The sequence below is a fragment of the Schistocerca serialis genome, chromosome 3, assembly GCF_023864345.2.
Source record: "Schistocerca serialis cubense isolate TAMUIC-IGC-003099 chromosome 3, iqSchSeri2.2, whole genome shotgun sequence".
Lineage (NCBI taxonomy): Eukaryota > Metazoa > Arthropoda > Insecta > Orthoptera > Acrididae > Schistocerca > Schistocerca serialis.
In genome coordinates, this window is record NC_064640.1 from 341,068,484 (window position 1) to 341,140,572 (window position 72,089).

Consider the following 72,089-nt stretch of genomic DNA (forward strand, 5'->3'; position numbering starts at 1 on the left):
TATGAATATCAACAAAATCTAAAAAAAATTAAATGGAAGACAATCGAATTAAAGCAGGGAATTCTGAGGGATTGAGTAGATTGGTAGGTAAGACACTAAAAGTAGTAGACAGTTATGGTATCTAGGGAGTGTATTAACTCATGATTGCTGAAGTAGGGAGGATATAAAATGTCGGCTGTCAGTGCAAGAAGTTTTCGAGGAACAGAAATTTGTTATCATCGAATATAAATTTAAGTTTTAGAATGTATTTTCATGAGACATTTGTCTGGAGTGTAGCCCTGTACGCAAATAAAACGTGGTTAATTAACAGATTAGACAAGCTTTTGAATTGTGGTGCTACAGTATAATGCTGAAGATTAGAGGGGTATATCGTGTAAGTAATGAGGAAGTAACAAATAGAATTACAGAGAAAAAAATGTGTGGCATAATTTCACTAAACGAAGGGATCGATTGATAAGAATTAATCTGAGACACCAAAGAATCATCAGTTTAATTTTGGAGGAAGTGTTGGGACTAAAAACTAAAGATGGAGATCAATAGACGAATGAAATATGCAGGTTCAACTGGATGTAGGTTGCAGTGGTTATTCGGAAATGAAGAGTTTGTACAGGATAGAGTAGCGTGGAGAGCTGCATCAAAACTGTCTTCATACAGAACTCAGCTACAACAACATACACTCCTGGAAATGGAAAAAAGAACACATTGACACCGGTGTGTCAGACCCACCATACTTGCTCCGGACACTGCGAGAGGGCTGTACAAGCAATGATCACACGCACGGCACAGCGGAAACACCAGGAACCGCGGTGTTGGCCGTCGAATGGCGCTAGCTGCGCAGCATTTGTGCACCGCCGCCGTCAGTGTCAGCCAGTTTGCCGTGGCATACGGAGCTCCATCGCAGTCTTTAACACTGGTAGCATGCCGCGACAGCGTGGACGTGAACCGTATGTGTAGTTGACGGACTTTGAGCGAGTGCGTATAGTGGGCATGCGGGAGGCCGGGTGGACGTACCGCCGAATTGCTCAACACGTGGGGCGTGAGGTCTCCACAGTACATCGATGTTGTCGCCAGTGGTCGGCGGAAGGTGCACGTGCCCGTCGACCTGGGACCGGACCGCAGCGACGCACGGATGCACGCCAAGACCGTAGGATCCTACGCAGTGCCGTAGGGGACCGCACCGCCACTTCCCAGCAAATTAGGGACACTGTTGCTCCTGGGGTATCAGCGAGGACCATTCGCAACCGTCTCCATGAAGCTGGGCTACGGTCCCGCACACCGTTAGGCCGTCTTCCGCTTACGCCCCAACATCGTGCAGCCCGCCTCCAGTGGTGTAGCGACAGGCGTGAATGGAGGGACGAATGGAGACGTGTCGTCTTCAGCGATGAGAGTCGCTTCTGCCTTGGTGCCAATGATGGTCGTATGCGTGTTTGGCGCCGTGCAGGTGAGCGCCACAATCAGGACTGCATACGACCGAGGCACACAGGGCCAACACCCGGCATCATGGTGTGGGGAGCGATCTCCTACACTGGCCGTACACCACTGGTGATCGTCGAGGGGACACTGAATAGTGCACGGTACATCCAAACCGTCATCGAACCCATCGTTCTACCATTCCTAGACCGGCAAGGGAACGTGCTGTTCCAACAGGACAATGCAAGTCCACATGTATCCCGTGCCACCCAACGTGCTCTAGAAGGTGTAAGTCAACTACCCTGGCCAGCAAGATCTCCGGATCCGTCCCCCATTGAGCATGTTTGGGACTGCATGAAGCGTCGTCTCACGCGGTCTGCACGTCCAGCACGAACGCTGGTCCAACTGAGGCGCCAGGTGGAAATGGCATGGCAAGCCGTTCCACAGGACTACATCCAGCATCTCTATGATCGTCTCCATGGGAGAATAGCAGCCTGCATTGCTGCGAAAGGTGGATATACACTGTACTAGTGCCGACATTGTGCATGCTCTGTTGCCTGTGTCTATGTGCCTGTGGTTCTGTCAGTGTGATCATGTGATGTATCTGACCCCAGGAATGTGTCAATAAAGTTTCCCCTTCCTGGGACAATGAATTCACGGTGTTCTTATTTCAATTTCCAGTAGTGTATTATTCCTGTCCAGTGGCACAAAACAGAGCGAACAAATGTTTTCCTGGAAATTGCAGATGAAAGGAGACGGAATAATTAAAAAAGGATGCTTTACACAGGAAGTTATCTCGTTTCCTGTAGAATGAAGTTCATCACAAATACACTTTCACATCGTTCACTGGTGTATTTTTTGCCATGACCGGTGATCACAACACCCGTTCGACATGGGAACCAACCCCGTCAAGGCAGAGAATGAGAGTGACGCCAACACCAAAGTTAGCTCCGTCACTTCTCAGTAGTGGGCCATACTACATCAGCTCCCAGAAAAAAATTGTAGTGTAAATATGTAGTTATATCCAGGGACCACATTGAATAATTACAGAAGAAATGAAGAAATTCGATTGGTGTTCAGTTACATTGTGCAGTCTGGTGTCTAGTTATCTCTTAAACAATTGATAGCGCACGGAACGCATAACGTAACTGTTATCTATCCTGGGATCAGCCAAGCACATAACAGTGTAATTGGAGCGCAATGTATGGCGTTGCGAAAGTAATTGTTGCCTAATGGATGCCGAGCATGGGGCACATAAAAACAGAAGGACTACATTACAAAAATGAAAATAGTGTAATTTATTTTCAGCTGCTCGTTTTAATTTCATATTAATTTTTAACATCTCCAACACACACTTGCGAATGAGAATATACTTGTCGCTGTGTTTGCTAAGTTAGAAACAACACTGATAATTGGACGTTCATAACCATTTAATAACCACACATTTCATCTCAGTACAAATTGTAGTGTTGGCAGAAGAGCCAACACTGTGTTGCTAGAGGAGGCCGAAATGCACGCGTTTAATTACACGCTGACTGGCGTGAGGTCTGGGACAGTTAAGGGAATTAATAGTAGCAAATAAAGTACGTAGTTGATATAATACTTAACTTTAATCCACAATTGTAGAACATCTCTCGTTACGGCACATGCTTCACAATATTAATTATCAAATGCTATGGCGCCTTGCTAGGTCGTAGCAAATGACGTAGCTGAAGGCTATGCTAACTATCGTCTCGGCAAATGAGAGCGTAGTTGTCAGTGATCCATCTCTGGCTAAGTCGGCTGTACAACTGGGGCGAGTGCTAGTAAGACTCTCTAGACCTGCCGTGTGGTGGCGCTCGGTCTGCAATCCTGACAGTGGCGACACGCGGGTCCGACGTATACTAACGGACCGCGGCCGATTTAAAGGCTACCACCTAGCAAGTGTGGCGTCTGGCGGTGACACCACACAAATCAAACCGACTGTGGAAAACTCCTTTCAACTTACATAGTTCAAACATTTCAAATATGTGAAATAGACATTTTATTCAGGGAAAAATCAAGCAATAAGTCATTTTTGTTATGAGACAATTACTAGTTCTGAGGACTAATGAATATAATGTCTTTCTTTCTTCATATGGCATTAAAAAGGGCAACAGCCTCAAAGGGTGCGGGGCAAAGTCAGGACATGCGGGGCCAAGCAGCGATCGGTATTGTAATTGTAAACTGTCGAAGCTGCGTTGTTAAAGTACCGGAACTTCAAGTGCTGATAGAAAGCATCGAAGCTGAAATCGTTATAGGTACGGGAAACCGACTGAAGCCAGAGATAGATTCTGCCGAAATTTTTATAAAGGCACAGACCGTGTTTAGAAAGGATAGACTGCATACAACTGGTGGTGACATGTTTGTCGCTGTTAGTAGTAGTTTATCCTGTAGTGAAATAGAAGTGTATACTTCCTGCGAATTATTATGGGTGGAGGCTATACTCAACAACCGAGCTAGGTTAATAATTGTCTCCTTTTACCGACCTCCCGACTCAGCAGCATTAGTGGAAGAACAACTGAGAGAAAATCTGGAATACATTTCACGTAAATTTCCTCAGAATGTTATAGTCTTAGGTGGAGATTACAATTTACCAGATATAGACTGGGACACTCAGATTTTTAGGACGGGTGGTAGGGACAGAGCTTCGACTGACGTACTGAGTGCACATCCGAAAATTACCTCGAGCAATTAAACAGAGAACCGATTTGTGGAGATAACATCTTGGACCTACTGGTAACAAACAGACCCGAACTTTTCGGCTCTGTAAGCGCAGAACAGGGAATCAGTGATCATAAGGCCGTGCAGCATCCCTGAATATGGAAGTAAATAGGAATATAAAAAAAGGGAGGAAGGTTTATCTGTTTAGCAAGAGTAATAGGAGGCAGATTTCAGACTACCTAACAGAGCAAAACGAAAATTTATGTTCCGACACTGGCAATGTTGAGTTTTTATGGAGAAAGTTCAAGTCAATCGTAAAATGCGTTTTAGACAGGTACGTGCCGACTAAAACTGCCAGGGACGGGAAAAAGCCACCGTGTTTCAACAACAAAGTTAGGAAAGTACTGCGAAAGCAAAGAGAGCTTCACTGCAGATTTAAACGCAGCCAAAACCTGTCAGACAAACAGAAGATAAACGATGTCTAAGTTAGGGCTATGCGTGAAGCGTTCAGTGAATTCGAAAGTATAATTCTATGTGCCGACTTGACAGAAATTCCTAGGAAGTTCTGGTCTTACGTTAAATCAGTAAGTGGATCGAAACAGCATTTCCAGACACTCTGGGATGATAATGGCATTGAAACAGAGGATGACACGAGTAAAGCTGAAATACTAAACAACTTTTTCCAAAGCTGTTTCACAGAGGAAGACCGCACTGCAGTTCCTTCTCTAAATCCTCGCACGAACGAAAAAAAGGCTGACATCGAAATAAGTGTTCAAGGAATAGAAAAGCAACTGATATCAGTCAACAGAGGAAAGTCCACTGGACTTGACGGGGTACCAATTCGATTCTACACCGAGTACGCGAAAGAACTTGCCTCCCTTCTAACAGACGTGTACCGCAAGTCTCTAGAGGAACGGAATGATTCCAAATGATTGGAAAAGAGCACAAGTAGTTCCAGTTTTCAAGAAGGGTCGTCGATCAAATGCGCAAAACTATAGGCCTATATCTCTGACATCAATCTGTTGTAGAATTTGGAACATGTTTTCTGCTCGCGTATCATGTCATTTCTGGAAACCCAGAATCTACTCTGTAGGAATCAACATGGATTCCAGAAACAGCGATCGTGTGAGACTCAACTCGCTTTATCTGTTCATGAGACCCAGAAAATATTAGATACAGGCTGCCAGGTAGATACCATTTTCCTTGACTTCCGGAAGGCGTTCGATACAGTTCCGCACTATCGCCTGATAAACAAAGTAAGAGCCTACGGAATATCAGACCAGCTGTGTGTCTGGATTGAAGAGCTTTCAGCAAACAGAACACAGCATGTTGTTCTCAATGGAGATATGTCTACAGACGTTGAAGTAACCTCTGGTGTGCCACAGGGGAGTGTTATGGGACCATTACTTTTCACAATATATATAAATGACCTAGTAGATAGTGTCGGAAATTCCATGCGGATTTTCGCGGATGATTCTGTAGTATACAGAGAAATTGCAGCACTAGAAAATTGCAGCGAAATGTAGGAAGATCTGCAGCGGATAGGCACTTGGTGCAGGGAGTGGCAACTGACCCTTAACATAGACAGATGTAATATATAGCGAATACATAGAAAGAAAGATTCTTTATTGTATGATTAAATGATAGCGTAACAAACACTGGTAGCAGTTACTTCTGTAAAATATCTGGGAGTATGCGTACGGAACGATTTGAAGTTGAATGATCATATAATATTAATTGTTGGTAAGGCGGGTGCCAGGTTGAGATTCATTGGGAGATTCCTTAGAAAATGTAGTCCATCAACAAAGGAGGTGGCTTACAAAACACTCGTTCGACCTATACTTGAGTATTGCTCATCAGTGTGGGATCCGTACCAGGTCGGGTTGACAGAGGAGATAGAGAAGATCCAAAGAAGAGCGGCGCGTTTCGTCACAGGGTTATTTGGTAAGGGTGATAGTGTTACGGAGATGTTTAGCAAACTCAAGTGGTAGACTCTGCAAGAGAGGCGCTCTGCATCGCGGTGTAGCTTGCTGTCCAGGTTTCGAGAGGCTGTGTTTCTGGATGAGGTATCGAATATATTGCTTCCCCCTACTTATACTTCTCGAGGAGATCACGAATGTAAAATTAGAGAGATTCGAGCGCACGGAGGCTTTCAGGCAATCGTTCTTCCCGCGACTCATACGCGACTGGAACAGGAAAGGGAGGTAATGACTTAGTGCCCTCCGCCACACACCGTTGGGTGGCTTGCGGAGTATAAATGCAGATGCAGATGTAAAAGCTTAAAACAATTTATGACATATTACAAAAATGAGTCTACATCTAATAGGTCTCTTACCATGTGCGTAATTCAATATTGATGACTCATTTTTGATGAAAGCCTGTGGATGAAACGACTGTTATGCTAAATTGTTTGCACGTTACTTCCTATAAATCATATGAAAAGGAAATTTTTGGAAAAATAGATCCTTACAGTTAATTACTGTTTTGCTATATCCAACAAAAGACATTCAGAATATAGATTGCGAAAAGTAGATATAAAGTGCGGGTCACTTAACTAAGCAACAAGTGTCTTTCGACTTACTAAAACTCGCACTTGGAAATACTTTGCGCTTTGGGTATAGATGTTTCTTGTAATTAAAACGGTTGAGAATAAGTAATAAGACGTTCCATCACTATGTGTCATACACAAAGGGCGTCACTGGAACGTGATTGTACACTATATTGAATCGTTTACTATGTTGCGTAGTCTCCGGTGTTTTAAAACTTCCTGACAAAGAAAAACTGTGTGTCGGAGAGGTACTCGATCTCGGACCCCTGACTGAAGTATCCAGGCACTGCTCACAAGCCTCCCCACTATTGAATTACACCAATACCCTTCTCTTACTGTCCAGATTTCATACAAGTCCGGTCACCGAGCTTAATTCTATCTAGAAGTTTCGAAATAGCGCGTACACTGCTGTAGACTGCAGTATACAGGGTAATTAGGGATGATGTTACAAACTTTCAGGGATGACGAAGAAGGGTAAATCTATCAATTTGAGGCAAGGGGCCTTCATCCGGAAACGACCGAATCGAATGTTATAAACGGAAATCGTTCTCATACCTTTGACACTGGGTCTCTTCTACGACAAGCTCCTTGCTTTCATATTTTGGGAGGAGTAGTATGCTGCTAATGTGGAATACATCTCTTCTACCGTCTTTCCCAGGAACAATGTCTTTCTACAACAGCTCTAAATGCTGGTCTGTCATGTGGTAGCTCTTGACCAAAACTGGTTGCATACCTGTAACTGAGTAGTCAGAATATATGGGTGCCATATGGAGACCACAGGTTCGAATAACAGTACTGCCTGGGAATTGTCCTTAGTGAGAGGACTGCAACATAGTGCATTTAGTTTTGTGATGCCCGTTGAAGAACAACTTGAAAGAGAAACAGCAGCACCAAGTCTTCTAATTCGAAAACGGCTGGGAGGGTGATGTGCTGTCACCACGCCTCGCTATACCGTACTCACAAAGCTCCATTGGCAGATGGAGGACATGGTGGTCGGTCGGGCCCGGCTGACACGTCCTTGTGGCCTAACGGAGAAAACTTATCAGTTTTATGTATTTAATTGCAGCACCCACACTCAAATGTGTGTACAATGGTTTCCAATGGTTAGTCTATATACACTGACGGTAGAAAATCGCAACACCAAAAAATGATTGATGTGGGGTAATGAAATTTTGGGAATACATTTGTCTAGGTAATGTATTTAACGGATTAACATTGCTTGGTTACAGGTTAATTTAAGCGCGAGATAAGCTGCTGCAGATACGAAATGCTGATATTTTAATAGCCTGTGTAGCCGCCAGAATGTTGAATGCAAGCGTGTCAGCGTACATGCTTTGAGTTGAACAGGAGTCGGTTGTCGGTTTGTGGGATGGACTTCTCTGCCAGTTGCAATTGGTCGATCGATACAGGGACAGTCATGGACTGTGCGGCTGGTCCCGGCGGATGTTCGAGTTCTCCCTCAGGCATGGGTGTGTGTGTTTGTCCGTAGGATAATTTACGTTAAATAGTGTGTAAGCTTAGGGACTGATGACCTTGGAAGTTAAGTCCCATAAGATTTCACACACATCTGAATTCGATATAGGGACGGTTAATACTGATGACGCGGAGGTTGTCATCCGATTGTGTCCCATAGGTGCCCGATTGGAGACAGGCCTGGCGATCGAGCAGGTCAAGGGACATTACGACACTCTGTAGAGCATGTTCGGTTACGGCATGTGAGCGAGTGGCAAACCCTTTGGAAAATGCCCTCTGGAAAGCTGTTCATGAATGGCAACACAACAGGCCGAATCACCTGATTGGCCTAGAAATTTGCAGTCAGGGTGTGTGGGATAACCACGACAGTGCTCCTGCTGTTATACGAAATCGCACCTCAGAACATAACTCCAGGTTTAGGTCCAGAGTGTCTAGTAACCAGACAGGCTGGTTGCATACACTCACCTGGCTTCCTCCTAACCAACACACGGCCATCACTGGCACCGAGGCAGAATTGGAGTTCATCAGAAAATAAAACACCTTCACTCCGCCATCCCATGACACCGCTGAAGTCGCAAACACCTGTTGTTTTGGAGTTAGTGGAGTGCACGTTACAGGCCGTCTGTCTCGGAGATGTCGTTGAAGTAACCAGTTTCAAACAGCTCGTTGTGTCATTGTGGTGCGAACTCTGCGCAAACTGCTGCTGCAGATGCCGCACACGATGCGCCACATCCATAGGCTGAACACGATAGTTTTCCCTCTCCGTAGTGCCACGTCACCGCCCGGAGCCCGGCCTTTTTGCGACCGTACTACGCTGCCAGCAATCGTTTATTGTGGCTACATTCCTACCAAATCTTTCTGCAGTACGCTGAAGGAACATCGAGTTTCTCGTAGCCCTATTGCAAGAGCTCTTTCTAACTCAGTGAGGTGTTGATAATGGCATCTTTGTCGCTTTAAAGGCATTGTTGACTGACATCAACTCCAATGCCAAGGGTAACTATCGCTCGCGACAGTTACAGCGAGGATTTAAAGCAAACCTGATTTACATATCATAGTGGCGCTACTAGGGCCAATCTTATGCGACTGTCGCGAAATCTAAATAGATATTATCATTATATATAGAAACACGCCTACCAAATTTCATTTACGTCACACTACTCATTCCTGGTGTTGTGGTTTTTTTCCGTCAGTGAAAATGGAACCTCACAATGTTTTACTGGTTACACAAGTATGTACTATAAATTGTTGTCTCGATATAACTGTACTAACGGTCTGTTGACTCTGAAAAGATTTCAGGCTGGTGTAATCAGTCTCTCTAAAATAGCAAAACACTAAAATACTTCCATTAAGGAGTATTTGCTAAGACCTAAAACATTTACCATTTGAATAGAAAGACTTCAGACGCATGAACGCATACATACTCAAGAATCTACCGGAATAGCTATATTTAGATGTATACGCAGGAAACTACTTTACATTGTGCAATACAGGGATTTTATGGTACAACACGTATCTTCTGTTTAGACTGGTAGATACTGAATCTCACGACTTCCTGTTGCTAATTTCCTGCTTCACTGCGGGATGTCTTCACAGAGACTTGTGTTATTAATATTCCAGTTTACAACATAAACAGTATTAGCTCCGGAATACTTCAATCTCTAATGAAACCGAATGATTTCATTGTGTTGCACCTAAATTACATGTAGATGCTAGTGTTCTTTTCATACCCCGGAGCCCTTTCTCTCCACTGGATACAAGTTATATAGTCCATATTATGTAAAGTAATAACGTAACATACGTTTTTATTTATTTACTTACACGTCAAGTTCCGTAGGACCAAATTGAGGAGCCAATCTCAAGGTCATGGAACGTGTCAGTACTTGAATTTACAACATAACAGTAATAACAGATAAAATGAAATGTTTATGAAACCGAAAAAAGTCAGTCCATATGTTTAAGTAAACGCAGTCAACAATACAACAAGAATCAGCTTAATTTTTCAAGGAACTTCTCGACAGGATAGAAGGAGTGCCCCATGAGGAAACTCTTCAGTTTCGATTTGAAAACGCGTGGATTACTGCTAAGATTTTATAATTCTAGTGGTAGCTCATTGAAAATGGACACAGCAGTATAATGCACACCTTTCTGCACAAGAGTTAAGGAAGACCGATCCAAATGCAGGTTTGATTTCTGCCGAGTATTAACTGAATGAAAGCTGCTTTTTCTTGGTAATAATATTGTTAACAAGAAATGACAGTAAGGAATATATATATTGAGAGGCCAACTTCAAAATACCCAGACACGTGAACAGGGATCGACAAGATGTTCGTGAACTTACAAAACTTCTTGCCCAAACCGCCCGTTTCTGAGCCAAAAATATCCTTTTAGAATGGGAATAGGTACCCCAAAACATAATACCATATGGCATAAGCGACCGAAAATAAGCAAATTAGACTAATTTTAATGTCGATCACTCACTTCAGGTACCATTCGAACAGTAAAAATGCCAGCATTAAGTCTTTGAACAAGACTATCTAACTGAACACCTAGAAATATTAACTCTTCAGTTTCAATGATCATGTGCCCATTCTTCGAAATTAAACACAATTGTTGAATTGTGTGTTAGAAACTGTAAAAGCTGAGTTTACTGCGAATTAGTTTATTCTCTTCATGCCACGAACTTATGTCATGTACTGCACTATTTGAAACCGAGTCAATGTTTCACGCAACGTGCTTTACCACCGAGCTGGTGTCATCAGCAAACAGAAAGATTTTAGAGTTACCTGTAATGCTTGATGGCTTATAATTTATATAAACAAGGAACAGGAGTGGCCCCAGCACTGATCCCTGAGGCACCCCCCCCCCCCCCCCACTTGACTGTACCCCACTCAGACTCCACATCACAGCCATTCTCAACATTTTGAATAATGACCTTTTTCTGTCTGTTGCTAAAGTAAGAGGTGAACCAGTTGTGAGCTACTCCCCGTATTCCATAATGGTCCAACTTCTGGAGCAACATTTTTTGATCAACACAATCAAATGCTATAGTTAAATCAAAAAATATGCCTAGCGTGCGAGACCTTTTGTTTAACCCATCCAGTACCTCACAGAGAAAAGAGAATATAGCATTTTCAGTTATTAAACCACTTCTAAAGCTGAGCTGTACATTTGATAGCAAAGTATGTGATATAATATTATAAATTATGATTACATACACAGTCTTTTCAATAACTTTAGCAAACACTGATATCATAGAAATATATCTAAAATTGTCTACATTATCCCTTTCACCCTTTCTATAAAGCGGCATCACTACTGAGTACTTCAATCGTTCAGAAAACTGACCATTCTTAAAGGAAAAATTTCAAATATGACTAAATAAATGGATAACATGTGCATAACAGTACTTTAATATTCTGCTAGGTACTCCCTGATATCCACGAGAGTCCTTAGTCTTCAGTATTTTAGTTAATAACCTAATCTTTCTCTTGTCAGTATCAGAGAGGAGTATTTCAGACATCAGTCTCGGAAAGGCATTTTCCAAAAGAGTTATATGATTCTCTGTACAAACTAAGATTTTTTTAAATTCACCAGCAGTGCTCGGGAAAAGATTGTTAAATACTGTCCGTATATCTGACTTCCCAGTAACAGAAATATTTTTACTATGAACTGACTTTATATCGTCAAAATTGAGCTGCTGACCAGACACTTCCTTCACAACTGACCGTGTAGTTTTAAATTTATTCTGTGAATTAGATATTCTATTTGCGTACCACATACTCCTTGCCTTCCTCATAACATTTTTAAGCGCCTTATAATACTGTTTGTAATGGGCTGCTGCAGCTTGATTGTGACTACTTCTGACATTTTTAATGTAACTCCAACTTTGTTCTACATGATATCCTTATCCCACTAGTCAGCCACCCGAGCTGCCTTTTAATGCTAGCACCCCGTTCTAATGAAAAGCAACTCTCAAAGATCGTGAGGAATGTGTTAAGGAAATCGTCATATTTGTCATCTATGCTATCGGCACTATAAACATCCTGCCACTCTCTGTTGCTGTTGGATTAACTTTCCTACATATTTTGTAATTATATGTAACATTTGTTTGAGTACAAAAGCCTTTTAGTGTTAAAATATGTGCATTTTGGTCAGAAAGATCATTCACCGTTTTGCTAACAGTATGCCCATCTAGTAATGAAGAATGAATAAATATATTGTCTATGGCTATGCTACAGTTCCCCTGCACCCTAGTTGGAAAAAACACTGTCTTCATCAGATCAAATGAGTTCACGGTATCTACCAACATCCTTTTTCTTGCACAGTCATATAGAAAATTAATACTGTAGTCACCACATATAACTAATTTCTGGTACTTCTATAAAGTGAACCAAGAAACCTCTCTAGCTTGAGCATAAAAGATCTGAAGTAAGAGTTAGGGGACCTATGAACAACAACAATTAGATGTTTAGTTGCAGTAAATTCAACTGCCCCTGCATAACGTTCAGATATCTGTTCAGTGCAGTGCCGTGATACGTCTATGGACTCAAACGGAATACTGTTTCTTACGTATATGGCCACTCCCCCACAGCGCAAGGTACTCCTTGAAAAAACAGCCAGCTAAACTGTATCCTGGTAAACGCAGCCTCTGAATTGTCAAATAATTTAAGTCGTGCTCCGATATACCACTAATTTCAGAGTCAACAGCTATAAGCAGTTCACTAGCTTTATCTCTAATAAATCCTATATTTTGATGAAATATGCTAATTACTTCTTTACTTAAAAACATGATGTCCTCTGAAGGTGAGCCCTTAGTTAGAAGCACTTCCTTTAAGAAGGTATACTTATCAGCTGACCTGTATCTAAAAAAGTTGCAGCTCTAACACCAATTACTCCAGGAAATTTTTCATGAGTGATCCCACCACCACCCACTACACTGTCGCCTGTAAGCTTTGCGAGCCTCCCCTTCCCATACCTATTGAGGTGCAGGCCATGCCTAGTGAAACCCGATCTGCTGATAGACTCAGCTGGCACCACTGAAATGTGACCCACGCCCTCTGCCATCAGTGCCTTCTCCAGCACAACAATAACGCGCCTAACAGCCGCCTTACGGTGAAGCCGATCATGACACTGAAACATTTCCATGAAGTGCACAATAGTGCCACCAGTTTCAGTAGCTATCTTTACCAAGTCACAATCTACATCATTTCCCCATCCCTATCAAGACTGTTGCCTGCTCCACACTCTATCACTACCTGATCCTCCTTCGTAAAATTCCTACATACCCCCCCAATGCTGTCACTCACCTGAGCCAACCCTGCACTAGGCTTCACAATGCTGGTGACCTGGTACTCACTCCCCGACACTTTCTGCAACTGCTGGCCCACATCTCTACCATGCGAATTACCCAGCAGCAGAACCTTCTTCTTTCTGTTAGACTTCGCAACTGGCTTAGGCCTCCTAACTGCTGAGGACTGCTGCATTTTCCCTACACCTACAGCTACAATTGTTTTCTGACCAAGATTACTAATGCACGATTTTCTAGGCTTTGGGCGATAAGGTTGGAGAATGCATTGCGTACCGTTCCTAGTAACTATAGTGTATATACTGTACAGTAATATAGTCAGCTGAATCACAAATCCATCCAATAAAAGATGGAGGTTTGTCTCTCAGAGGCGACTCGACACTTAACATCCTCTTTGGTGCAGTTTAGAATTAGACGACTGTTCATGAACGCATAGATTGTCTCTCTTATTTGTGTTAAAATTGCTACGCCGGCTCGAATGCTGCGATTAATTCCTACAAAAGGATTGGTCTTTCAGAAAGTCTCGTCAGTCTTCGTTAGGGAATATGTTACAAAATTCGAGAAACATTTAGCCGATTTTGTGTCTTTTCCACGAAAAACCACGAGGAGGTTACCTTTTCCCGTCCCCCAATAAATTTATTTACAATATTTACAAGATTGGCAATGATTACATTAAACAGCTTTCCAACATTTACAAATTTTTCTATCATTCTGACGTTTTCTTCGTTATTGTGAATTCTGTGTGTAGGCCACACAAGTCAGAAATGATTTTAAGTTTCCTACAGTTTGGAATTTCTTTAAAGCCTTCGCAATGTTTTCGTCAGTCAGCAGTGTTGACTTTTTTCCTTTTCTTCCATCAAAGTTTAAAATCAGTCTGTCAAATTGGTGGCCGTGTACTTTGCATCTTCTCAAAGATTTTTCACTAATGAGTAAACATTCGTGGCCGGCAGCGGTGGTCTAGCGGTTCTAGGCGCGCAGTCCGGAACCGCGCGACTGCTACGGTCGCAGGTTCGAATCCTGCCGCGGACATGGATGTGTGTGATGACCTTAGGTTAGTTAGGTTTAAGCAGTTCTAGGGGACTGATGACCTTAGATGTTAAGTCCTATAGTGCTCAGAGCCATTTGAAACATTTGAGTATAAACAACTGTCCAAACTGCTTGATCGAACTCTTGAACGTTCCATTCACAAACAATGATTCGCAGTTTCATAAACACACTTTTCCGTTTTCGCTGGCAAACACCAGTATTCTGCTATGCGGACCCTGTTGTCATCTGCGAATAAGAAATTGCTACCATTATTCATCAGTAAATTAGTCACTTGGAAGAATATTCCTCCTGAATCAGTGGGATATTGTGTAGTTACCATATATTTTCGCTCAATGCAACTTAACGATTGTTTCGCACTGCTGTGTGATGATAGTGATATTACTAAGTCATAGGCTCAGCTGAAGAGCTGCCGTATTTCTTCAACGTAAACTGATGAATCTGTAGCGTCTGGTTCTCTTGCCCGTTTCTTTGCGCTGACAAAAAGTTTTCGCACTTCATTTGCTGCCTCATCTGGAATACAAACATTGCTACTTTCACCTAAAATTGTGTTACTGTTTATGGATAGTCTTCCTTTGCGGTTATTCTTTTTAAAGTTTACACAACGCCAGTAAGTAACTTCTTGTTTGTATTGTCTATTGTATACTTATTTCCGTTGTAAATCAATAAAGGGTCTTCTTCGGTGCCACGCGGGATTAGCCGAGCGGTCCTAGGCGTTGCAGTCATGGACTGTGTGGCTGGTCCCGGCGGAGGTTCGAGTCCTCTCTCGGCCATGGGTGTGTGTGTTTGTCCTTAGGATTATTTAGGTTAAATAGTGTGTAAGCTTAGGGACTGATGACCTTAGCAGTTAAGTCTCATAAGATATCACACACATTTGAACATTCTTCTTCGGTGGTTTCGATGAACTCCATTATCTCAGAGATAAACCACGTAACACTACTTACCAGTCAGAGACACTGAACTCTGGGAGAAAGCCACGCACACTACGACCTGTTTCCAGGACAGAGAAGTCTGTGGTCCGCAGCTAGTGGTCTAGTGGTCAGCGCTGTTGCCTCTTCCTCATGGGGTCCCAGGTTCGATTTCCAGCCGGTTCAGGAATGTTCTCCGCCTGGAGACTGGGTGTTTGTGTAGTCCCCATCATTTCATCATCATTCAGGAAATGACGAGACTGGAACGTGGAAAGATTCGGAATTTCTACAGGCTCTGATAACCAAGCCGTTGAGCACCCCACAAACCGAAATCATGATAATATCGGAATTTCGTGCAGGGAGGTGGGATTTGGCCTCCCACAGAATACGTCGCAGGTAGCGGTGGACAGGCCGGTGTATCCTACTTCTGAAACACCCTGTCCGCTACCTACTGTGTCCTGGGCTCCGAACAAATGCCAACTCATTTCCTCTCCATACAAGTGTCACTCTGTGCAAGTGTCACGATCTCATGTGGCGTTGGGCAGAATTGTGGTGAAATTTGGTGCAAATGTGACTTCATTCACCCACCTTACTGCTCACATGAACTTCTAAGCAGTGGCCTTTTGCGCATGTCGACAACTTGCTGTTTGAATCGCTGCCGAGCCCCCGAGGGTGGAGTTGGAGAGCGCCACACTTTTACACCATTACAGGGAAAGTTACTAGGCCTCCTTGTGCCGAATTTCACGCGTATGCATCGCAATGGGAGGCAATTTTGGTGTTTCGAGAATATGATCCATTAATTCTGTTGGGCAGCACATTTGAAGGACACTTCTGACAAGGACAATTTTGTTCTTGGCGTTTTTCGTCGTGAGATGACTTTGATTGGCGGAATACTGATTCCTGTGAGAGACGGCCAGTAAAATGTTTTCTTACAAGACAATGACCTTCCTTCCATACTTTTTTTCCAGGTGGTTAACCAAATAAATAACTCGTTACTCTTGGGGTTCCAAAATGTATACGTTTTACTCCTTCTCTCCGCCTTCCTTCGTGCACAACCAATACAGTTAGATCTCTGCAAGCTGAGCCGCTCTCTCTTCTCTCACCTGTAGATTATTTATATGAACTAGTAGGTGCTGACTTCATGTTTCTTTAAACATTCATTCAGTTTGGTGCCACCCCATTAAGTGTCGACGTCTCATGTAGTACAACTAAGTCCCAAATCGCTGTTCCCATTCCAGTCTCTAAGATATCATCGTAACGGCCCGTGTTCTCCGGTGAACTTTTACTTTCTGTCGCTTCTTGTCACAAAAGCAGTCCTTCCAGGACAAGGACCTTTATTGGGCGCTCACCCCGCGGACGCGCCAACTTTCACCTGCTTCGCGCTTCCCTTCACAGAAGGAGGGATGTGGCGGTTCTGTGAACAGCGCTGGGGGCGGACTCCCTGAGGTGTTGTCGCCTGCATTGTGTCCCTCACCCTCACTGCCGTTCAGCTTGCTTCCACAGAGGACTCTCGTTTGGCTACACGCGCAATTTAACATAGCAAAACGAAATCTACGTACTTATGTACTGACGGAGGAGATGATTAGTGTTTAACGTCCCGTCAACAACGAGGTCATTAGAGACGGAGCGCCAGCTCGGATTAGGGAAGGAAATCGGCGACTCCCTTTCAAAGGAACCACCCTCGCATTCGCCTGAAGCGACTAAGGTAAATCACAGAAAACCTAAATCAGGATGGCCAGATGAAGGTTCGAACCGTTGTCATCCCGAGTGCGAGTCCAGTGATGTACTGACAGTCACTAACACTAACTCATATTTCATTATCTGGTGATTAGTAATTTATTCCAATTTCATTTGATTATCTACTATGGATTTTACACAAGTTACTGGACAGTTAGCATAAAAAGTTTGCATGACAAATGGTATTTCGTGTATATCCTGCACCGTCACGTGTTATACGAGTATCTCAGGTGACAGAAAGATGGCGCTATTTTGTAAGAGGACAATGCTCGTCCACAAGCTCCACATGTCTCTATGAACTGCCAGCTTGATGCTGAAATACTCCTGTGGCCAGCAGGAATCCCGGATATGTCCCCAATTGAACATGTGTGAGACCCTCTCTGATGTCTGCTCCATCCCAGTCTCAATAACGGGGCGTTTCAGTATAAATTTCTTTTCTACCTTCAATGAAAGACTCAGTAAATTTTAGAAAACCTATCTGGAAAATTCCATGAAAAGTTTTTCAGGACGAAAACCGAGAATGTTTTCCAGTCCCACCCCTATCTATAAAGCGCAGATAAAATCATCCAAAGAAAAGCTTGGATAGATGTGCACAAATGCATCATACTTTTCATGTTCCATCCATGAACGGGCCGGCAAGAAACCTAAATATACGTTATAATAAAAAGTAAGCCTCTGCCACTTGCCAAGTAGTTACTTCAGTAATAGATAAAGGAGTTGAAACGACAATGAGTGTAATAGACCCAGTGCTTCTCAGAGGAAATTATCATACATAACAGTTTTCATTTTGTTTGCTTTTAAATGTCTAATTTTCTGTCCATTTCTCAATGTTGGACAAAGACTGTGAGCGTAATATAAGAAGAAATCTAAGGGTTCATCTGAATGAATGCTTAATCCAGAAATCTGTTATGCCTAAGTAAATTATTACATTAAAAATGTTTCATAAATATTATATTTTCATAAGTGCGTAACCTTAAAAATACTGAAAGCAGTATTTATTCGCTAGGAGAGTAATTTTTTCTTTACAGATATGGCTGGAGCGCGGTTGCTTTCGCAGACTTGGGGAGGTGGCACAGGTCTGCCGTTCCAATTCACGATTTTTTCCTCGCCGCCTCGGCTACAAAGAGCTGAAGGCTGCCAGTTCCGCCTGCAAAATGACGGCGACGTTCATTATATGCAGATTCACTGAAAGACCCGTCTTCATCCCACGCTCGCGTAATGGGTAGAAGGCGTAAGGCTTCAGACGACTTGCTGCGATGAACTGCCCCTACCTGCTCCTCCCTACTAGCACTGTGGCACTGAACGACGCTCCAGCTGTAAAGTAAGTCTGACTTACGACGAACTCTAACTATTAGATTCACTTCCTTTGTTCACGTAACGAAAAGAAAAATTATCCTGCTGTGTCAACACAGCAGTAAACGATGTTATGTGTTAGATGAATCTGTGTGCACGATTTTAAAAATAGGTTTTATTCAGCACAGTATTCTTAGTACCAGTTCCTTGACACTGAACCCAGTTGGGGGGCAGGCAGTTCAATTTACCTCATGCCAATGAAGACTACCTTAATTTAGAGAGAGGAATTCCTACGAACTTTATACATAAAACTTACAGGAATTTTCGTACTCCTGTCGATGATAAACTACTTTTATATTTTATTTAGTATAGTTATCCGTCAACTAAAATAATGAAGTAACCGCTCAGTATTGTTGATTGGGGATGCCGACAATTGGTTCAATCGGCGAGTGGGAGGAATGTGGTCCTTTGCACCCACTGGAACCTTACTTTGACGATGGCTAATGGTTGCATCTTAAGTGTATCTATTTAGATCAGGTTCCTAGAATCTGTATGGGTGGGCACCGAATACAAAATCTTCGCGGAGGAAACGCAGGCAAATGAAATGCAATTAAATCCATACTTTCTCCCTCCGTGAGAAGATGAGCAAACCAGCATGAAACTAGTAAAGACAAAATAAATGCCTGCCGCTGTTCAAATGGTTCAAATGGCTCTGAGCACTATGGGACTCAACTGCTGAGGTCATTAGTCCCCTAGAACTTAGAACTAGTTAAACCTAACTAACCTAAGGACATCACAAACATCCATGCCCGAGGCAGGATTCGAACCTGCGACCGTAGCGGTCTTGCGGTTCCAGACTGCAGCGCCTTTAACCGCACGGCCACTTCGGCCGGCTCCTGCCGCTGTGGCCGAGCGGTTCTAGGCGCTTCAGTCTGGAACAATGCGACCGCTACGGTCACAGGTTCGACTCCTGCCTCGGGCATGGATGTGTGTGATATCCTTAGGTTGGTTAGGTTTAAGTAGTTCTAGGTCCTAGGGGACTGATGACCTCAGATGTTAAGTCCCATAGTGCTCAGAGCCACTTGAACCATTTTGAACCACAAAATAAATTAACAAAAGAGTGACTGGTCACAGTTTTGCAACCCTTCAACACATGTAAAGTTAATTTTTAGTTAGACATGATGTAGACTACAACAGGCCCGTTTAGGACGCGCGTAGCGAGCAAGAACGCTCACGCTCGCTCGCCGCCTGGGTTTTGAGCGCTCGCGGTAAAATGCAACGATCAGACGTCTTTACGTAGCGTAGCACGGTCGAGTGGTAGCACAGTAGAAGCGCAAACACTGTGCTGCCTCGAGAGGAATGACCATAATTAGATTGCGGATAGCCTTGAATACGACCACACAGATATACGGAGCAGTACTTATGGAGAGACTAAACTGAAAAATCTAACTTTTGTTCTATTTTGCCGATAGCAACCAAATTTTAAAATCGTGTCTATTATGTAAAGATTTAACAATATCCGAGTTTTGAAGTCCATAACTTCATTGGTTTTAGAATTTTGAATATTTAATAAAATTTCAACGATTTTGTTGAAGACCAGCTTTTGATTATCCACAATTTTCACACGCCAGATTTTGTAGGTACTTTCACAGATAATGGTTCAATGGTCCTGGCATTCATTTTATGAGAAATATTAATAATTTGTTTTCAATGTTTATGTCAAATTTCAGCCTTTAATTTTCTATAATTATCGGTATGCAAATGTGATGATAAGATAAACTATTTGCATTTTCGATAGTATTAATGCAGAGAAGTATATAAACACTTCGAGACTACTTCTCAAGAAAATTTCATTTACATTGGTTAACATTTATGATAAAAATGTTAGCAGGGAGCTTAAAAAAACTACTTTATGGTAAAATGGATCTGAACACTTCATCGAAAAATGAATGATACTACAAGACACATACGCATTAAAATTTTTTGGCACCATAACGTTCTACCTTCGTGCTTATAAGAGAATTTTTCTCGTAATTTCAAGGTCAAACTAGCCTTTTTCTTAAATTTTCTGCATAAAAATCTACTCACTGTCTTCTTGAAGAGGTGCAGTGGTAGGGATATCTGATTGTAAGCCAATGCCTATTTCCTTGGAGCTTGATGATTGTACTGAACAGGACTCCAGTTTATTCCCTAAATTTACATTTACACAGTCAACAGGCAAAGTAATTGGCTTCTGACAACTAGCTGCCAATTGTTTCGCTTCAGTTTTCCTGGAAATATTGGAACTTGTTTTTCCCCGTTAGAGTTTATGCCAAGTTCGGAGTAAACATGGTTCTGTTTGATGGTGCTAGAAATCAGAAATTATCTTTGGCATCTTGTGGTGTGCCACAGCTCTCTCAGCAGCCCGTACTTCAAAATTTTTTTAGTCGTTCTTGTAATTCGAATACAGTCAAATCATTCTGGGATTTAAGAGTAAACACTCCAAAGATGTGAAATAGCCATTTATTATTTTGAAAGAATTCAAGTTTTAGAGTGGAGTCTTCCCTTAAAATGGAGAGTATGCATGTTAATGTTGCACATCCTTATGATCACGCCACAGGAGGGTGCAAAACAGGAGGGCTGAAAAACATAAATACTCTTCGCTGCTTCGGATCGAATTCCAGTTTCATTAATGGTTTAGAATTGCCACTAGTTGTTCGAACCTGCGCACGAGAGCAAAAGTTGCGTTTGCGTGGCACTCCAAAGGGGTGCGATCAGGTTCGAAGGGGATGTAGCCCCACAGTGTCTTTAGAGGAGTGTTTAAACGTACGATGGCGTCAGCAGTCTCCAAGATTGTCAAGAACATCTGCTTGTAGCTCATCACAGAGCCAACTGTCTTTTTCGATTGCGAAACGTGTATGAATCAACGCCTCAGGGAAAGTGTTTGTTTCATTGGTGCCCTTTGTGACACCCCCTGATACTTTTTCGTGTCGTCCGAAAGGTTTTCCTCGCCACCTATAAGAAAACCGCGTGATTTCAGCACTGGGCGTCGCGATTCTGAAATCCTTTGCAGCGGCGTCAAAAGAAGGAACGAAATGTCGGTAAGAGGGGCCGTAACGACTTTCCCATTGTGTGAAACGTTCACCGTGACATTGGACAGAATTGTGATGAAATCTAGTGCTGATATTACATCATTAACTCACTTCACAGCTCACATGAACTTCTCAGCTGTGGCCTTTTTTCGCACGTATCAAACCTTGCTGTTTGAAGCGTCGCCGAGCCTGTAGGTGATGTCGCGGGGCACCACGATTTTGTACATTACAGAGGAAGGTTGTTGGAACCTCTGAGGCGAGTTTCAAACAATGCGTTGGAATGGGAAGACAGTTGCGGGGTTTCGAAAAGCTGATCCTTTTATTTTGTTGCACAGTGTAGTTACCTCTGAGTTCCTACTCCAGACCCTCTCTTTAAGATGCCACTTGCAGAACTTCGCTTCCAGACTCACGCTCATCCAGGATGAGAGGCTCTCATCAGTCTGAGGTGGAACTTAGACGCAGGCAGAGACGAGATGTTGGTATGGAGCCAATGACTGATTTAGCAGCTACCGCAGCCACTACCTGCAGATTCTAACAGGGGAAACACACCATCGTACCCCTCTCAGATTTAGGGGTAAGATGGCTCAGTGGACAGCCCGTTACAAACTGAATATAAATCAAGCATGAAAACAGGAAGAAGGTGTACTGAACTGTAAAAAAAAAGCAAAATAGAAACAGTGTACGGTCGAAGGAAAAGGAGTGCAACACAGGGAACACAAAATCAACAATGGTATCGTGGTTCAGTCCACTTCAGGCGTTGTAGCGGCTCGGACGTGCCTGTCCGCAGCTCGTGGTCTAGTGGCTAGAGCTGTTGCCTCTGGATCACGGGGTCCCGGGTTCGATTTCCTGCCGGGTTGGGGATTTTCTCTGCCCGGGGACTGGGTGTTTGTGTTGTCCTCATTATTTCATCATCATCATCATCATTCGTGACAGTGGCTAGATTGGAATGTGTAAAAAACTGGACTGTGTAAAAATTAGGATTTTGTACCGGCACTGATGACCGCGCAGTTGAAGGCCCGACAAACCAAACATCATCATCATCATAGGACGTTCCTAGTGCACCGGCCGCGCCCCGTCAAGCGCGAGCTTTGTTTGCTTCCGTGAGGCTTCGCATAACGGTGCATTGATTTCTACAGATGACGATGACTCTTTCTTACTGAAAGGTGACTATCCAGCTCACGTTCGACGCACAATATAAAAGACCAAAGGCACATGGAATTGAATATTTCATGTGCGTAGTGGTGAAACTAGATTCCCCGGAGTTGATAGGAATTCACCTATCAATAGTGGTCAGAGTCGTATACGTAAAACTCATAGACGAAGCAGCGTGCGACAGACACATTTGTCGTTCCACAAACGGTTACCGTTTATCTCACACCGACGGCAACGTAGGTGTGGTTTCTGTTGATCAAGCAAGTCTAGGAGTGAGAACGGTACGTACATTCGAACTTCCGCTCGAAGTTCCTCCACTTCGTCCCTATGGCACCGCCCTTAATCATGCTGCGGAGAAATGGACCAGCTTCGAGACAGTATGCCGTACTCAACGGAGTGCGCCAAATAAGAACTGAAATCTGGAAGCACATACCATTTTATGTGACATTAGGCGGCCGTCGAGCCATCGTTATATACCTTGGTCAACCGGAAACCTGCTCTGGCTGCGGACAGAAGGCCATGTCCGAACTGACTGTATTCAGCGACGTATCGTACAGCTTCCTCAGGACACCCAGCACGCGCCACAGCAGATGACATCGTTGCCTACTACGTACGTGGAAGCGCTACGGAGCGACGTGGGCGACGTCCATGACAGGCCGTTGCCCATAGAGTCTACAAGTATTGCCCCCGGTCCCTTGTCACTGACAACGAAAATGACATTGTCACGCTATCAGCCAGACGCCCCACAACTGCTGCAGTGCCACGGTCCTACCGCGCTCCAGTACAACCCATCTTCAGATATGGAAGGGTACCCTCAAGAGGATCGCACTGAACAGAATCCGTCAGCAGACGTGCTGGCTCCACCGCGAAAGCAGAGGTTGAAGATGCGAAAAAAGAGGTGGCTGTCCACAGAAGACGAACACCTCAACCGAGGCGATGAACTAGACAGTGGGAACAATCATGATTCGTTACCACAGACTGGCTATGACGACGTCACACCCACAGCGTCTGTGCTACAGACCGTGGAGAAGCCGCCACATCAAAGTGACGCGATGGGTACATTATGCAACTGGATGACGTCTCACCTGTAGATAAATGCCCGTCAACAGCGGGAGTCCTTAGTGGTGCATTAGGAGATTGGGCACAAGAAATGGACCAAACTGATGAGATGCAGGAGGTTGGTGTTCAGTTATTGGCTCCCACCGACAATGAGTCGGGGGGGGGGGGGGGGGGTCAGGGTACTATGTCCATGGCGACCAATGGAAACGTGTCGTGTGGTCTCTATCCAGGAAAAATGCTTTGTAGACAGCCGATTCGTAGATGCGTGACTTCCTAGCAGTGCACAACCAATAAAATGCCCCACGCTTACCTTATTGGTACAACTAACATCAATGGTATTCGCACCAGAGCGCAGATCCAGGTGGTACAAGATATGCTGCGGGCAGCGGACGTGGACAAAGTTCTAATGCAGGAGGTATGAAACGATGCCTCAGTTGAGTTTTACAGTTATGACGTCTATCGTTTAACAGGTTACGACGGTAGCAATGGCACAGTCATACTGTTACGAGAAGGAATAGTGAGAGAAGTAGACTGCTGTACAAAAATGGTTCAAATGGCTCCAAGCACTATGGGACTTAACATCTATGGTCATCAGTCCCCTAGAACTTAGAACTACTTAAACCTAACTAACCTAAGGACAGCACACAACACCCAGTCATCACGAGGCAGAGAAAGACTGCTGTACACTATGGCGTTTTTATTGAGATGCTGTGACAAGCAAACTGTCCCAACGTTTGCTAAATTTAAACATCGTATTGGATCTGCTACAGCTGTTAGAATCAAACGACGGGCAAGTGCAGCCCTAGTGAGAGAGAGGTTGCGTTATATAAACGGGAACTGCCCATGGTGTCCACGAAATTACTATCACTGCATCTGAGGATCTCTTCGAGACTCTCGGCGTTATCCTGGGATTAGGAAGATAGCGCCCCTGGGCGCTAGCCGACTGGTCAAAACAACTAGCCAACGTTCTCCAAATGTCAAAGTATTCTCCTCTCAAGGTCCAACCGCAACAAGGGAATGCACCAAGTCGACGCACCGTGTTTAATTTCGCGGACAGAATCCTGGACGACGCAGCTGCTGCATTTCTCGAGAAAGTTTTGCCGGCCGCGGTGGACGAGTGGTTCTAGGCGCTTCAGTCTGGAACCGCGCGACTGCTACGGTCGCAGGTTCGAATCCTGCCTCAGGCATGGATGTGTGTGATGTCCAGAGATTAGTTAGGTTTAGTAGTCCTAAGTTCTAGGGGACTGATGGCCTCAGATGTTAAGTCCCATAGTGCTCAGAGCCATCTGAACCACTTGAGAAAGGTTTGAACTATGCACCAAGACCACGGACAGCTCCAATCTGAGATGTCACAGCTGGCATAGAACAGGCAATTTTGAAGCTTCCCAGTGACATTGCAGAAGAGATTAGGAGGGACACGAATTTTAACACGAACCTCATCAAGAAAGTTCAATATCAGCTCAGAGGAAAGGAAGGCTCTGAGAGACTTGAGAGCAGACAAAGTACTCGTCATGTTACCTCTCGATGAGGGGAACGCCACCGTCCTTTTCTCACGGAAGAATACAACAGCAAGACGGAGGCGCTGCTCACCGATGCTACCTATCGCAAGCTAAGAGAGGATCCGACTGGCAAAATGCAGAGAAAAACATATCTTCTCAAGAAGAGTTCTATTCCTTCTAAAGTGACTAAGAGCTTACGCCAACAGGCTGCAATTCCCCCGAGACTGTACGGCCTACGCAAGATAGATTAGGACGGAACTCCTCTTGGCCCAATAGTGAGCAACATTGGAGCTCCCACCTATTTTCTGGCCGTACATCTTACTACACTGTTAAGTGTGATCACCATATCCGGAATTCAGAGGACTTCATAGGACGCATAAAGACTCTTAAGCTGCAAGCTTAAGATATTTTGGTTAGCTTTGACGTTGTATCTTTATTTACGAAAGTACGTCTGCAGAACTCTTTAGAGCTTATCAGCACCCGGTTTGAGAATGACATTCTGGCATTACTGAAACATGTGCTTACCTCAACATTTCTTTTGAATGACTAGTATTTTGAACAAAAGGATGGTATCGCCAAGGGAATCACTCTGTCTCCCATGGTGGCCAACTATTTTATGGAAGACTTTGAGGAAAAAGCACTGCACTCGGCAAGTCTCAAATCTTCTTGCTTCTGGAGTACGTAGACCTGACTTTTGTGGTGTGGCCCCACGGAAGAGAGACATTACCTGCGTTTCTCCGCCATCTGAACTCGTCTCATCCCAATATACAATTCACAATGGAAGTGGAAGAGAATGGCATTGTACAATTCATGGAGGTCATAGTCAGAAGAAAAACTGATCGTACACTGGGAAATAGCGTCTATCGCAAATCAACTCATACAGAGCTATATTTGCAGGCCCCAAGCTGTCATCACCCAGCGCAGCGCGGTAGCGTCTTACGTTCTTTGGTGCACAGAGCACATGTGGGCTCAGATGCCGACAGTCTACCTGATGAGCTATAACACCTAAGAATGGTATTCCAAAAGAATGGCTATTCCGATAGGCAGATAAACCATGCATTCCTTTCTAACCAAATTCGAAGGAGGGATGTAAATGAAGATGTGGAGGCACCCACTGCAACAGCGTTCATGCCCTATTTTGGCGGCATGCCTTCAACAATAGAAAGAATCCTCAAAAGTGAGTTTTTCGGCCACCAGCAAAGTGAAGGAATTTGTTGTGCTCGGACAAAGACTACCTTGGCCTTAGTAAATGTGGCGTGTATAAAATCCCTTGCTATATATAAAATCTTATATTGGGCAGACATACCGAACCGTGCAAGAACGTTGCGTCGAACGCCATCTCCATATGCGCCTGTGGCAACCTGATAAATCTGCTGTAGCAGAGCATTGCCTGGACGCGGTACAGAGCATGTTTTACGAAAATACTCAATTTTTATCCCCAGCGTCATTTTTCTGGGACTGTGTTATTAAGGAGGCCATACAGATCCGCACGGCGGACCATCTTATCAACAGGAATGCCGGTTTTCAGCCAAGCGTCGCCCGGCTCCCATTAAATCAAAACAGGGAAAACAAGAACTTCCGATTCATCACGCGACGCAACGCACTACTGAGATTTAATCCAGCCTTTAACCACAGGAGCATCCGACAGATCAGTCACTGCCCATAATGCACGCGCGTATGACCTTTCTGCGGCTCCCAGCAGGGGTCACTAGGAGCATCTCTTTCCTCCAACTACGAGCGCCTTCCCGCGCACGTGTTTTGCCTGCTCCCGGCATGATAAATTTCGACGCCGGTGCGCGATTATCATCAGTCGCGCCTTGCAGCAGTGACAGCAGCGACCTGATGATGTCGAGCGGTGGCATCGATGAAATACTGCGCGAGTTACACAATACGATCCGGTGGCAAAACCGAGAAACGTATTTGCGACACGACACATATCGATCAAACGTGTCTAGGTGGGAAGAGCAATATACACACAGCGCTTGGGGCATACGGTGATGACATAGCATTGATGTCGGTATGCAGAGTACGAGGAGCCCTAGTGGCAGTAGATTTCGATCACGCTTTCGACAGAGTGGAGTGTTCCTACGCGCGGTCATGGAACGGATGGCAGTCCCCCTTACGTTTGTGGACACGATCTTGAGGTTGATTCATGGCGGGCACTCGAGGGTCTTGGTGAACGGTGCTACCTCAGAACCTATCACGATCCAGTGCTCAGTGCGGAAAGGTTGCCCCTCTCGGCCCTCTTATTTTCAGTCACACTTGAACTCGCAGTACACGGCCTCCGTCGACGCCTTGAAGGCATCGAACTGCGGACCGCATCTTTCGAATGCCGCGCATACGCCGATGAAATTGAGGAACAGGGCGCGTGCGTTATTTCTTAGTACGATGCAATACTATTGGAGAACCGAGCACGTCGTCTTAACGGGCGCTGTGATTAACGAAATGCCTCCCCCCTCCCATTCGCTCCGTCCACCAGTCAATGTTGGCCACGTCACGGCACCGCTCGCACACATTCGGGACTTCTTCGTCCATTATAGTTACTTTCAGGACAGTTTGCCAGAGACAAGGCTACCCACAACGAAAGCCGTATATCGAAGCTTCCTTCAGCAACAATGTCACAATGTGGTCGAACAGAAATACTCGGCGATACAGTGGCAGAGAGTATGAAGAGCAGTTCATCTTCCCTCTCTCCCTACGGTGGTACGTGAGTTGTGATGTTGTTGTTGTTGTTGTTGTCTTCAGTCCTAAGACTGGTTTGATGCAGCTCTCCATGCTACTCTATCCTGTGCAAGCTTCTTCATCTCCCAGTACTTACTACAACCTACATCCTTCTGAATCTGCTTAGTGTATTCATCTCTTGGTCTCCCTCTACGATTTTTACCCTCCACGCTGCCCTCCAATGTTAAATTTGTGATCCCTTGATGCTTCAGAAAATGTCCTACCAACCGGTCCCTCCTTCTTGTCAAGTTGTGCCACAAACTCCTCTTCTCCCCAATTCTATTCAATACCTCCTCATTAATTATGTGATCTACCCATCCAATCTTCAGCATTCTTCTGTAGCACCACATTTCGAAAGCTTCTATTCTCTTCTTGTCTAAACTATTTATCGTCCATGTTTCACTTCCATACATGGCTACACTCCATACAAATACTTTCAGAAACCACTTCCTGACACTTAAATCTATACTCGATGTTAACAAATTTCTCTTCTTCAGAAACGCTTTCCTTGCCATTGCCAGTCTACATTTTATATCCTCTCTACTTCGACCATCATCAGTTATTTTGCTCCCCAAATAACAAAACTCCTTTACTACTTTAAGTGTCTCATTTCCTAATCTAATTCCCTCAGCATCACCCGACTTAATTAGACTACATTCCATTATCCTCGTTTTGCTTTTGTTGATGTTCATCTTATATCCTCCTTTCAAGACACTGTCCTTTCCGTTCAACTGCTCTTCCAAGTCCTTTGCTGTCTCTGACAGAATTACAATGTCATCGGCGAACCTCAACGTTTTTATTTCTCCTCCATGGACTTTAATACCTACTCCGAATTTTTCTTTTGTTTCCTTTACTGCTTGCTCAATATACAGATTGAATAACATCGGGCACAGTCTACAACCCTGTCTCACTCCTTTCCCAACCACTGCTTCCCTCTCATGCCCCTCGTCTCTTGTAACTGCCATCTGGTTTCTGTACAAATTATAAATAGCCTTTCGCTCCCTATATTTTACCCCTGCCACCTTTAGAATTTGAAAGAGAGTATTCCACTCAACATTGTGAAAAGCTTTCTCTATGTTTACAAATGCTAGAGATGTAGGTTTGCCTTTCCTTAATCTGTTTTCTAAGATAAGTCGTAGGGTCAGTATTGCCTCACGTGTTCCAACATTTCTGCGGAATCCAAACTGATCTTCCCCGAGGTCGGCTTCTACCAGTTTTTCCATTCGTCTGTAAAGAATTCGCGTTAGTATTTTGCAGCTGTGACTTATTAAACTGATAGTTCGGTAATTTTCACATCTGTCAACACCTGCTTTCTTTGGGATTGGAATTATTATATTCTTCTTGAAGTCTGAGGGTATTTCGCCTGTCTCATACACCTTGCTCACCAGATGGTAGTTTTGTCAGGACTGGCTCTCCCAAGACCGTCAGTAGTTCCAATGGAATGTTGTCTACTCCCGGGGCCTTGTTTCGACTTAGGTCTTTCAGTGCTCTGTCAAACTCTTCACGCAGTATCGTATCTCCCATTTCATCTTCATTTACATCCTCTTCCATTTCCATAATATTGTCCTCAAGTACATCGCCCTTGTATAGACCCTCTATATACTCCTTCCACCTTTCTGCTTTCCCTTCTTTGCTTAGAACTGGGTTTCCATCTAGCTCTTGTTATTCATACAAGTGGTTCTCTTTTCCCCAGAGGTCTCTTTAATTTTCCTGTAGGCAGTATCTATCTTACCCCTAGTGAGATAAGCCTCTACATCGTTACATTTGTCCTCTACCCATCCCTGCTTAGCCATTTTGCACTTCCTGTCGATCTCCTTTTTGAGACGTTTGTATTCCTTTTTGCCTGCTTCATTTACTGCGTTTTTATATTTCGTCCTTTCATCAATTAAATTCAATATTTCTTCTGTTACCCAAGGATTTCTACTAGCTCTCGTCTTTTTACCTACTTGATCCTCTGCTGCCTTCACTACTTCATCCCTCAGAACTACCCATTCTTCTACTGTATTTCTTTCCCCCATTCCTGTCAATTGTTCCCTTATGCTCTCCCTGAAACTCTGTACAACCTCTGGTTTAGTCAGTTTATCCAGGTCCCATCTCCTTAAATTCCCACCTTTTTGCAGTTTCTTCAGTTTTAATCTGCAGTTCATAACCAATAGATTGTGGTCAGAGTCGACATCTGCCCCTGGAAATGTCTTACAATTTAAAACCTGGTTCCTAAATCTCTGTCTTACAATTATATAGTGTATCTGATACGTTCTAGTATCTCCAGGATCTTCCATGTATACAACCTTCTTTTATGATACTTGAACCAAGTGTTAGCTGTGACTAAGTTATGCTCTGTGCCAAATTCTACCAGACGGCTTCCTCTTTCATTTCTCTCCCCCAATCCATATTCACCCACTATGTTTCCTTCTCTCCCTTTTCCTACTCTCGAATTCTAGTCACCCGTGACTATTAAATTTTCGTCTCCCTTCACTACCTGAATAATTTCTTTTATCTCATCATACATATCATCAATTTCTTCATCATCTGCAGAGCTAGTTGGCATATAAACTTGTACTACTGTAGTAGGCATGGGCGTCGTGTCTATCGTGGCCACAATAATGCGTTCACTATGCTGTTTGTAGTAGCTTATTAGCACTCCTATTTTTTTATTCATTATTAAACCCACTCCTGCATTACCCCTATTTGATTTTGTATTTATAACCCTGTATTCACCTGACCAAAAGTCTTGTTCCTCCTGCTACCGAACTTCACTAATTCCCACTATATCTAACTTCAACCTATCCATTTCCCTTCTTAAATTTTCTAACTTTCCTGCCCGATTAAGGGATCTGACATTCCACGCTCCGATCCGTAGAACGCCAGTTTTCTTTCTCCTGATAACGACGTCCTCTTGAGTAGTCCCCGCCCGGAGATCCGAATGGGGGCTATTTTACCTCCGGAATATTTTACCCAAGAGGACGCCATCATCATTTAACCATACAGTAAAGCTGCATGCCCTCGGGAAAAACTACGGCTGTAGTTTCCCCTTGCTTTCAGCCGTTCGCAGTACCAGCACAGTAAGACCGTTTTCGTTAGTGTTACAGGACCAGATCAGTCAATCATCCAGACTGTTGCCCCTGAAACTACTGAAAAGGCTGCTGCCCCTCTTCAGGAATCACACGTTTGTCTGGTCTCTCAACAGATACCCCTCCGTTGTGGTTGCACGTACGGTACGGCCATCTGTATGGCTGAGGCACGCAAGCCTCACCACCAACGGCAAGGTCCATGGTTCATGGGGGTAGGGAGTTGTGATACGTAGCATTTATTTAATCGTATGGCTAGGACCCCCGTCGGGCAGACCGTTCGCCTGGTTCAGGTCTATTTGACGCCACTTCGGCGACCTGCAGTCGATGAGGATGACAGGATGATGATGAGGACAGCACAATACTTAGTCCCTGGGAGGAGAAAATTCCCTGACCAAGCCGGGAATCGAACCCGGACCCAGAGGACTAACAATCCGTCACTCTGACCATTCAGCTACCGGCGCACACGGCGATCAAGGCTGACGAACTACTATTCCCGGACAAAGTATACTTTCCTACCGCCAGGACAATCACCGTAAACTGGATAAAGGGAATGGCGACGTATTATCTGCATTTCTCCGTTGACAAGAACGTCATAGACTTCCGGTACATGCTGCAGGAACAATATATGATCTTACGACGACACGTGAAATATAGAACATTTTTATCCAATTATTTGGGTTCGTTTTTCACGGACCGTCCGGGTAGCTGGGGTGTTCCTATAATGAGGAGTGACGTGAGTAGATAGCTGAACGTTCAGGAACTTACGTCCATGTGTGATGTACTCAGGGGACTATATATCGTTTTTAAGTTAGCGAGAAGTCGACCTGGATATAAACCAACAGGTCCGTTTCAGGGTTCCATTTTCCTGTTGTCAGTGAACTTTTTAAATCTAGACGGCGTTGGGAGCCGTTTTTACATTTAGATGTGTTGAATCGCACAATAAGTTTCTCTGCATTGTGTTTTGCCCTACAAAAGTAAAAAAAAAATCAATAACTACATAAAATCCTCAAATAAAAATAAAAAAAAAGAAACATTTCATACCTTCGACCACATACCCAGAAAAGGAAGGAACGAGACATTGTGGCGAGGCCTCGGGTTGTGATCGCTGTCCACCCTGCCTCCGCCATGACCTGATCCCTTAAAAAAAATGTGGTTACTGTGTTAGACTGCTATGCGAGTGAGCAGTGTTCATATGTCTCTCGTGCCCTTTTTTTGTCACAAAGCTATGAGCTGTCCGTCCGCTCATTGAAATGTTTCTTCTCTTTTTGTAGTGTTGGCAGTTGTCATACTATACACGGGTCATAGAATATAAGTCGTATGGTAAGAAGACGTTACTGTCGCAAGTAAACGTGATGAACAGTGAGAGCAGGCGAGATACCACATAAACGTCTCACAGAAATGAAAACAACAAACGCTCGAGGGGGAGGGGCGGGAGGGTGTCTGGTGGGCGGGCGCCACTATCAACTTTGTGTCTCGGTTCGGAAATATTGTAGATCCGGGGCTGGTTTTCCGCTTGAGGATTCGGTTAACTTGTCGCCTTGTCATCAAAGCCACTTCTTTCGGCTGCTAATAGAGTAATTGTGCAGAAGCAACTGTCATTATAGGTCCCTTCATTACACCTCGCTGTTGCAAACGGACGTTACACCACGACACAGACACAAATTTGAATACAGCCAAGAGGGGAAAAAAAATTCGCACAAGGGAGGTTTCAACACGGCTCGTCCGCATGGCAGTCCAACACCTCGACTACTTAATCACGACGTCGCTGTGTTTTTAGGCTGCTCTATATTGCAGTTCTTGTCCTTCGACCGTTCGCTATTTATATTTTACTTTTGTCCACAGCAGAGTACACCTTCTTCCTGTTTCCATGCTTGATCTACACTCCTGGAAATGGAAAAAAGAACACATTGACACCGGTGTGTCAGACCCACCATACTTGCTCCGGACACTGCGAGAGGGCTGTACAAGCAATGATCACACGCACGGCACAGCGGATACACCAGGAACCGCGGTGTTGGCCGTCGAATGGCGCTAGCTGCGCAGCATTTGTGCACCGCCGCCGTCAGTGTCAGCCAGTTTGCCGTGGCATACGGAGCTCCATCGCAGTCTTTAACACTGGTAGCATGCCGCGACAGCGTGGACGTGAACCGTATGTGCAGTTGACGGACTTTGAGCGAGGGCGTATAGTGGGCATGCGGGAGGCCGGGTGGACGTACCGCCGAATTGCTCAACACGTGGGGCATGAGGTCTCCACAGTACATCGATGTTGTCGCCAGTGGTCGGCGGAAGGTGCACGTGCCCGTCGACCTGGGACCGGACCGCACTGACGCACGGATGCACGCCAAGACCGTAGGATCCTACGCAGTGCCGTAGGGGACCGCACCGCCACTTCCCAGCAAATTAGGGACACTGTTGCTCCTGGGGTATCGGCGAGGACCATTCGCAACCGTCTCCATGAAGCTGGGCTACGGTCCCGCACACCGTTAGGCCGTCTTCCGCTCACGCCCAAACAGCCCGCCTCCAGTGGTGTCGCGACAGGCGTGAATGGAGGGACGAATGGAGACGTGTCGTCTTCAGCGATGAGAGTCGCTTCTGCCTTGGTGCCAATGATGGTCGTATGTGTGTTTGGCGCCGTGCAGGTGAGCGCCACAATCAGGACTGCATACGACCGAGGCACACAGGGCCAACACCCGGCATCATGGTGTGGGGAGCGATCTCCTACACTGGCCGTACACCACTGGTGATCGTCGAGGGGACAATGAATAGTGCATGGTACATCCAAACCGTCATCGAACCCATCGTTCTACCATTCCTAGACCGGCAAGGGAACTTGCTGTTCCAACAGGACAATGCACGTCCGCATGTATCTCGTGCCACCCAACGTGCTCTAGAAGGTGTAAGTCAACTACCCTGGCCAGCAAGATCTCCGGATCTGTCCCCCATTGAGCATGTGTGGGACTGGATGAAGCGTCGTCTCACGCGGTCTGCACGTCCAGCACGAACGCTGGTCCAACTGAGGCGCCAGGTGGAAATGGCATGGCAAGCCGTTCCACAGGACTACATCCAGCATCTCTACGATCGTCTCCATGGGAGAATAGCAGCCTGCATTGCTGCGAAAGGTGGATGTACACTGTACCAGTGCCGACATTGTGCATGCTCTGTTGCCTGTGTCTATGTGCCTGTGGTTCTGTCAGTGTGATCATGTGATGTATCTGACCCCAGGAATGTGTCAATAAAGTTTCCCCTTCCTGGGACAATGAATTCACGGTGTTCTTATTTCAATTTCCAGGAGTGTATGTTCAGTTTTTGACGGGCTATCCGCTGAGCCATCTTACCACTAAGTCTGAGGGGGGTGCGATGTGGAGTTTCCCAATTGCAGACTTCATTTTGAAGACTTATTTGCAGTTAGAAGTTGAATATGCTTTCAACTCCAGAAATAGATGTACACACATATTCTTATGTAGCATATTCGATCACTTTGTGCTAACCAATGGCAATCATGCTACAGCCTCTGCAAACTAAATGTATCGTTCTATAAGTATTCATTTTCAATTTTATTCAAGTTTGACAAGGCATTAGTTTATTGATTTCGATTATTGTTATATTAGTTTCTTGAGAGAGTTGATTACTGGAAAAATAATTAACTGAATTAATTGTGATAATTGTTTGATTTAGTAGTCCGATACATGCTTTAATCATTGACTTTATGAATGACAAATTACTTGCATCAAATATTACAGGACCAAATTCATTTATTTAATTAAAGTATTCAATTAAGTAACTCCACTAAATCAACCGACAAAAGGAAAACATGACAATGTTTACCCTTGCATATCGTGCCGTCAGAGTTCCTTCAATCACTAATAGCCATGACCTGAATTCGTTCCTGATGGTTCCCCACCCCCTGACTCCAGGAGTAACATTGCTGTGCCTCTCCAGCATATTTGAAGAATGGGACCTGTAGTCCATGTTTCCATCACACTCGCCGACAATGATCGTCTGGGCTGTGCACAACAGCGACTCATCACTGAACACAGTGTTGTGCCATTCGTCAACAATCCACTCTTTCTGGTCACAGCACCACTCTAAACGCAGTGGTTTGTGTTGTACTAATGAGAGCCTAAGCATGGGACAGTAAGTCCCATCTCCACCCACCAAGGGAAATGACGCAATGGTTAACACACAGGACCCACACTCGGGAAGACGACAGATCAAATCTATGTCCTACTATCCCGATTTAGGTATCCCATGGCTTCCCTATATCGCTTCAAGATGCCATGATGGTTCCTTTGAAAGAGCATGGCTATTTCCCTGCTCCATCCTTGAAAGAGTCTGAGCTTGATAGGACATTAAACCTTAATCTTTCTTCCTTCTTCATTCCTAGTTCGGCTGTTGCTACTCTCTGACTAATGGTGCGGGTGATACAGGATGTTGCAGAGAGCACATCACTTTTTCTCAGATGATAGGTGCAGATATGAAGCGGGCAGCGTATCTAGCTATGTTCTGGCATACAGTTTAAGCATCTGCCATTATTCAGCGCTGCACTCGCGGTGCTGCAATTGCAGAATCCTATAAAACATTAGTGGGAAATTGAAAGCTCCAAGGTGGCACTAATAGGAAATTAAAAAATGGTGGGAAGTCGAAAAATGCATGATGGCAGAACAAACTGAGTTGTACTAACGGAAAATGAAATCAATTATAAAAAATTCAAAAAATTGAAGGTTGCAGAACTAGCATAGTTATTCTTTGGAAGCCCTCTGATACTACAGTCAAAGATGGTACCATTTCGAAAGTATGTGCACGACTTGTATTATTTATGCAAAGAGTAAACTACATCGAAATTGTGCAAATTGGCAGCATGTTAAAATATATGTAAATAATCTGAATTTTGTACCACATTTAAAACTATCTGTACGATCCGAATTTTCTGTCATGTTCGCTCATCTCAGTTTTGCATCATGTTTAAAATTACATAATTAATTTGAATTTCGTCTAAATTAGCATCATGTTGAAAAGTATCTCAACAATCTGAACTTTGCACCATGTTCAAAAGTACTTGAACAGTCTGAATTGTTCATTAACTACTACACAAAAGGTAATTGCATTACTTTCGTTTCCACAGCTAAAATTACAGGCTAAGCAGCACTTGTGGACGTCCATAATTTGATCTCTGTACCCACTTGGTGTAAGGCACAATAAAATATTTCAGTTTTTAAATTCCTCTCAAAATGCACAAACTTTTCAGCAACATTTGCACACATACACACATAGCCAGTCAAAAATTGAACATAGATATGAAAACAGGAAGAAGGTGTACCAGCTTCCGGCCGGAGTGGCCGAGCGGTTCTAGGCGCTACAGTCTCGAACCGCGCGATCGCTACGGTCGCAGGTTCGAATCCTGCCTCGGGCATGGATGTGTGTAACGTCCTTAGGTTAGTTAGGTTTAAGTAGTTCTAAGTTCTAGGGGACTGATGCCCTCAGAAGTTAAGTCCCATAGTGCTCAGAGCCATTTGTACCAGCTTGGAAAGTATCTGAACAACCTGAATCGTGTATCATGCACAAAAGTATGTAAGTGACCCATGTTATCTACCAAAAATACGAAAAACATTTATATCAATTACTGAAACTATCTTTTCCGATGTTCCCACGGAGCATCAAAATAAACACAATGAGTGTAACTGTATTATTTATCAAAAATTCGTAAAGCTTGTCAAAAAATTGCCTCTTACTCCGTAACACTCACTTTTTATAACAATAAAAAATGTATGTGGCTGAAAATGACATGTTAAGCAGGCAACTGCGTGATTTTAGGTCTAAATGAGGGAATTAAGCTCTCCATCAGCATCGTTCAGTGAAGGTTTGTGAAACGTATTGAAACACACCGATCACGATTAAATTAATGAAATGAATTTTTATTAATATTCTCGAGTCAGAAATATAAAAATACACATACTGAGAATCTATTTAACCGAGGAAATGGTATGATTTTAGGGGGAAAATACAATACATGTCCCTAGAACTTCGCAACCTCTAAGTCACTCGAGAAGACATCAATTGCGACCTATCTGTAGGTGTTAGGCACGTAAAGCACTGAAGCATATGACTTGTGCGTATTTACGGAATGCGTCATCAAAATTAAAACCCAATTTATTTACACGGCTCGTGGATTTTCCCATTCCGTATTGTAATTTGTTTACGGACATCTATTTCAACCACGACAATGTATCCACCAGATCCATGCCCGGCTGCTTTCATGCATCTACGGGACTGTGCTCCCTCCTTACACAGTTCCAGTTGCGTCTTTTAGTGAGGCATAGGAAGCCTCCTACATGATGGTAGGAAGCTCTTCCTGCAAATCAACCGTTGAGGCGGAGGGGTGCAACCATGCAATTCGTAGGAGCTCTTCTGCTTCAGTTCGATTCTCATCATATCGCAAGCCATTTCCCGGCGTACATTGGGTGACGCTGTTCCTGCTATGTAATGTAGTTTTATCTGTTGGAGTAGCCATGAGGCATTTTGTTTTCAGCCAACATATTTTACTGAGCACTGTATCCATTGACGAGTGTCTGATAATCTGTACCAGACCGGAGAGGCATATTCCGCGGCAGAAAACACAGTGCAATTGCAAATGCACTGACTGCTAAAGGCTTTGAGACCAGTTTGGCTCTGCAAGCTTACGAAACAGACTGTTTCGTGCAGAGATTTTCATTTTGTTGTTCTTATACTGGGTTTTCAGTATAAGAGTTGCGTCAAGAGCTACTGCTAGACATTCTGGAATGTGACGATGTCGCAGTTGGGTTCCTCACCATACTTTGCGTAGCTCTTCAGGAGATTCTCTATTCCGTAGATAGAAGGCACAGAACTGCTGAACTTTCAAAGCTACGAATCTGTCCGGATAATGAAAGATTTGTTCTAGTCCTACTGGAATGTTCAGATGAACAGTTGGTTACAATGACAGCTTGTGACAAGTAGGAGATACGGATTCGTATGCTAATCTGGCACGCTCGCAATTGTCATAACATATACATTTGTTTCAGTAGCCTTCAAAACAGATGATTTATCAATATTGACTTGAAACGTTTTGCCACTTAGGCAAAGAAGATATTGTCTTTGAGATGCTTTTATGGTACATAATTCAATGGAAAGTCCTGTAGTTTACTAATTTGCAGTTATAACATTAGATGCCGTAGCAGTAGCTCTTCACACTGAGCTGCTTAAAAAATGATGATAATGTAGTGACTTATTTTTTTTTGCATTGATAGTTTGTCATCTTCTCTAGAGGTACATAAAAAATTTAGTTTCAGCACTGTAATGAACTGACTGTGACATCTTCAGCAGATGCTCTTGACGCCCCATCAATAACCATTTAATGTTCACAGGACACTATTCACGTACCGATATCAAAAACAAATTTTGCTCCAATTAAATTTCGAGCGCGTATTCAAACTAGACACAGCCGAAACATCGACCAGCAGACGAAAGGGGCTAGGATTCCACAACAGGGTGATGAGTTTAGCTCCACATTCACATTGGCAGCTGAGTCAACGTGTGTCCATTACCACAATGGCCTTGTTTTGATCCACCTAAAGTTGACAGCGTGACTGTTGGTTGTTTTCTCTTGTCGTCGCTTCCCTAAAATAAATTTTAAGAAAGAAAGAAACAACTCTGAATATAAACACCTCAGTCAAGATTCAAGAGATATTGAGAAGGGCTGATTCTGCTTTGTCGAGCGCTTCTGCATTTACATTATTTGCTTGCTGTGACGATTCAGGTGTTTCCTCCTAGCTAAACTCTTCTAGAAACTTCAGGTTTCTCGACTAGTGTTATGAAGAAAGCATTCCATCCACCGGATATTGAATCGCCTCGCAGCATTCTCAACGACTGCTGGAGACGGTCTCCCACCGCTTCTGCCAAATGCAGCCGAAACCCGTCTCCTACCTAGCAGTTCATATCCTTTCAGCGTTGAGATAAACCACCCGTATCAAACGCCATCAAGAATGAAAATTGCTCTATCATAGCAGAAAAATGGCAAATACGTCCTGGGCAGAGTTAGGTATGTAACAGAAGGGAACTAGCTTTATCACCTACTTGTCAGTTTCAAAGACATTTAAATCAAAACATCTTGACATATTCGCCCTTTTTTTCTTTGTTAGTATTAGTACCAATGTCATGTAATATAATGCATCGTCATATGGTCTATTGTTTACTGCGGCTGGCGAATCTTCTGGATTTTGGGCATGTGATCAGGGATTTAACCTACAAACTGCATGAAACAAACACAGCTAATATAAATTTGGAAATTTGTGGTAAGGTCTCATGTGACCAAACTGCTGAGGTCATCGGTCATTAAGCTTACGCACTACTTAATCTAACTGAAGCAAACTTACGCTAAGGACGACACACACACCCATGCTCGAGGGAGGACTCGAACCTGCGACGGAGGGAGCCGCGCGGACCGTGACAAGGCGCCCTAGACCGCGCGGCAAACCCGCGGGACACAGATAATAGAGCTCACTACTCTGGGGAAGTGGGGTTAACTGGTAGAAAAAAAAAATGTCCAATATGTCCAGATGTTTTGATATAAATGTTTTTGAAGCTGTCCTAATTCTGCCCATTACATATTCACTTTTACTGTTCTTGGATATAAGTGTTTTTCAGTCTCGTTCCTAACTTTTACTCTACCATAATTTTGACATTAGATCGCCATAGCTTAACAACCGAATTAGATTTTTTTTTCACTCAGGTGATGACTGATACGGTATAGGTTTTTCTAATTGTCTTTCAAACCATGTTGCTTATACCGCGGCAACGGATAAAGCTTTCACAAAACAACAGGACGACCATTAATTACATGTATTTGTCTATCGTCTTACAAAATTTGAAGCGATTCGCACAAGTCTGAAACACAGAAGTGGCACGCTTAAGAAAAACCAACAAAAAACGTGTTATTTTCAGGTAAAAATCAAATAAACCTATATTTGTGAAGGCTAGTTTTTAATTTTATAGTAAGAATGAATTTTTTATTTGTTTGTTTCACTTTAAACCGTTTCCTCGCATTTAGTTCACGTAAGAACGAATTTTACGCGCCACACTCAGATCATCTTAAAACCGTAGCATCTCGAGAAGGGATAAAGATTATTGGATAAAAAAAATTCATTTTGATTTTATTCATCTATCTACCTTCGTGGAAAGTTTGAATCGATTCGTACAAGCTTAAAGTACGTAAGGGACGCTTTTCAGGAACCTCCCATAAAAACGTGTTTTTGCTAGTAAAATCCAAACAGAGCAATATTTTCCAATTGGTTGAAATTCATCTTAGACCAACACGAAATACATCGGTAGACCACATTTGAACCATTAGTCTCGCTCCAGTCCCGAGTTATTTAAGGATTATAATTTTTCCACGTAAAATTCGAACATTGCACATACAAATAGTGGCATTATCTGAGTATCAGTTTCAGCCCAGTTAAAATCTTTTGCAAAAGGAATTAATTGATTTGCAGAATTTGCCTCCGTGGCAGTTCTGGTTCGCGTTTCAATTTTGCTTAACACACTGTACCATAAACACAGAAACACAGACGTTCGAGTGTCTGTACAAACGGCCGCTGGTCCGGACTAAAACAAAAACTTTACACCCCACGTTCCTAGCTCAAATAGGAACCGAGCACAAAGACCCACCCAAACGGTAGTTCTACGTGCGACTTTCAAACATTTATGTTATAGCAGTGTCTTCACATCCGGACTTACTTATTGGATTTTGTAAACATTGTCTCGTGTCCTGAGACGGAGTAGGAAGGACTGCTGTAAGTGCGACAGAAGAGCTTACCTCGTGCTGTGGAATTCGATGAGATTAACTGGTGGTGGGCCATCTGTTGAGTCCCAGACCACGACTGAAAAGCAAGCTCTGAGTAAGCAAAGAATGGAACTCCGTAGGACTACTCAGGGAGTTGTATTTCTAAATTTGGTTTTCCTATATCACTTCTGACTGTCCACCATAAATGAGAGTTTTGAGTTGCTGTTTACCGGTGTCACTGTGGTAGATAAGTACAGCCTACTATAAAACCCAAACATGTAACGTTACTTTGTATTATATCTGCCAACAACTTAGCGTGTTGATTAATGATATTTCTGTATGCTCATCATTAATTTGCATACATCATTGGAGACCCTACGTCGTGAGTTTCAATTACGGTTGCAGTTTGCCACTGCACGTATTGATAACGAATGTGCATAAATATTGATTGCGTGCAGGAAGTATTTTAGTGACAAATATTTCATTGTAATCTGATTTGTAATTTCGTGGTTGCAAAGTAATTTTATGTAGCTACTGACTGTGTCGTAAGTCAGGGACTTAAATCTCTTCCTGTCATAAGAGAATTACATCCATGTCTTTGTACAGAATTGTTCTGCTAGCAGGCGCACAGCTGCGTGCTTGGTCGTATCACTGATGATGACGGTGTCTGCCTGATGTTATAGGTGAATGTCGTTATTTTCGTTGTACGCCATTGTTAACCTATTTTGTACTATTTTTTGGCGTAATTTCTGGCGTTACATAGTGCTCCATGGCGATTCAGTATGTAATACACACGCTGATTATAATTAAACTTTCGTTAGTGGAGCCAGTGCAGACAGGTAACTATTTACCGTATGGGTACCTACATTTATAAAAATGATTTTCAAACTGTGCGCTGCAGGATTTACGTTGTGAGTAGTGTTAATGCCATGATCTGCTGTTAGGCACCAGTACTGGTACGACGACATGGGGTTGAAACACAAACATCAATATGAATTACAGTTGCAGAAAATAAATATGGATCTGAATAATGTTAGCAGGGGCCTACTCGTGAAACTGTTTTATCAAAACAACAGCAACAGTTGTGTTGCTCTAGGCGAGTATCGACGCATTAAGGGATTTGGGAGAGGTAACCTTTCCACACCGGGGTTGAAGAACGTGATTCGGAAGTTCGAATAAGCTAGCGATTTCGGAATTGCTCCTCGGACAGCCAATAGCGCCAAAAATTGTTGAAAAAGTTATTGTTTACATGGGTGAGAATGCTGGACGGAACGTGCGGTCTTCAAGCAGTGTACTATCTGTGCCGCAACAGCTGAACGTTTCATGGTCCGCCGTTGTTTCGGACAGCAGGAGAGCAATCTCTAGAGTTGTCCCAGGCTGTCGTGGGTGCAGACGGTCGTGATGTTGAACAACGTTTATAGCCTGGAATGTGAACATGGTATGCAGTTAAAAAATGTTACCCTCTCATTTGGAAAATTAAATCTATTTCTTTCTGCGGGTTATTCATTAACTCTCTTGCGCATTTCCTAACAAATATTTCCACAGTGTTTCATTTTCCAATGTCACTCGTTTTCCATGAAGTTCCCTCAAGTAGCGGGCGTTTAATTATGACCACCCCGCAGTTTAGTTATTATGGGTGCAGACGTTAAAGAGTGTGGCACAGTAATATCTGGAAAGTTGATGCAAGAATTAACGAGTGAGCGTTCATTCATTTGTAGCTACAGCAGAAAGCGACAGTTCTTGCCAATTGGTGACAGAATAGAAGGGATGCACAAGTCGAGCACAATGGAAAAATCTTTAGTCTTACAACCGATTAAGAGGCAGAAAAATATAAACGGGAGATAAACTATGAAATTATTGGAGCAAATGAAGGCAATAAGAGATTGGCACGTGAAAGTGCAGTGATAAGACGGGAAAACATGGCAGAGGTTGACAGCCTGGCCGCCAAAGGAAATCTACAGTTACAAAATGTTACTTCAGCAGAGACAATTGCCGCAGTTCTTAACGTTAGTAACTACACCAACAGCTACTTGACAGTCTATGAACGAAACGCCGTCTAGATTGCTTTTTTTATTGCAGTTACTATTTTCGACAGGATGAAGCCATCTTGATATGTGTATGCTGCTCTATGTAATCTACTGTCATTGCTTATTTCATTACTTAAAACAGTCAATTTGGATTCTAGTTGAACAGCCGTGACATATTAAATAAAATCTGCTTTCAGAGACATCTATCACACTTTTGTGAATATTTCTATGGTGTTGAATACAAGATTCCGCTTATGGCAACGTTGTTTTCACAACATGCAATTGGCGTCAAACATACCAAAATGGCAGAAACAGAACCCCTTACAACCGAATGTAGTTTCTGTTTTGAGGTGGCTTGTTTCCAAGCAGCAATTGTATAGGCTCGTCACAGTGCCGAACAGGTTTAGGCAACACTGTGGCAATAATCATGACAACACACATTGGCATCAATCAACAATAATTTATTTAGAGAAACTTTGCAATATTTAACTGTAGTCTGTAGAGAGGGCGTGGTAATAATTCATTGTTAACTTGGACTGATTTGTGTTTAGCTCTGGTCTAGTCCTCAGTGCAGTGAGAGTTAACCATGATCACTTCTAGATTGTCCAGTCCAGTTCTTCTTAGCACGAATTGTAGACACGGTCCTGATGCTGTCCTGGGGAAGTGTTGATACTGTGTGGATATTGTGCTCTTCTTAGCACGAATTGTAGACACGGTCCTGATGCTGTCCTGAGGAAGTGTTGATACTGTGTGGATACTGTGCTGATATTGATGCTGTCTGAGTGGAGCTGTGTGTCGCTTTAAATCCGCATTTGGTGAATGGATGTTCGATTGATCACTATTAAAGTGACGTGCGGTAGTAGCACAAAATAGTCCTTGCCGTGTGGCGCCCTCTGAAGATGCTCGCCATAATCCACTGGCACCTGATGGTTCAAATGGCTCTGAGCACTATGGGACTTAACTTCTGAGGTCATCAGTCCCCTAGAACTTAGAACTACTTAAACCTAACTAACCTAAGGACATCACACACATCCATACCCGAGGCAGGATTCGAACCTGCGACCGTAGCACCTGAGTACGAGACATCTCAGCACTCCTCTATGTATGTTTCGTATCTTCTGGAGGACACAGCATGTAAAAACTTTCTAAATGTATTTGTCTTAAGTATTTGAATCTCTTTTCCAAAAATTACTAGACATTTCGTAAAATCTGTCGGTTACCTCTGTCCTTACATCATGAAATGCGGTTAGGCATTCTTTGTGTGGTATCTCAGCTAAATTCCCGAAAATTTTCTTTAAGAGTTTTACCAACACTTATCCCCAAGATTTCTTACTCCTAGTAAATTGGTTAATGTTTCTTCCTAGTCCAGATTTGCTATCAAACTTTCCAGTCCCACAACTACCAAATTTCTCACTCCAGTCTTTAAAGATTAGTGTCTACTGTAAGAGTAATATTGGAACGTGGTACATTTAATTTACTCCTCAAACTGGTCGGCGGATATTACCGTTTGGAAATCAGTTGCAGGATAGTATTCTGGAGCTGACTGGTCAAGCATTTGAGATATCTATTCCGGAAAATTACGTGGAAACATCAAAAATTTTCTCATTTTGTGACGTTCCTTATTGATTAACGTTTGTAAGATTAACAAATCTAACCCTGATCCTTCCGCGCGCCTTCTAGACACAAACCAGAGAGAACCAAATGAAGGCTGCCTAATTACATCGTGAAGGGAACTGATGACGACCAGCACCGCCCTCCAAGTCGACAACGAGAAGCTATGAGAGCAGTACGCTGCGGTATAACAGCTTCACAAGCCGTCATCAACTTCTGATACAGAATGTTCTCTGCACTCCCTTGGCTTGCGCAATTTGTGTTTCCTTTTTGTATTGCAAACTTATTTTCCAGTACTCTTTTGATTAAATCTAATGAATACGTACTGCAATCTGTGTGGGGATGGTAAAAGAAAACCTGTATTCGCAAGGAATTTCAGTAGAAAGTGTGGTAATCCAGCCGTTAACGGAACGCTACAGCTTGCGTGCAATGCGTTTGTCAATATACTTCCAACGGTCGTTTCAAGCTTAGATTGTACGTACACTATCATTTTACAGCGAGAAGTGTCGTCAGCGTGGATGTTATCAACCGAATAGACATTCGGGAATTCAACCGCTAACTTGAGACGCAAAACGCTGAAAATCTGCCGTGTAGTCAACGCCCACGCTCAGTAAAGCCAAATGTTGTCCGCTACTTAGAAATTACGGCTCGTACTTACCTTAAAGCCGCCCTCACACGGGACGAGGCAGTTAACGCTGAAGTGGCCAAGAACAGGTATTCCACTTCATGAGATATAGCGCCGTCAGCACACGGGACGAGCTGGTTGACGTGCTAGCGCTCTCAGCGCCCTCCTGCGGCCGTTGTCGGTTTTATTTGACTCTAAAACCGCACAGTTTCTTTATGAAAATGGACGAGCGTAGATTTACTGCGTCAATTTTGTTAGTGATTATCGAAGAATAGCGCAGAAAATCTTGAATATTCTGGACACGTCGGTGACTTGAACAGCAAATCGCTGGTAGAGGAACACTACATAACGCTGTACAATGATCTGAGATACATAGTAGTAGAAGTTATTCGTTAACTCAATTGAATTTTCATGCCATTTTCGGTTTTAAGTTCAATATGGCTAACTTATAGTTTCTAAGGTTTGTTTTTCATACGCATAATATCCGTATTTTCACTTATGAAAAGGATATTTACCGGGATGATACAGACATGAACCAGTCAGTAAACACAGAGATGGGTTCATACATTGATGGTAAAAAAATTGCAAAGCCAATAAGGAGTTGCGTGGCATAAACAAAAGTTGGTAGGCGTGTCTGTACATCTGAAAGATGATGTCCATTCAAATTTCACGGCAGTCGCATTAGAGTGGTGCTAGTGGCACCACTATGGGGATGTAAATCAGGTTTGCTTTAAATCCACGCTCCAATTGTTGTGAGTGTTAGTTACCTCTGGGACTGGACGTGGTGAGCTGACGTTAGTCAACAAAGCCTTAAGGGGCAAAGACGTTCTTTTCAAGACGCCTCTGAGTTTGCAGGTCGTGTAATAGGGCTACGAGAAGCTGGATGTTCCTTCTGTGATCCTACAGAAAGACTTGGCAGGAACGTAGCCGCCGTACATGGCTGCTGGCAGCGGTGGTCAAGGGAATGTACTGCCACAGGAAGACCGGACTCCGACCGACCATGTGACATTAGAGAAGGGAAGTCAATCGTTTTCGGAAAGTGGATCTGGCGCATTGTGCGGCATCTGCAGGAGCAGTCTGAGCAGCAGTTAGCACCACAGTGACACAACGAACTGTTTAGAACAGTTTATTTTAACGACAGCTCCGAGACAGGTGGCCTGTAACGTGCATTCCACTGACTCCAAACAACCGGCGTTGGCGACTTCAGAGGTGTCAAGCAAGACCACATTGGAGGTCGGAGTGGAGGTCTGTTGTATTTTCTGGTAAACGCCGGTTCTGCATCGATGCTAGAGATGGCCATGTGCTGGTTAGGAGGAAGCCAGGTGAGTGCCTGCAACTAGCCTGTCTAGGTGCTAGACACACAGGACCTAAACCTGAAGTTATGATCTGAGATGTTATTTCGTATGACAGCAGAAGCACTCCCTTGGCTATTGTAGCGACCCTTTTTTCTATCCCGACTTCCGTATCTTGCATGAAAGTAGGATTGTTAATTTATCTATACATTGACTGATTTATTAATAATTATTGTTAAGTAAAATAACGTGTTAATTTGAAACTGACTATTCGTCTTGAGGGGTTTTATCTTATCCCGGCTAGTTCTTAAATTAACCCCAGTGAGTCACTACACGTATTGTCTTCCCAGTTCTGAAGGAAAAAACCATAAGTAAATTAATAATAGTGTTTTCAATAGATTCTCGTTCACTTGTTTCAGTTACTAGTCTGCAGTTTATTCTTGGTGAAAATCACGTAACCTAATTATTTATGAACCTAAATCGAAGTAAAGTTCAAGACGAATAGTCAGTTTCAAATTAACACGTTATTTTACTTAACAATAATTATTAATAAATCAGTTCATTCGCACGATCGCATTCAAAGGGGTACTTTGAATAAGTATCTAATCTGGAATCTCGTCAATATCAGAGATACTAAACAATGTTCTGTCACTTTCGATAAAAAGATTGTTCCCGTTTAATATCCGTAAACTGTCACGAACTATGATTACTAGTCGCGTGAAGTAAAGCTTTTCCACTATCACAACACAAAGTCCGAATATGTCCAAAAATCGTTAATTCCGTAAAATATTTAAATCTTCACACGAAGTGACGTTAAAGTCAGAGCGATTATTGATCACCTCCCCGTTCCTCTAATATGACAAAAGTTCTAATTCTGATCTGAAATTAATGCTTCCCAAAAAACAATCTCGTCGCGATTTATTCTAGCGCCCTGGTTTAATAATGCTCCTATTGTTGCTTCCTAAAGCTGTACGTCCTAATTGACTTCGAACAGACTAGAGGATACAGACTGGAGTATCATAATTGCATTGTATGTCTATTTATACTTTAGTAAACGCTATCTTTGGTGTTCAAGACCTACGTTCTGTGAGTATAATATTGATCTTCTCATATATAAGAATAACTAATAATTTAACCATTTCTATCGTTTTCCCCCCTCCCATGCTTCTAAAATTTATGATTAAAATTCTTTTCTTTTTCTATTATTTTTCTACTATAGATTTCCCTCTATTTGTCTCTCATTTCTATTTCGTAAATTACTACTTGTGGAGGGGCTTGGGACATTTTCTGAATTTATATTTCGAAGGCATGGGAGCTAATTTGGGAACTATTTCGGCTTATTAGTCGTAGTTGTTACACTATCCCACGCACCATGCCTGCAAATTTGTACGTCAATCTGATGATTTGACCTGTTGTGCTACCATTCACGAACAGCATTCCAGGGTGTGTTTTCCAACAGGATAACGATCTCCCACACACCGCTGTTGTAACTGAACATGCTCTATAGAATGTCGACATCTTCTCTTGTCCTTCTTCATCACCAGATCTGTCTCCAATCGAGCACATATAGGATATCAACCGACGGCAACATCAGCGTCATCCACGCACAGCATTAATCGTCCCTGTATTGATCGACAAAGTACAACAGGCATGGAAATCCATCCCACAAACCGACATTCGACACCTGTACAACAAAGTCCATGCACGTTTGCATTCTTGCATTTAACAGCCTGGCAATAATACCGGTTATTAATGTATCAGCAATTGACATTTGCAATGGCTTGTTTCGCGCCTGTATTAACCTGCGGTCTTGCAATGTTAATCACTTAAGTATGTTACCTAGACAAATATATTCCCGAAATTTCATTACAACACATTAATTATGTTTTGGTGCTGTGATTTTCGTCAGTGTATATTTTACAGAAAGTTTCATAATAGCAAAACATCCAGTGTGTAACGTGTTTACCTTCAGACGTAGACTGGCAGTCACCTTAAGACCCCTGGCCGTTGGGAGACTTTCGAGTCCTTGAACTTTGCAGCAAGTATTGTAACGAATGCATTATTTATAATAAATACAATCGACTTTTTAGCTATTAATTCTATTAAATAAGTAAGAAAGACCCAGAAACGTACAAAACATTTTTATTGGAACTTTTCCTGTTTGTAACATTTAAAGACTTTTATTTTCAAAGAATCAAAATTACGCTTTTTACAAAGAATTTTTTTCTGGTGGTAGTGTGAAACAAGACAAAAGAAGTCCAGTAAATGTAGGCTCTGAAATGAGTGCCTTAAGAGGTATGAGTACTTGTTTATCTTAGATAATGTGAAACATTTCTTCTACTAGAGAAGTAGTCATAGTTCTTAACGGATGCATCTTAGAGCCCATGTTTGCTAGACAGTTTTTTTTGTTTTGAACCACACGACATTCTCCCAAGACTTAAAAGCAAAGAGCTTGGAGCAGAACAAAGTTGTTTTATAGTACCGTAGATGAAGGACTGCCCATTGATCTTAAGGTACGCATTCTAGAGACCATGTTTGCTAGATATGTTTGCGTCGGTTGGTCGTTCTTGTTTTATCCCAAAATATTGACCATTCCTCCTGGGATATCCTGTATATGCCCCAGACCCAGAGACAAATACGGGAGCAGAAAATACTAATCACCCCCAGCAGAAGCCTCCGTGAATTCCACACTGCTAGCTCCACAAGCACGCTAACGGTAGTACTACACTGTGCCTTTTTCTAGGCCGTAACACGACACTCGAAAGGTCACGTACCTTCATTTTTATAAATTCTGTTACAACCGCCGAGTTCAGGGATCATAATATGTCAGAACGACTGAGAGGTATGGTTTGGGAGAGAGGGGTGGCTCATGCCGAAGCGTGGTGAGAAACACCGGCAAATGTGTCATGGAGTTAATTGCATCGAAGGTACATAGCCGGCCATTTGCTGATCCGGTGAAGGCGCCGCGCAGCGTACGTGCATAGGTCAGTATCAATGCCAAAGCCGGAATTCGCTATGTCGGCGTCGTGTCGCTCAGCCTTGCAGACGAAGCGCACCTACTCTCGCCACGGTTAAGCGGCCGCCGCTTGTACTGACTGTGCTGGTAGCATGCGATACAGCTGACTGCTCCCTCAATCGCAACTCGTACTCTCCATGTAGAACGCCGAATGGAAATAGCCGACCGTCGTCGTTGTAGTGAGCCCTAGCAGCTCCTGCATTCCTCCCAGGGCGGTTCTGTCAGCGGCCACAGATAGTTCTGCACCTGAGAGGCCGTGAATTCGCGCCCAGGTCCCGCCACTGCGAACGGCAGCTTGCAGTCTGCTGGAGAATGTCACGCAGAGAGCGGACGCCTGCAGCCCTCTCGCTTCTCGCGCCGATGCAGCTCCAAGGTGCGGCTCGTCCCGCCACAGCTACGCTCGTCCGTGCAGCACTGGTTGAAGGTCGTTTCAACGGGCGGAAGTAATTATTAAAGAGCACTCCCCTTGTCTTCTCCAGAGGAATTACGTCAAAGGCGTAGGGAAAAGATGTATAATAAACAAGCCCGGAGACTTAAGTCAGACGTTCGTGTCCTCATCTATCCGCGTCTGGAACCGGAGAGAATGGTGATTAAGTTGCAGGCCAACCACCACGACATATGGGGATGGATATCGGCGGCCAGTCGGCTCACTGAAACTACACTACTGGCCATTAAAATTGCTACAGACGCGAAATTTAACCGACAGGAAGAAGATGCTGCGATATGCAAATGATTAGCTATTCACAGCATTCATACAAGGTTGGCGCCAGTGGCGACACCTACAACGTGCTGACACGAGGAAAGTTTCCATGCGATTTCTCATACACAAACAGCAGTTGACCGGCGTTGCCTGGCGAAACGTTGTTGTGATGATTCGTGTAAGGAGGAGAAATGCGTACCATCACGTTTCCGACTTTGATAAAGGTCGGATTGTAGCCTATCGCGGTTGCGGTTTATCTTATCGTGACACTGCTGCTCGCGTTGGTCCAGATCCAATGACTGTTAGCAGAATATGGAATCGGTGGGTTCAGGAGGGTAATACGGAACGCCGTGCTGGATCCCAACGGCCTCGTATCACTAGCAGTCGAGATGACAGGCATGTTATCTGCATGGCTGTAACGGACCGTGCAGCCATGTCTCGATCCCTGAGTCAACACATGGGGACGTTTGCAAGACAACAACCATCTGCACGAACAGTTTGACGACGTTTGCAACAGCATGGACTATCAGCTCGGAGACCATGGCTGCGGTTACCCTTGACGCTGCATCACAGAATCTCCGCCTGCGATGGTGTACTCAACGACGAACCTGGGTGCACGAATGGCAAAACGTCATTTTTTCGGATGAATCCAGGTTCTGTTTACAGCATCATGATCATCGCATCCGTGGTTGGTGACATCGCGGCGAACGCACATTGGAAGCATGTATTCGTCATCGCCATACTGGCGTATCACCGGCGTGATGGTATGGGGTGCCATTGGTTACACGTCTCGGTCACCTCTTGTTCGCATTGACGGCACTTTGAACAGTGGACGTTACATTTCAGATGTGTTACGACCCGTGGCTCTACCCTTCATTCGATGCCTGCGAAACCCTACATTTCAGCAGGATAATGCACGACCGCATGTTGCAGGTCCTGTACGAGCCTTTGTGGATACAGAAAATGTTCGAGTGCTGCCCTGGTCAGCACATTCTCCAGATCTCTCACCAATTGAAAACGTCTGGTCAATGGTGGCCGAGCAACTGGATCGTCGCAATACGCCAGTCACTACTCTTGATGAACTGTGCTATCGTGTTGAAGCTGCATGGGCAGCTGTACCTGTACACGCCATCCAAGCTCTGTTTGACTCGATGCCCAGGCGTATCAAGGCCGTTATTACGGCCAGAGGTGGTTGTTCTGGGTACTGATTTATCAGGATGTATGCACCCAAATTGCGTGAAAATGTAATCAGATGTCAGTTCTAGTAAAATATAGTTGTCCAATGAATACCCGTTTATCATCTGCATTTCTTCTTGGTGTAGCAATTTTAATGGCCAGTAGTGTACATCCAACCTCCGCTGCTGGGACCTTCCATAGCTGTGGCGGTGCGGACTACACACCTTGGAGTTCCGGCCCCTTCGCTCAGGTCACTGGGCTCTATCGTAACTTTAACGTATGGGTTCGGCTAAGAACATGAGAGCCCTGTGCTGCCTTAGGTACTTCACACTTGTATACAGTGTCCGCCAGGCCGTGCCTTCTTTCCTGCGAGCGGTGTCGTAAGCCAGTCTGCAGAATCGTTTGCTAAATATCAACATGGCCCGCGCCTGCTACCCGATGCGCCAATCCGTCCCTTAACTGCTACCTTCCAGCCATAGCTGCGCGATATTTACCGAAAAAGCCACGCCTGTACGTATTCGTGGCGCAGCAATACTATTTAAATCAACATCTTTCACTGTTGTCACTTCAAATCCGTAACTTCCCGTTCGATCAGTTGTTCCACTTTAAGCAGCTTTAATATATATTTTTTCCCTGATTTATTTCCAGAAAACGTCGAAAAATGGGGTTTCAGTTTATCATAGAATTTTCTTTAGGTTTCCCCACTAGAATGGGATAGCTTACCATAATATATGGCACTAAACTATCTCATTTGTCACCGTACTGTAAACCTTTGGCGACCGAAAGAAATTTTAACCGTCTCGATCTTAGACCACAACACCTCCTTCTTTCTGGTTTCCTACCAGATATTTCGATGCACATGCCTCCTGAAGTTAATATTAATCACTGTGAACTTATCCATGAGCACGACCTGTGCAGTTATAAGAATTTAGTTTAAAAAGTGCACAAATCGGAATCCAAGTACTGCACAGAGGTTCATTACTCCTAGCACTGACTTATTAAATTCTTCGTTTGTGTGGCCATATTGTCCGTGGTTACATTACAATTCCTTATGGTATTTTCGTTCCGTCGGTACCACTGGAAGAAAAGGCATGTTTTTCTCATCAGACGCATTTCGTTTTAATGAGGTAAAGCATTTTCAGTGGTCTTTCATAAAATTTTTTCGCAATTTGTCTTGTTTTTAAGTTCGAGAAACAGTTCCTTAACAATTTGTCGATTTTTACTTACGGTGGTTTCCGCTTGGTTTCTCCCCTACATCAGAATATGCCGTCTGCTAACACGTTTCTGGCGGCTTTCTTCTTTAGACACTGATACTTGTAATCTAATTTTTCGCTGCTCTGCAGAACTATGCATTTCTTACGTTTTACACAGCACACTTTTTCGTACACACCGTTTACTGTTATTAATGTTCGTATCAAATGACATCAGGCGTAAGCGTACTCAGTTGCTACAGGTATCGAGTGCTAAATGAAATGTTCTTCACGTTGAACCAACAAACTTGGATATCGACAAGAGAAAACGTAACAGTCAACTTTCATTGATGTAAAAAATTCGCTAGTCGAGCCGTAATATTCATTTATAGCGAATAACAAGGTAAAGCATGTTAAATTCGATTTCTTTTCATGTCATTGCTCTCAGTGTTTCAAGTTCTGAACAGCAATTAAACTTACACAAAAGTACAAATTTTGCTGCACACAATCCAATCGAGGATCAATAGACTCCAGCCAATTCTATCACAAAACAATTCAAACTACAAATTCCCGACTCTGAGAGGCAACAACAAAGCCTGCGCGAAGCACACGCTGAGAAATTTCACCTGCGATTTATCTGCACACAGAACGAATTTACGAACATAACGCTCATTGTTTCCATCGCCGCTGCGTCCACATACCTCGAAACAAAAGTACTAACTCTATTGACGACGCAGCAAGCCACCCTTACATTCCTTTGAAAGGAACTCAGCCCTGTAATTTATGTCGCGATTCGTTTGCAATGGCCGTACGAAAAACCTATCACCACACGAATAGCACTGCAGTGAGATTAAAAGCACTCTAAGTCGTCTAAATAGGCTTAATAATTTACGTTTTTCGGTTGTAGTTTTAAACAACAGAAAACCCTCATGTTCTAGCAAGATTTCGGTTACAAGCCTCAAAAGTGGTACACATTTTTTAATGTATTACAGATAAAATTACATCTTTGAAAACTTACATATCTTATTTCAAATAGTTAATATTCCAAACTTGTAGTAAAATATAGTATTTCTTGAACATCTAGTCAAACAATATTTTCATAAGAGGGCGCATCCTACCACTATTTATTGCTAGTCCTTCATCGATATACAGTATTTCATATTTCTGTATCACATACAGAGCGTCTCTAAAATTATGACAGAAAGCTGAATATCTGTTGAACTATTCAATTTACAAATTTGAAACATGAGTGATACAACTTCTAGACTATTTTCCACACAATGGTTAACTCTGATTTGGTGATTTTTTATACTGAACTTTGCTAGTGCAGCACGCATCACTCGCAGAACTCTCTCTACACTGAGGTGACAAAAGTCATGGGATAGCGACATGCCCATATACAGATGTTGCTAGCATCACGTACACAAGGTATAAAAGGATTGAGCATTAGCAGATCTGTCATTTGTACTCATGTGATTCATGTGAAAAGGTTTCCAACGTGATTATGGCCGCATGACGGAAATTAATAGACTCTGGACACGGAATGGTAGTCGGACATAGACACGAAGGACATCCAGTTTCGGAAACAATTTGGAAATTCAATATTCCGCCATCAACTGTATCAAGAGTGAGCAGAGAATACCAAATTTCAGCCTTTATCTCTCACCACGGACAAAGCAGTGACTGACGGCCTCCACCTAACGACCGAGAGCAGCGGCATTTGCTAGAGCTGTCACTGCTAATAGAAAAGTGACACTGCGTGAAATAGTCGCAGAAATCAATATGAGACGTACGCCGAATGTATCCGTTAACACAGTGCGGCGAAATCTGGCGTTAATGCGCTGTGGCAGCAGACGACCGACATGAGTGCCTTTGCTAACAGCACGACATAGCCTGCACCGCCTATCCTCAGCTCGTGTCCATATCAGTTGGACCTCGAGGACTGGAAAACCGTGGCCTGGTCAGATGAGTCTCGATTTCAGTCGATAAGAGGTGATGATAGGGTTCGATTGTGGCGCAGACCCCAAGAGGCCACGTACCCAAGCTGTCAACAACGCACGCTTCAAGCTGGTGGTGGCTCCATAGAGATATGGGCTGTGTTTACATGAAATTGGTTGGGCTTGTTCCTCTGGTCAACTGAACCTATTAGTCTCTGGAAATGGTGATGTTTGGCTACTTGGAGACCATTTGACTCTATTCATGGACTTCATGTTCCCAAACAGCGATGGAATTATCATGGAAGATAATACACCATGTCACGCGGTCAGAATTGTCCCTGGTTGGTTTGAAGTACATTCTGAACAGTTCGAGCGATTGAACTAGCCATCCAAATCGTCAGACATGAATCCTATAGAAAATTTATAACCATAGGCGAGAGGTCGTTTCATTCACAAAACCCTGCATCAGCAACACTTTCGCGATTATGAACGGCTGTAGAAGCGTGGCTTAATATTTTTGTAGGATCTTTGAACGAATTGTTAAGTCCATCTCACGTCCAGTTGTTGCACTACGCCGGGCAAAAGGAGGGCGAACGATATTAGGCAGAATCCCATGACTTTTGTTACCTCAGTGAAATGTAATAATGTCTATGTCAATTGAACATTACCTGCTCTGCCATGTCCGGTAAGCTATTTACGTCTCCACTACGGCCTGTCCTTCGACCTCGCTACAACTGCTTTTTCATCTACATCACCCACTCTCACTTCCTTCGGGCGTAGTAATAATAAGGAAAATAATAATTTATAAAGGTTAATAATACGCAGTGAGTAGGTAGTATGTAAGGCATGGTCTATAAACAGGAGCTACACGAAATGAAGAGGAACTGATGTATCCTCTCAGCAATAAGAGTAGTTTTCCTGGGAATAAGCATCTAAAAGGGATTAAAAAAATTGTTGTGAGCCATTAAGGAATAACGTCCCATTGAAAAGGAGGTTATTATAGATGAAACAAGCTCGAATCGAAATGAGGATGGGAAGGAAATACTTCATATCATTTTCAAAGTAATGTTGCCAGAATATACCTTAAAACATTCAAGTCCAGTGTCATCAAGAACCTTGAGCTAGAAACTCACAGGATAGGGATGTACGGCCACTGCGCCATGCCTGACTCCCAGTGTCCAATGGTGGACAAAAGATGGAGTTTCACAGTCACTTCAGACGCTCACTGACGAAACCCATGGGCCAAATAGCTGACCACAGCATCATGCCACCTTATCGAAGCAACGCTGGGTGGTATGTTTCACTGTCTCCTAAACATTGCACTGTGTGCACCACATGGTGTCACACCCATACACGTGATGGCTACCAAATCTAATATGATGTGTCACAGATGGAACCTCTCGATCTATGTCAGCGTCTACACAATATAGGGTGGGTAATGGGCTGCTGAACTTCTTTGGTAGGAAATCCTAAGTCTGTCCCTCATGTGGTGGGGTCGTCAGGGAACTAAGGACTCTCGCACCATCGCATAGCAGTTTGAGAACCTCTGGCTGAGAGACTGAGGTGCCTTTGGGGACTTGGTTGTTGCTAGCACTCTTTTTCTATCTATCTCACATTGCCCAGGATACAGACAGTAAGATGTTGGGCTCCACCTGAAAATGCCACAACAGTTGCACAATCAAATGATCAGCCAAATTGACCCTGGATAAGGAGTTCTCACACAGCAATTTCTATGCCCAGACAGTCTCTGGTCGTTTACAGCTAACGCTGGTGTGAGCAAGCACTGCTGCCAAGCACATCTTGAGGTCACTAACACTAAGATTGACGTAAATAGTAGGAAAGCTCGTCGTTCAGAGGATGAGATGTTGACAGTGGCATATGCTGAGGACCACTACTAAGAAATTGATCCTAGTTCATCAACCAGGGTCTCCAACCACAATTTCCAGAACCCAGTCTGGAGGCCAGCAAAGGACAGTGCAGGAAAAATCAGTACTGTGATTAGGTAGCAGCCTTCTCTGGAGCTCTTTGTGTGACGTGAACTCCAGCCTCTGCTCAGCCACCTACCAGCCCATAACCTCCTCTTCACACTTCTACAACCACAATCCAATGTCACGACACTATCTGGGTGCCATTAACATCCTCGCCGCCATTTCCATATCTTTTTCACGCCCATTACCACATCATCAGCCTGGACCATGGTACACCTTACAACATTCTCACTCATGGTTCTCCTGGAAGTTGTGCGTAACTTCCCACCTTTGTTAAACGAGTGAACTGTAGAGCACCATTATCTCCCACCGCTGCCACCAGTACTGAAGAAGAAACATCACAAATGGGATTATGCTGTTTGCCACGTAGCACGTAGCAAAGAATGAAGAACACTGGATCGGGGGAGATTTGAGGAGACTGTCTTCGAGTGCTTGTCACCAGTTGACTGCACCTGTCAGCGCATCTTCGATTACTATCACAGACCCACTCAAGCAAAGGAGAATGTCTCCCATAACATAATAGTGCTCCCACCACCCTACGTCCGTGGCGCGCTGCATGTTTCGAGTCACCATTCACCGCGATGACGGCATTTTTGGAAACGACCATCGACCTAGTATAGCAAAAATGTGATTCATCGGAAGAGCCGAAACGTTTCCATTGATCGGCGATCGAATCCCAATGGTTCTGTGCCCACTGCAATGGTAACTGACGAGATGGTTGGGTCAACATGTGAGCACGTAGGAGTGGTCAGTTGCAGAACTCCATGTTCAACAATGTACGATGAACATTGTGCACTGAAACACTTGTCTGTGCACCAGTATTGTGTTGTTTCGGCAGAGATGCGACAGATCACCATCTATGCTACTTTACTGAGTAGATAAGCCTCCGGACCCCAATTTCTGTTAAGAGTCACGGAAGTCCTACCATTTAGGCATAGAGTTAGTTTCACTGTCCTTCGACCTCTTTGCAAAGATGCTCACGACATTAGCAAGTGAACATTCGACCATTTTCGCAGTTTTCGAGATACTCATACCCAGGCTCTGCATAATAATAATCTGCTGTTTGTCAAAGTCACTTGTCTCAATATATTTCCCCATTTTCAGCCCATATCTTCGCTAGAAAGATCCCCCGTCTGTTTATGCTCCACTTACATGCTTCTGTTATCGAGTCACATGCACGAAACGACACTAGTCGCGGTGGGCAGTGGCCATAATGGTTTGGCTGATCAGTGTATGATGTGTAACTAAACAGACTTGTTATTGGTACCACCAAGGTCCTAGTGACGTATTGCAGTTAAGGACTTAGGCTCTCGAGAACATTACTGCTGAATATAGCTTGTCGTGGACTAAGTTTCTGTTGTATATAATATTTGTGCACCAGAGTTCTAGTCATTATATTTTGAAAGTTATAATAAATAAGAGTTATTTTACTTGAACTAATTTATTTGCGTAGTAATTTCAGAACACTACTTTGGAGCAGTCATTAATAGTGACGTAGCTCAACATACATAGATCGTACGTCAAAAAGAAAGTGATTGGGAAACAGCCATTAAGAAATGTACAACTAGTGAGATACAAATTTGAGCAGTTTTTCCCCAAAGGTGCATTTTTTGGGTCCTGTGCTTAGTAAAGGTGGTCTCGTCCCTACAGATGACCACATAAAGGCCATTGTAAACCTAATAGCGCCCAACAACCTGAAGGTTCTCCAGTCTTTTTTTGGGTAAGATTTCGTATTATGCACATGAACCAGCCTCTTAACTATCTCCACTAGAAAGGTATTGTGTTTGTTTGGTCTGCCGATTCTCAGTGGGCCTTCCAAGTTCTCAAGCAGCGTTGTGCTTTTCTCTCTATCTGCCATCTTTTACACCAGGTAAATCTTTAACCCTGACCTGTGATGCATCCCAAAATGGCATTGGGGCCATCCTGTCACATCGGAACCTGGAGGGCAGTGAACAGCTTACACATCGAAGACGCTTTCTGCTATGATGAAGTGTTTGCTAACGAGCGGCAGTAAGAAGAACAGGCCAGTGTTCCTGCGGAGCTAAATCGCCGCAGGCGTAGCCTTTCGCTTCGTGCCGAGGGTTGTCGTGTGCTCAGTCGGCGGCCGCCCGCGCCAGACTCGTGTTGAGTTATTGCAGTGTATGTATCTACGTTGGTTCGGACACTCAGCTTCCCGTAGTTCAGTTCTCATGGGGAGTTCATTCCATTCGCTGCGTTCTGTTCTCCGGTTGTTGCCCAGTCACCGTCTGCCTCTTAAGGACCCGTGCCGAACGTGTTGTGGAGCAGAGTCGTCACGCCTTCTCTAGATAGTAAAGTGAGTTTCTATCGTTTCTACTTGACAGTGATAATTATCTGAATATGTATAATACCAAATAAACATTGTAAATATAAGTAAAGAATGTGCATAACATCATTGAAACATTGTAAATCTAAGTAAAATATCCTGTGATTCAAGTAATTGTGTTGTATGTTTCTATGCGTAAATGTGTAATGAAGATATAATTGTGTAGTGATAATTGTGGAAGATTAAAGTGCTTATGTACAGTTTTTTGAATGAGCCTTTCTTATGGTAAGGATAGTTTAGCCATATTTCTACCATTGTAAAACATCGAAAACAGTCACCATCTCGGTGTTTGGCAGTTATTTTTCCCTAAGAAGTGCAACATGTGATACAGATTCAGTGCTTCACCAAGTGAGCCACAGATACGCAGAAATTTGAAAAATTGCATTATACTGCTGGAAAAGTCCTTAGAACATACCGACCGAGATGGCGCAGTGGTTACCACACTGGACTCGCATTCAGGATGACGACGGTTCAATCCCGCTTTCGGCCATCCTGATTTAGGTTTTCCGTTATTTCCCTAAATCGCTTCAGGCAAATGCCAGGATGGTTCCATTGACAGGGCAAGGCCGACTTCCTTCCCTAATCCAATAACATCGATGACTTCGCTGTTTGGTCTTTTCGCCGAGATCAACCCAACCCTCTTAGAGTATGAACCGACAGTGAAAAGCAAGTACCAACATGTCAGTGATGGTACTCAAGAACTGCTGACACTTTACTGCAGTAGATAAAAATTAATCATTTTAACAAAGTGGATGGAATTATAATCCTCCAAATATAGCCATATCTTTGCTTTTTAGACAGTGTACTCATTAGATGTAAGTTGCCTTAGATTAGAAAAGCCAGACAGAACTATAATCGACCACTTGGTCGATTTATTTGTGCTTTAAGACAAACAAGTTATTTGCAAACATTATTTTTGACATCTGTGTAAGGAGACCTTAACGTCATCATATCTTCTGTCAGTGCTTTATGACGGTGCTACCCCACCTAAAAATGAACGTCAATAGAACACCTATTTACTCAAACTACTGGTCAGTTGATTCAAATGACTACTGACCAGTAAAATTCACCATAGCGAAAGAAACATTGCGATAAACTTACGGTGACACACACAGCCTGAACAGTGACACCTATTTCACTTGACAGCAGACGATACTATTTGTTTTCAAAATATCTACAGATCTTATATATTAAAATAAACTGACATTTTCAGTAAATCGAATACTAGTTTCGACCAGTTAAACGGCCATCTTCAGTGTCTCTATTGACTGCTGAAGCAAAACGCTTTGTCACATCATGTTCAGAACTTCAAACTTCAATTTTTGAGCTTGTAATTTTAAAAATGATTGTGATAGAGTGACGAACGGCGGATAATACATGGTTGGAACACGTGTTACGGAGCAACATTACAAGAATAATTCTTACAGTTGTGGGCATTATTTGTGTCAGATACTAATGAGAATGGGAACAGTTTACATCTGTCACTTATTGTAAAGAATCTGAGTCTTGAAGAGTCGAGGGCTGTATCATCTCTAATAAGATCTGACATCTGTGGCATCGTGGTATTAATTTACATCTTGAGTTACCGGCATGCAGAGCAGTTTTTTCTCGTGGCATTCTCCAGGAGACATTGGAAAACTTACTGAAGGCTCCATAAATGCTCCCGTGACCCAGATGTCATTAAGGTAACTCACGCAACAAGGAATTCGTGAACCAATTGCTCCAATTATCCTTGGTGTATTCCTGGCACAATGGGACTCCAAAAAAATCAAGCGGTTAAATTGATGCAACGTAAATGGGAATTTGGGAGCCACGAAAGTCCGAGAAACTGTGTCCAATGGAAACAGCAAGTACGCATTGCGCAATTCGACTTAGGAAACATATTGGCCCCCTGACAACTTCACCAACAACTCCGCCTGCCGCAGAATGGAATATGAATCTGCAACACTCTGACAATTCGTGTAAAAGGGCCGAAAATCTGCACAGCGCTGTCAGGCTTCTGAATCACCATCAAAAGGGTTGCCCACTGACTCGACGAAATAGGAGAAACGACACTCTGATCCTACCAACGCAGCCTTTACCTCATCACGCCAGACAACGGGAATGCGGAAGAGGTGACAAAATTTCGGGACTGTCAAAGGCTTAAGAGAAACATGTGCCTCGAAATGTTCTGCCTGGCCCAAAGTATTTTCAAACAGCTGTCTGTAAGAGTGTGACAGTGAGCGCACTTCGTCAACGATCTGATAGCAAAAACTAAATACATTGAGGGCAAAGACATATTGCGCCAACGGTGAATTGACCAAGTCGCCATTCCACGGTCTTGTAATGGGCGGAGATGGAGAATTGCCATCACAACAGAATGCACTGTTTACTACAAGACACATCCTGACGGAGGGGCCGTTGTAATTCCGGAATCCCCAAGATCCTGTTTGTATATAAATTAATGAGGCTGATTTTCGCTCCTGTGTCTACTTGAAATTCGACCTGCTGCCCATCCACAATCAACGTGAGCTAAATACGCTGAGCCGAAACGTGCGTGTCGCCAGAGGCAGCCGCAGAGTCCGGTAGAAACACTGAGGTGTCCGATGGCTGACTCGTGGCATGCCAACTGCCACAAGGTTTGCCAAATGTCCTTTCTTATGGCATACCTCGCTGTTGGCCTCCACGTGTGGACAACCTACGCGAACATACAACAAACGACAGTCAGGGCAGGACCAGTGGCTCGCCCAATGGGCGGAAGATCCGAAAAACCCTGGGAACGGGAATTACGCGTCTCCGAGTTGCTGTCGCACAGAAATCGTCGACGGCGCCAACACACAGTGACTCGCTCTAAGTCGAGGCCTCCTGTGGTACCCAGAGGGCTACCAAGGGCTGTTGATCATACACACGTAATTGCGCCATCCACCAGTTATCAGAAGGAACCTACTGAGCCGCCACCGTAAGCTCATGCAATTCCGGAGTTTGGGCAACGTCTACTAAAAAAATTGTTCAAATGGCTCTGAGCACTATGGGACTTAACATCTGAGGTCATCAGTCCCCTAGAACTTAGAACTACTTAAACCTAACTAGCCTAAGGACATCACACACGTCCATGCCCGAGGCAGGATTCGAACCTGCGACCGTAGCGGTCACGCGGTTCCAGACTGAAGCGCCTAGAACCGCTCGGTCACACCTGCCGGCCAAACGTCTACTAAGAAGGTTTGGACCATGCTCCAGTCTGAACCTCAAGTTCGGGAATAAACAGGACAATCACGTCCCAGATTAACAAATCTGCGTAAGAGGTAGTACATTTGGGACATTCATAAGGGCACTTGAACGAGTGAACTTATAGGCGCTGCAGTCATGGACTGTGCGGCTGGTCCCGGCGGAGGTTCGAGTCCTCCCTCGGGCACGGGTGTGTGTGTTTGTCCTTAGGATAATTAGGGTTACGTAGTGTGTAAGCTTAGGGACTGATGACCTTAGCGGTTAAGTCCCATAAAATTTCACACACATTTGAACATTTTTGAACTTATAAATCGATGATCCAGGTAGCATTCCACTGCCCAGAGTGCTTGTCGTGCTGGTTCAATTGCAACTGTGTCACTGACCGAAATACTGAGTACGCTATCGACAAAGCTCGTCAAAGGGAAGTTTCCCGGACTCAGTGGAGGGCTGCAAGTTTTGGACAACCGGGCTGCTGGACACAAGAAGACGGCGTTATCAACCAGACAGACGATGTGCAGTAAGAAGCAGCACAGACAATTCTCCCATCTTTATGTAGACTTATCGAAACCGACAAGCGGCGTTGGGGGTGGTGGAGAGGAGAAGACCACCCCCTTCCCCCTAGCCAGGCAAGGTGGCAAACCAAGTACGTATTCAGGGTTATCAACGTCTGCATCTGCTCCTGTTGTTACTACTGCAGTTGCTGCTGCTTCTTCTACAGGCGCCACTGTTTCTGCAGCTATGCAGAATCGCCGGTTCCATCGTGGGCCAAAGTGAAAATTGTGAAAACGAGGAATGGGTGTGACGACTATTTGATGAAAAAGTTTCAATTGTGATGCACAATCAACGCCCGAACTCCTACGGGAATCATAAATCTGCGACAAGGGGTTAATGATAGGGGTTTCCGAGGTGTGGTGAGCGGGATTGGGAATTTGGGTCTGACGGAAAGCGTATCCGGATGGTCCAGGTGGTTTTAGCAACCATTATAGAAAAGTGGAACATCCGGGTTCGAGTCCCAATCTAGCACAAACTTTCAAATCTCGCAGTTGTCACAATGCCCTGTGCGGCTAGAAGTCATTATTCCCTTTCCATCTCTTTTCCATCCCGTTTCCTAACCATTCCTTTCACCCAAATTATTCATGTAGATGTATAAGTGGCAGCATGTAGAAGCTCTTTCACGAGTAACCTTTCATACCATTGTTTTTTTAGTTATTTTAGTTAAAGAACCAAATCTCATATAAGGTCACGGGACCCTTTTTCTGTCTTTTATTTCAGCTTGAGATGTTGAATGTATTGGTTGTGGATTGGGATGCGAACTTGGATCTTCCCTTTCAAGGGATCTGATTTCTTCGTGACGACATAGTGCCATAAGTTCGTTGTTTGCTCAAGATTCCAAACTCCTCAAAGTCTCCAGGTGTCAGGGTTCGAATACTGCTTCGACACAAAATTTTCATAATCTGTTTTCAAGCTTTAGCAGGAGCATATGATATTGTTGCTGAAAAATTACTTTAATTTTTAACGTCTCTTCGTTCATTGTCAATAACAATATGTGACAATTTCGACTCCCAGAGAGATCTTTCGTCACATCATTTCAAGATCATTACTTACTACTGCTGTAAATCAATTCGATAGTTAATCTGTCTTCGTGTGTAGTCAACGACGACATGTGCGGGGTTCAGTTCCCTGTCATCACTGAACTACTCGTCACGTTATTTCTAGTTCAAACACGTCCACATGTCGCCGCTGGTGAAAGAAACCTTTATTCAGTGTCAAATCGGGGCTGAAAAAGAAAATGGTGATAGGTGCCGGGTTCGACTATCGAGAAAGTAGAAATTATTTGTACGTCTCGTCATTGCAGTTCCACACATCATAGTACTACTGAGAAAATTCGACATCTGGCATTTGATTGTACTTACAGAACAACAGGATTAGATGCTGGGCTAGAATCGCCGTCCAGCGCATTCATACGTCATTTCAAGTTTAATACTTGATAATGTCACCACATTTAACATATTTCGTCGTTAGTTAAAATGGAAAATAGTTTCTGCACGGGAATCCTGGTTCAGTATAAAAATTTTCGTCATGTAATTTCAACTTCAGGTTTGCTAACTGTTATTGGCTAAAAATGTGTTACAGCACGTCTCTTTGTGGCTAGTTAGCAATGACGTTCAATGCTGTGGTCGAGTATCGGTCGGCACAAATATATTACTCAATTAGTATTGGGTTTCAGTCTATGTCGAGAACGAAGCACTTCATTGTGTCATATAAAGTTCACAGATATTCACGACTAACTGCCCATTAATAACTCCCATTTTTATTTTCACTCTGTGTTAGATAACAAGTGCTATAGATGATTTTCGAACTGCATGTAGGTCAACGTGTCATCATGAATACAGTGAAATTACGGGTCATATTTTGTTAATGGTGAGGTAGTGATAGATCGGTTGACGTTATTAATCACGGTTTTGTAATTTGTTTCCTCAATAATCAGTTTATGCGAGAGCACTCGCCACACTAACGGTGGATAATAAGTGGTTGGAATGCCTCTTAGAGAGCAAGAATACTTTGGACCATAATGGACATTCTTGAGAAATCTCTTTTACTCAAAAAACTTCGCTTCGAGTAAGAATTGTGGAACGATGTTTAGAGTTATGGGCATCGTTTGTGTCAGATATCAATGAGAGTGGTATCACTTTATAAACGTCGCTAATTTTAATAAATTGGAGGTTATAAAATTAACGACTGCCTCGGGTGTTTCCTGATATTTGTAGCATCGTGGTATTAATTTACATCTTGAGTTACTGCCATACATAGCAGGGTGTTGTAGTGGTCACTTGTGGTAACTATTTTGTAAAGTCAAACGACTGTACCGAAACGAGCTTAGAGAACCTGAGTTGTGTGGACTGCATACAAACCAGGCGGAACGCAATTAAGGCCGCTCGGATACTATCGAGCACATGTTAGAGTTCTCGTTCTTCCTGAACGCTCCAAACCACAGTATCATGCTACACCGCTACAGGAGGCCTACAGTAAGGTGCAGCTGACTGATAAAGTTTTGAAATGTGCGTTTGTTCGTTTTCAGCAGCAGCGGAAATGTTGAAATTGTGTCAGACAAATTAAGCTTGTTGAGAAATGCAGATAATGACTACTGTAAAACTATGGAAAAACGTAACCTCTTAATGTAAATCTTTGTCACAGAATGAGCAAAATCTTACAGCGGTCTAAAATTAAGTGAAAAACTTCTAAACCAAAATCAATATAACGTTTTACTGTAGTACAGCATAGTGGTACAAAAGGTGATACTCGTTTGGCCCATGGGAGATCTACTGAAAGACATGCTCAGTACAATTGTAAAATGTGCTTTACTTCGTGAATTACGGAGCAAAAAGACAAAAGAATAAACATTATTAGTAATGTCACTAATCAGTAACTGCTGTACCAGTGAACAGGATGCAGCATGTGTAAGAATACAAAAATGACTGACACAAAAACACAACACAATGGAAGACATAGTTGCATTAATTAATCATAAAGACCTTTGTTAACTGAACTTAGTGATAATTATATCTACATCTACATCTACATGGTTACTCAGCAATTCACACTTAAGTGCCTGGCAGAGAGTTCATCGAACCATTTTCATACTACTACTCTACCATTCCACTCTTGAATGGCACGTGGGAAAAAGGAACACCTAAATCTTCCCGTTCGAGTTCTGATTTCTCTTATTTTATTATGGTGATCATTTCTCCCTACATAGGTGGGTGTCAACAAAATATTTACGTATTCGGAAGAGAAAGTTGGTGATTGAAATTTCGTAAATAGATCTCGCCGCAAAGTAAACCGCCTTTGTTTCAGTGACTGCCACCCCAACTCGCGTATCATATCACTGACACTCTCACCCCTATTGCGGGATAACACGAAACGAGCTGCCCTTCTTTGCACTTTTTCGATGTCCTCTGCCAATCCTACCTGATAAGGATCCAATACAGAGCAGTAATATTCCAGCAGAGGGCGGACAACGGTAATGTAGCCTATCTCTTTAGTGGGTTTGTCGCATTTTCTAAGTGTTCTGCCAAGAAGGTGCCGTCTTTGTTTCGCCTTCAACACAATATTATGTATGTGGTCTTTCCAGTTTAAGTTGTTCGTAATTGTAATTCCTAGGTATTTAATCGAATCGACTGCCCTTAGATTTGTGCGATTTATGGTATACCCAAAATTTCTCGGATTTCTTTTAGTACCCATGTGGTTGACCTCGCACTTTTCTTTGTTTAGTGCTAATTGCCACTTTTCGCACCAAACAGAAATTCTCTCTAGATCATTTTGTAATTGGTATTAATCGTCTGATGATTTTACTAGACGGTAAATTACAGCGTCATCTGCAAACAATCTAAGCGGGCTGCTCAGATTACCACCTAGATCATTTATATAAATTAGGAACAGCAAAGGACCTGTGGCACTACCTTGCGGAACGCCAGATAGCTCTTCTGTTTTACTCGAGTATTTACCGCCTATCACTACGAACTGTGACCTCTCTGAGTGGAAATCACGAATCCAGTCACACATCTGAGACGATACTCCATATGCACGCAATTTGATTAATAGTCGCTTGTGAGGAACGGTATCAAAAGCCTTATGGAAATCTAGGAATATGGAATCGATCTGAGATCCCTTGTAGACAGCACTCATTACTTCATGGGAATAAAGAGCTAGCTGTGTTGCACAAGAACGATATTTTCTGAATCCGTGTTGGTTATGTATCAATAAGTCATTTTCTTCAAGGTGATTCATAATGTTCGAGTACAGTATTTGCTACTGCAAATTGAGGTCAGTGATATGGGTCTGTAATTCAATGGGTTACTCCTATTTCCCTTTTTGAATATTGATGTGACCTGTGTTACTTTCCAGTCTTTAGGAACAGACCTTTCGTCAAGTGAGCGGTTGTATATGATTGCTAAGAAAGGCGCTATTTTGTCTGCATACTCTGAGAGGAACCTGATTGGTATACCACCTGGACCGGAGGACTTGAGTTTCTTAAGTGATTTGAGTTGTTTCGCAACACCTAAGATATCTACTTTTATGTCACTCATGCTAACAGATGTTCTGCTTTCGAACTCTGGAATATTTACTTAGTCTTCTTTCGTGAAGGAATTACGGAAAACTGTATTTAGTAACTCCGCTTTAGCGGCACCTTCATGGGTAACATTTCCATAGCTATCGCGCAGTGACGGTATTGACTGTTTCTTGCCACTGGTTTACTTTACATACGACCAGAATATCTTTGGGTTTTCTAACATATTTTGGGACAATATTTCATTGTGGAAACTATTAAAAGCATCTGGAATTGACGTCCGCACTAAATTTAGAGCTTCCGTGAAACTTAGCCGGTCTTGGGGATTTGACGTTCTTCTGAATTTGGCATGCTTTTTTCGATGCTTCTGCAGCAGTGTTCTGACGTGTTTTGTGTACCATGGTGGATCAGTCCCGTATCTTATTAACCTATACGCCATGAATCTATCTATTGCCGTCAATACTGTATCTTTGAATTTGAGCCATATCTGGGCTACACTTACATAATTAGCTTGGAAGGAATCGAGACTCTCTCTTAGGAAGGCATCAAGCGAAATTTTATCTGCTATTTTAAACAGATATATTTTGCGTTTATTTTTAGTGGTTTTGGTTGATATGGTTTTGAGCCTCGCTACAGTGACCTTGTGTTCACTAATCCCTGTATCCGTCATGACGCTTTCTATTAGATCAGGATTATTTGTGGCTAAGAGGTCAAGTGTCTTTTCGTAAACATTTACAAGTCGTGTGGTCTCATGAACTAGTTGTTCAAAGTAATTCTCAGAGAAAGCATTTGGTACAATTTCGAAAGATGTTTTCTGTCTACCACCGGCTTTAAGCATGTATTTTCGCCAATAAATCGAGCGTAGATTGAAGTCTCCACCAACTATAACTGTATGAGTGTGGTACTTATTTGTAATGAGATTCAAGTTTTCTTTGAAGCGTTCAGCTATTATACCATCTGAGTCAGGGGGTCGGTAGGAGGAGCCAATTATTATTTTGGTACGGCTGTTGAGTATAACCTTTACCCACAGTAATTCGCAGGAACTATCTGTTTCAACTTCACTACGAGATAAACTACTACCAACAGACACAAACACACCACCACCTACTTTATTTAATCTATCCTTTCTGAACACGGTTTGCGCCTCTGTGAAAATTTCGGCAGAATTTATCTCCGGCTTTGGCCAGTTTTTCTGTTCCTATAACAATTTTAGCTTCAGTGCTTTCTGCGTACCACGGATGTAGATGCTTGTACAGTCTGTGAAGTAAGATTGTAGTCGGGTTAATCAGTAAAAAAATGTATTTGAAAACAAAATTAAACATATGGATACATCATATATGGGGAAAAGGAAAATATAGTTACAGTTAATAATAGTCCTGTCATCCGCAGTGTCGATGATTGCTTGGCATCACCGAGGCATGCCTCAAGCCAAATTTTCCGCGTATTCACAAGGAAAAGATATCCAAATGAGTCGAATTTGCGTTGACAGTTGTTTCAAAGTAAATTTTGCTTGCGCTTGACGCAATGCTAAGAATGTCTTGCCCAAAAAGGGTTGATAATCTTTTTTTCCACTTTTGATGTCACAATAGGGATGAACCACCTTCTTTAAAGTCTTCCATGTTTTTAACCAATTTATAGCGCGTTACCCACTTTGGTGCCAATCACGTTGATTTTCCCATGTGTACAGAAGCCGCGGTGTGACTCATTTTCGGACCTTTGTGGTTGCTACAAGGAAACACAGCCTCAAAACTCGACGAGTAGATTGCACGCATGTCCCTTCTTGTGTATTTCAGTCAAGAATTCACAGTAAAATAATGCCTTACGGATGTTGTATGAACTACAAAGATTCGTTCAACTGGGCTGTGAAAGAACTAAGGGATATATTCTATCATCTGTATCTAATGCCGAACACATCTTACTCCACAGACACTACCATGGAGTCAATCGACTAAACTGTTGTATCTGACTTAGCATATAAAGGAAGTACGGTTGGGGTTTATAGGTGAAAAAGTGGTTGAAGACAGAGATCTGGTTCGAATGGGACAGATTTGGGAAGGAAAACAATCGTTTCCTTTTCAAAGGAACCTTCCCGGCATTTGCCTTTGCGATTTTTGATAAGCCATGGAAAAAGCAGCTGTAGATGGTCGGATGCGGATTTCAACCCATATCAGTCCGAATGCGGCTACACTCTCTTAATCATAGTGCCAACAGATTACTAAAGTTACGTTTGAGTACACCAGTCGGCAATCTGCAGTATCTGCAGCTAACATTCTAGTTAACGTAAGATACAGTACATTGGCGACTTGCATTCAGTAGTCGGTATTTCTGGTGAGTGAGTTGTGTACACTGATGAGCCAAAACATTATGACTACCTATTTTGCTGGCCGGAGTGGCCGAGCGGTTCTAGGCGCTACAGTCTGGAACTGCGCGACTGCTACGGTCGCAGGTTCGAATCCTGCATCGGGCATGGATGTGTGTGATGTCTTTAGGTTAGTTAGGTTTAAATAGTTCTAAGTTCTAGGGGACTGATAACCTCAGAAGTTAAGTCCCATAGTGCTCAGAGCCATTTGAACCATTTGAACTACCTATTTAATAGCTTGTTTGTCTACCTTTGGAACGAAATGCATCACTGATTCTGAGTATCAGAGATCCGACAGTCTGACAGCGTGTTTGCAGGTTTTTGGGGGTGTGTGGCATTGACGTCTACACAGGCCATGTAATTCGCGTAAATAACAGGCCGCTGATTTGTGTACACGGTGATAGCGCTCGATAGCGACCCAGATGAGCTCCATAGAATTTACATCCACGTAAATTTGGTCGAACAAACATCAACGTGAGTTCACTATAAACCTTCTCAAACCACTGTAGCATTGTTCTGGCTCATGGACACGAACAATTATACTGCTGAAAGATGACATTGCCGTTGGGCAAGACATCAAGCATGAAGGGGCACAGGTGGTTCGCAGCTGTCAGCGTGTCTTCGATTACTAACGTAGGTCTCATGAAAGTTCTAGAAAATGTCTCTCATAAAATAATACTGCTCCCACCAGCCTGTGTCCGTGGTGCGTTGCACGCTTCGAGCCGCCGTTCACCTCGATGGCAGCGTTTTTGGAGACGACCATCGACAAGGTGCAGCGAAAATGTAATTCACCCGAAGAGCCAACACGTTTCCATTCACCGACGATCGAATCCCGATGGTCGCGTACCCACTGCAGTCGTAACTGACAATGTCATTGTGTCAACATATGAACACGTACGGCTGATTTCCTGCAAAACTCAATTTTCAACAATGTACAATGAACTTTGTGCTCCGAAACACTTGTAAGTGCACCAGCTTGTGTTCTTTCGGCAGATATACCACAGATCATCATCTATTCTACTATACAGAGCAGACAAGCCTCCGAATTCCAAGATCTGTGAAGAGCGCCTAATGGTAGTTTCACTGTCCTTCTACCTCTTTCGCCGGCCGCCGTGGCCGAGCGATTCTAGGCCCTTCAGTTCGGAACCGCGCGACTGCTACGGTCGCAGTTCGAATCCTGCCTCGGGCAAGGATGTGTGTGATGTCCTTAGGTTAGTTAGGTTTAAGTAGTTCTAAGTTCTAGGGGACTTATGACCACAGCAGTTGAGTCCCATAGTGCTCAGAGCCATTTGAACCATTCGTTAAGAGCTTCAAAGGTACGTACCACTTTTTAGCATTTCTTACAGCGGTTATTACCATTTCTCAAACTACAATAATGACAGTAGCAACAACTGTCACTCATACGAAGCTGATCACCTACATAAACTGGTATATCTCTCTTCTGCCAAAGCGCACTGAATTCAATTGTACGCCGGCCGCTGTGGCCGATCAGTTCAAAGCGCTTCACTCCAGAACCACGCTGCTGCTACGGTCACAGGTTCGAATCCTGCCTCGGGCATGGCTGTGTGTGATGTCCTTAGGCTAGTTAGGTTTAATTAGTTCTAAGTCTAGGGGACTGATGACCTCATATGCTAAGTCCCATAGTGCTTAGAGCCATTTGAACCATTTGATTTGAATTCAATTGTAAACTAGAGAAATGTTGTCTCATTCGACCAAAGGAGGATCTACTATGATCAGAGTAAGATTTACAGGCCACAAAACAATTATCGCTACCTAGAATAGTATGGCTTGTCTTTGGAAAACTTGGTTATAACTTGAATTTCATACCAAATTCTGCCGAAACAGCACCGATATAACACTAAAAGGCCAACTCAGATTGCGCATCTAGCAGATACTACCTATAATTTGTGCTTCAGAAAGCTTGTCACAGTCCCAGAAATGAAAAAGAAGCTTCTACCATCGTGTTGTGTGTGCAGAAATCCCGCAGATGTCTTCTTGGCACCTCTTTTTAATATTTTAGTAGAAACTTCAAACTACTCCTGGTGATTTTCAGAGCTAATCGACGCATACTCTCGGAATGATTGTCGTGACTGACTACCTCGTACTAACAGCACAAAATTTCATATAGGCCAATAGTTCGGATCACACACGGTGATACATTCTCATGGCTAGCAATTAGAACTGACGATAATTCCGCTACTGTAAAATATAGGCAGAAAATCTAGGATGTACCTCTTTGAGACCTATTAAACCTCCCGCTAATGACATTGTATGTCTCAGAGTCGACTGCTTAAGAAAATATCCTGCAGAATATAGACACATATACTCGTGATAACTGGTCTCAGGGCTTCCCAATAAGGTATTCAGCTTTCATAAACACATTTCCCCTCCAATATGTTATATGCCATAGCTACTGGGGGCATAGGAACACCCTCCTTACAAAACAGCTAGGATGAAAATACGAGTTTTGACATCGAATAGGTCAAAAAGTGGAGAAAATCATCAGTTTCTGCAAGATAATCGTCTATTACAGCACTATAACAGCAGTTTAGACTCTGGCCACAACTCTAAAAATTCCGAAACTGTCTTAAAACGAATTTTGCTGGCTTTTCCCGTCTGGCTACGTCGGTATAAGATTTCTTCGGAAAACTTAAAATACGTTCCATTGATTTAGAAATCGGGAATAAGCCCGCTAATTTCTTCGTGGAGGATGATCCATATGTTGATGTGTCTCGCACCTCACCCTCATTACCTTCGCAGATTTAATATTATAAGCAATGACTGAT